This window comes from Cupressus sempervirens, chromosome 10 (assembly GCF_028749045.1).
Source record: "Cupressus sempervirens isolate cs-2001-9-10 chromosome 10, ASM2874904v1, whole genome shotgun sequence".
In the NCBI taxonomy this organism is placed as follows: domain Eukaryota; kingdom Viridiplantae; phylum Streptophyta; class Pinopsida; order Cupressales; family Cupressaceae; genus Cupressus; species Cupressus sempervirens.
Genome location: NC_143127.1, coordinates 781,186,791 through 781,258,879, shown reverse-complemented (window position 1 = coordinate 781,258,879; position 72,089 = coordinate 781,186,791). Strand labels below are relative to the sequence as shown.

The following is a 72,089-nucleotide window of genomic DNA, read 5'->3' as shown; positions in this document are numbered from 1 at the left end:
CCCTCCCTCTATCAATCACGAGGTTTATAAATATTTATTAAGGAAATTGTATTGCGGATTTATCATGGTGGTGGGTCATTATTTGAGAGGAAAGGGACACATCATGACCCTAATCTACCTAAGATGCATGTTGGCAAGCTATAGGTGGAGCATGTTGGTGTTTATTATGTTGTGAAGGAACATGTAAAGGTTGATACATTAGTAACCATTAGTGATCTAACTTAGAGTATCATTCTTTGTGCCACTTCTTCAATTAAGGATGAATCTTGTTAGTCTAGACAACATCATATGTACCAGTAATGTTGATCTTAGTGCTCATTTAGAACTATCGACAAAGATGATGATGAAGATGATGTCGTAATGACCTTTGAATACCTCAATGTAGTATTTGGATTTACCTTCAACTAAAGATGATGTGCCTTAATAGTGAGATGTGAAAGATTGATTATCACCAACTTCTTATGTTGATGGCATGTCTTCAATATGACATAAGGGAATACGTAAACCATCAGACATAGAACATGATATAATAGTTTGACTCTAATATTAGATGATTTTTTACCTTCAACATGTTATGACAGTGTGACTTCAACTTGAGAAATCATAAATAAATTTTCACATTTCAATTCTTTTGTTGAGCATAGGAGTCTCATTCACCATCTTTATCTTTCTAATTTTAATTCTCTATTTCTTTCTATTGATGGTTCATACACCCCATCCAAAGAAATTTCTTCATCAATGGAGCACAATTTTTCTTGTTCACAAAATAGTCTAGTTCTAGATTCCTTTTATTTTCTAAATCTCTCTCATGTTCTTCTAGTGTTAAAGTTTTTATTTTTTCCCTTAGTATTATGATGATTTTTTCATATTATAATTTAAATAGATAATGTAATTTGTCATATTATAATTTCAATACATTACAATATCTCAAATTAGAAATTATAATTGTAATATGTCAAATTAGAATAGAGAAGACTCTTTACTCACATTTTCCATTTGAAAAAGATAACACTTATCTCAATTGATCAACTTGGATGACGAATAATTGGATTTCCCATAGCAACATAGTTTAGCACTGAAAAGAATGGTGAACAATGATAGAATATTGTGCTTTGTGACCTTGAACACTATGAGAAGTGAGTTTTTGTCTGATATACTACACAAAAAAATAGTAAAACATAGAATGTGGACATTCTTCAATAGTAAACTAGCTTTAATAATTTTTTATATTTGAAATCATGGTATATAGATCAATCAAACATAATATCTCTCTCTCTCTCTCTCTCTCTCTCTCTCTCTCTCTCTCTCTCTCTCTCTCTCTCTCTCTCTCTCTCTCTCTCTCTCTCCCTCCCTCTCCCAAAAATTTGGAAGTAGTGCCATTAGAATCTAAATGGAAAAAATATTGTTGAAATTTTATTTCGTATTTTGCTTCAAAGCATAGGAATAAAATGTATTATTTCTTTGGTATTTATCAAGAAATGAAATTATGGCTTTATTTCATTATTGGTGGAGGAAAATGATTCTAGGTTTGTTATCTTGTTAGAGGAGTGTTAGTTCAATATATTTAGGGGGTGTATTTAATAAAAAAGATACAAGCATAAATTTTCACATTTTGTTTTATTGGAGCAACCAAACTATTTTATCTATCATTCCTACCATCAAGATGAATCACATTACTATTAATAGATATTGGATTTTATGTTTGAATAGCATAAAATATATGTATGGTGTTTGTTAACTTTATGAAATTGTAGGGAAAAAAATACTCATTATAGCTCCTAGGTAGCCTTTTAGAGAAATAAAATACATTGATGGAATTAAGGTTGATCAAATTATTGGGAAGGTTCAGGAAGAATAATGACCTTTGTAAGATTATTAAATTATTTAGGCTCTCAATATTTAAATGATACAAAATTAAATGTTGAAGGTATTTGACTGGAACAAGATTTATATTCTTTCTTGATATTTCTATTTTTTTGTTGATATTTCTAGTATTAAAGCTCAAGATTTTTGATATACAAACCCAAATTCTACCATATAAATATTGGAAGCTAATTCCGTACTCATTACAAGACTCTATGTGTCTTGTATTATATTTACTGAATTGGTTAGTTGTGTCTAAGTTCATACAAACTCATAAATGTGGTGCAAAAGTGTTGGTTAGCTTGTCAACACAATGGATCAAAGTATGAGCTATGGATTATAGGTATATAATGGAATAGTCCTTAGGATTCATAAGAATATGAATAATTTAGGTAAGACTTTATCTTCATATTTAACATCTAGACATGTATCACTAAAACCATTAGATAAAATAAAGTCAATGGGCCATAGGTGTACATAACAATTTCACATTCAAACATTTACAATGTGAAGACTTGAACATAATAGAGTTAGAATTGCAATTCTATTTTTGAATTTACAAAGCTATTTCACTTATATATTGAGGGTTTAGAAGCAGATGAGAAGCATGTCTAGAATGAAGGATGTCTAAAAAGAGTAAGAGGTAACATATTTATAGTTAGACAAAGTTGTTAAATGATGACAAAGAGGAAAATAGAAAAAATATTAGCAGAAAATGTATATAAATATTAATATCTCTAACCATATTTAAACTAAAAACTCTACTTTGAACATAAGTCATCATATTGAATACCATCATTAATTTTACCACGATATACATCTATAAAAATAATTATTAAACTTATTTTGACCTAAACATGTACATCATATATTTCAACTCCTTTAAATATTGTTTGGTAATTTATATGCTGAAATGTATCTACAATATACTATAATATAAGAATTACTAAGAGTGTGATAATATTTTGCATAAATGTCTACTAGTATCGTTGCATCTACCTCTCACAATATTTTTCCATCCTCTATGTTTTCTTTTTGTCCATTATCTACTCCCGTTACATGACAAAGCTTCAACAAATCTATGTAATTGTAAATACTCTACTCAGCATGTTCCATCATATTGCTTTGAAGGATTTCCACGAAACTGTTTGCTTGTTTTGTTAATGACTCCAATTTGGCACATCCTCCAACCCTAACATGGAATTAAATAATTTTCAGAGATATTTTTATCAAACAATTTGTATGCCTTATATACTTACACTTTGTACCTACAGTTGCTGCATGCACGTGAAGCAGGGTATTTGCAGCTACAAGATCTGAGGGTATTCATACTCTCTTTCATTGCTCCCATTTTCGGATAGGCTGTGCAAAGTATAGCAAAGTATAGCAAAGTTCGGCATTTATACCTGGCAATTAAATCCGGTACAAACATTTGAAATCATTTTGGACAAAAGCATGTCTTGCAGTCCACGCATTCCATGAAGCCATATTTCTTTGAAGAATCAGATTGAGCAGATCAGTTGCCTTGAGTTGCCTTTGCTTCCACATTTTACAGAAATGCCTACCAAAATATTTCAACCCGATGTTTGAAAATAATCGTCTTTCTATTCTGGTTCGATAGTGGCCTATATTCTGTTTAGAAGCTCCCATTGTCATATAGTGGATGTAAATGCAGGAGCAGTTTGGGAGCATAACCCATGTATATACAGTAGTGCAATTAATTCTATGGACCAGATATTAAATGAATAAGATTGCTACAAGTGAGTCGTCTGAAAATTGCAGAAAAGAAGTGTAAGTCTGCAGTCATATGCTTGGAACCAGCGAATTTCTTGGTAAAGCAAGAATCAAATCAGAAGTTAAACAGACCATCCTCCCATACACATACAAATTATCTTGGCAGTAACCAGTTACGATGATGAATGAGAATTTTCTAATCCTCCTAAAACGAGAGGTCTTGATAGACTTGATAAAGACTTACCTTGAAAAACATGCTAGGTAAGTACAGCAAAAATGAGTGTATATCTAGAAGGCATGAATGGGGTATTGTTCCAGCTAGAATTTGAATTACCAAAAAAGGCAAATGTACTCGGGACCATACAAGTTAAGGCCCATTTCAACACAATCAAAGATGAATTGTTTCCTATGAAATTGATTGTTTCCTATCAAATCGTGAGCACAAGGTGCAGTTTATAGCCATAACAAAAGACGACTGCCAATGTTTGCAATGGTCACGATGGCAAGGTATAATATCTATGTTTCACCGTATACCACACCACTCACTGATCATTGTTTTGCCATGCCAAAATAGTCAGGGATACAACATACAATTTTTTGCAACATATAACTAAAGGTCAGTCGAGAGTAAACCGTTTCAAGTAGAAATAGTGTCATTCTTACAGGAAAAATCCTCTGCAAACATTTTCGAATGTATTTTTATGAATTATAAGGCTTCTTGGACCTAATACAAGGCACAAACAACTCAAAACAAAAGAAGAAACCTTTTGAGGCTTTAAATTATTCCAATTGGAAAGACTCAACAAAATGGATGCAGATATAAAGATTTGCAAGAGCTTGCGGGTGACTAGTGTTGAAATATTTAATACGGCAGTTGACATTTGCTCCTGGAGCCAAATGCCCACCTACCACCTGACGACCAGCAGAACAGAAAGAAAACATAAATGCGGTGGGTGAGATTTTTGAAATCAGAAATGAGGGGGAAAATGGAATATGACAAAAGGAATGTTTATTCATTCATTTAGAGAGTTCAAGCAGATCAAGCAGATCAGAGAGAAGTTGCAGAGCTGAGCAGAGAAGGAAGAAGGAAAGAAGTTTGTGCCTACAGTTGCACGTGTTTCCCTTGCTCACTCAGTAAGTTGGTTGTTGTCTTGTTTTGTCCTGTTGGAGTAGTGATTCCTCTAGGCACCCTTGTATGTAGCCATTAGAGCTGCAAGTTTAAAAGTTTATTGAAGTTTAAAGTATTATTAGTTTAGGGTTATTTTAGGATTTTCTGGTTGAAGCCGAATGCTCCCAGATTTTGTAATAGTTTAAATCTTAGTTGAATAGAAAAGAAAGTAGGCATACTTGAATCTATTGTTCTTCCTCTTCTATTCATTATATTTGAGAAACTTGGTTGAAAGATTAATGCTCGGCTCTCTGGTTTTAATCGTGAAAGCATTCGTGTTAGATTTTTCTAAGTTATAAATCTTAGTTGGAGCCGAGCTCACTCAACATCCATTGGTGCCAAGCATTTCAAGTGCCGAGCATTGCCTTATTTTGTGTTGAGCTTATTCGGCTTCCTTGTGCCGAGCTAACTTGGCACCTATTTTTGTCTGTCACTTGGCACTTGTTTTCTTCCTGGTACTCAGCACCTTCAGGTGCCAACCAAAACTGGCACTTGGCACCTTCATGTGCCGACCAAATATTTAAGTGCCAAGAAAAGATTAATTTTTAAGTTAGGGTTGTGAGAATAAAATTTTTGACTTATATTTCTCACATGGTATCAAAGCTTTGAGGCCCCACATCCACAGTGAGTTAGGGCATTTGTTTTCTTGGGATATTTGACATGGCAGGAGATGCAGGAAAGATATGGCAGCAACCACCATCCTTTAATGGAAAAAATTAGGATACATGACCAAAGAAGATGATAACCATAATGGTTGCAAATGATTTGTGGGAGTTTGAGGTCAATGGATTCAATGACATAACAGACCCAACTCAGTATGCTTCTCTCACAAATGCATAGAAGACTCATTTGAAGGAGTCAAGGAGGAAAGATGCTAAGACATTAAGCCTTATTGAAGCAGCAATGACAGAGACAGTATTCCCAAAGATTGCAGCAGCAAATTATGCAAAGGAAGCATGGGATATCCTTGAGACAAACTTCAAGGGGATTGATAAAGTTCGTATTGTAAAGCTACAAAATATAAGGAGGGAATTTGAGAACCTTCAGATGAAGGAAAATGAATCAGTTGCACACTTCAGTTCAAGGACCTCCAATGTAATTAATCAACTAAAGTCAAATGGAGAAGACTATCAAGAGCGAAGGATAGTGGAAAAGATATTGAGGAGTTTACCTCATAAATATGACCATTTGGTCATGACAATAGAAGAGGCAAAAGACCTCACTGTTTTGACAATGGATGAGTTGATGGGTTCTCTTCAAACCCATGAGCATAGGATCAATAGATCTACTTCTTCTACTTCTCAAGAGCAAGCATTCAAGGCTCAGTCAAATCCAAGAGGAAGGGGGAGAGGAAGAAATGGCTTAGGCAGGAACTCCAGAGGTAGAGGCTGAGGAAATGGAGGACAAAGAAATGCTGCAGTAGAAAGTTCAGGAAGAGCAAATGGAGCAAGTAGCTCACACAATACTTGAAGAGGAGGTAAGAAAAACTACAACTCAAATAAGAGTAATGTAGAATGCTAATACTTTCATAAATATGGGCATTATGCAAATGAATGTTGGAAGAAGCAGAATGATTAGTCAAGACAAGAAAATGTGGCTGATATGAATATGGGAAGTGAACCCAATGCTGCTGCCTTCATCATGTGTAATGTTGGTGAAGAAGGAAGCCCTAAGGTTTGGTACCTTGATAGCGGATGTAGCAACCACATGAGCGGAAATGAAACCTTGTTTTCATTCATTGACAAGAGTTTCAAATCAAAAATTAAGATGGGTAACAATGGAACCCTACCAGTTGTGGACAAAGGATCTATTATGGTCCGCACCAAGAAAGGTGAGAATAGGGAGATACAAAATGTGTATTTCGCCCCTGGTATGAAGCACAATTTGATGAGCATTGGTCAGCTCATTCAAAATGGATACAAAGTGCTGATGGAGAATGACACATGTGTCATTCATGAAAAGGATGGGAGTAAGAACTTACTTGCAGTAGTTCAAATGACAAAGAATAGAATGTTTCCTTTGAGGATTGAGACATGTTTCTCATCTCAAGTTTTTGCTACACCTCACACACAATCAGCTCTAAGAATTGTGATTGAAGACCCCTCACAACTATGGCACCTTAGGTATGGTCATCTTGGCTATGCTGGTTTAAATTTGTTATCAAATAAAAGAATGGTAGATTGTTTGCCACCTGTAAGAAATTCCTGTGACAAGTGTGAGGCTTGTATTTTGGGTAAGCAACATAGGCTTCCCTTTAATTCTAGAAATTCTATAAGGGCTAGATATCCATTAGAATTAGTGCATACTGACCTAGTCGGTCCTATGCAAGTTACTTCTATTGGGGGGAGTACTTATTTCATGACATTTATTGATGATTTCAGTCATAGGACATGGGTGTATTTCTTAAAGAATAAATCTGAAGCATTTGATAAATTTGTAGAATTTAAAGCCCAGGCTGAAAGAGAATGTGAACACTATATCAAGGTCCTTAGATCAAATAGAGGAGGGGAGTATACCTCCAATTATTTTGTAAATTTTTGCAGGAAACATGGCATAAAGAAAGAGCTCACAGCCAGCTATACACCACAATAGAATGGAGTGGCTGAAAGAAAGAACAGGACCATTGTTGAAATGGCAAGGAGCATGATGAAAGAGAAAGGTCTCACAATTGAATTTTTGGGAGAGGTTATGGCAATAACAGTTTACCTAATTAATAGGTGTCCTACAAAGGCAGTCTGTGACAGAATTCCAATGGAAGCATGGTCACAAAGAAGATGGACAGTTGAACACCTAAGGGTGTTTGGATGTGTTGCATATGCACATGTACCTAAAGAGAAAAGGCAAAAATTGTACAAAGGTGTGAAATGCATTTTCACAGGGTATAGTCCAGAATCAAAGACATATAAATTGTATGACCCATTGAACAACAAGATGATGCTTTCAAGAGATGTGAAATTTCTTGAAAATCAGTCCTGGTATGCACAAATTGATGAGTCACCAAGCACTTCAAGTAAAGTTCCAATTATGAGTGAAGAGGATGCTGATGAACAGCAAGAAGAAGCAAATAAAAGAAAATGCAAGCAAGTTCAGACAGTTTCGAGCTCCTCTAGGCATGATTGAGTGTCAGTGTCAAGTACCAGTGAAGATCGAGCTAGTCAGCAATGCAACAGTAGTGAAGATTCTAATCCCACACTCTCCTCCCTATTATCAAGAAAGACCAAGAGTCTTAGGGAGTTATACCAAGATGAAAGGTATGAAGATTATGATGAGAGTGTTTTGCATTATTTTCTCATAGTGACCCAATATATTTTGAAGAAGCTATTAAGGAGAAGAAATGGTGTAAGGCCATGGATGAGGAAATAGATGCTATAGAAAGAAATGAGACATGGGAGCTAACTGAATTGCCTCCCAAAAAGCAAGTGATTGGAGTGAAATGGGTCTATAAGACCAAATGCAATGCTGAAGGCAAGATTGATAGGCATAAGGCAAGGCTGGTAGTCAAGGGCTACAAACAATAGTATGGAAGAGATTATGATGAGACCTATGCCCCAGTTGCAAGAATGGAAACCGTGTGTGCTGTCATAGCAATTGTAGCTTAGCACAAGTGGAAGGTATTTCAAATGTATGTGAAGTCTGCCTTCCTAAATGGTGTATTGAAAGAAGAAGTGTATGTGGAGCAGCCACCTGGTTATGAAGTTGCAACTGAAGAGAACAAAGTATATAGATTGAAGAGAGCTCTTTATGGGCTCAAACAAGCTCCATGGGCATGGTACAGTAGGATTGACTCATTTTTGATGAGCAACGGTGAGCCCACTCTTTACATCAAGGCAATAGATGGTAATGTATTGATTGTTGTCTTGTATGTAGATGACTTGATTTTTACTGGTAATGACAAGGCTCTAATTGGTGAGTTTAAAGAGGCCATGAAAAGTGAATTTGAAATGACAGACCTAGGTCTCTTGAAATACTTTCTAGGCATGGAAGTAAAACAAATGCATGATGGCATCTTCATCTCTTAAAAAAAATATGCAGGCCAGATCTTGGAGAGATTTAAAATGTAGAATAGTAAGGCAGCCCCCACACCAACAACAGTAGGTCTAAAGTTTAGCAAGGAAGACATCAGCAAGAGAGTGGATCCAACACTATACAAGAGTATGGTTGGAAGTTTAATGTATTTGACTGCAACTCAGCCAGACCTAATGCATGCAGTAAGTCTGATTTCTAGATTTATGGAAACCCCAAAGGATTCCCATTGGCAACTAGGAAAGAGGATCCTAAGGTATGTGAAAAGTACCAAGGGATTTGGAATTTTATATACTGCAAATGATGATTTAAAGTTGGTTGGTTACATAGATAGTGATTGGGCTGAAAGTTTAGATGATAGGAAGAGCACTTCCGGATACATGTTTCATATGGGATTAGGTGCAATTTCATGGGCATCCAAGAAGAAACCTATTGTTGCTCAATCTATAGTAGAGGCTGAATACATAGCAGCAAATGCAGCAGCATGTCAAGCAATTTGGCTAAGGAGGATCTTGACAGATTTGAATGAAAGGAAAGAGGATGGAACCACAATTTATTGTGACAACATCTCATCAATTGCATTGTCCAAAAATTCAGTCTTCCATGGGAGAAGCAAGCATATTGAGATCTGATATCACTTCATCAGAGAGTTGGTGGAGAATGGGGATATCAAGATGGAATTTTGCAAGTCTGAACAACAGCTAGCAGACATCTTTACTAAGCCTTTAGGCATTAAACCTTTTGTACACCTAAGAGAGTGTCTTGGTGTAATTGATATGGATAAGCATTGATCCTTATTTGTTTGGCTCAGGACAAAGGGGAAGTGTTGAAATATTTAATACGACAGTTGACGTTTGCCCCTGGAGCCAAATGCCCACCTACCACCCGACAACCAGCAAAACAGAAAGAAAACATAAAATGTGGTGGGTGAGATTTTTGAAATCAAAAATGAGGGGAAAAATAGAATGTGACAAAAGGAATGTTTATTCATTCATTCAGAGAGTTCAAGAAGATCAAGTAGATCAGAGAGAAGTTGTAGAGTTGGGAAGAGAAGGAAGAAGGAAAGAGTTTGTGCCTGCAGTTGCACGTGTTTCCCCTACTCACTCAGTAAGTTGGTTTTTGTCTTGTTTTGTCTTGTTGAAGCAATGATTTCTCCAAGCACCCTTGTATGCAGCCATTAGAGCTGCAAGTTTAAATGTTTATTGAGGTTTGAAGTATTATCAGTTTAGGGTTATTTTAGGGTTTTTTGGTTGAAGTTGAATGCTCCCAAATTTTGTAATAGTTTAAATCTCAGTTGAATAGAAAAGAAAGTAGGCATACTTGAATCTATTGTTCTTCCTCTTCTATTCATTGTATTTGAAAAACTTGGTTGAAAGGTTAATGCTCGGCTCTCTGGTTTTAATCATGAAAGCATTCACGTTAGATTTTTCTAAGTTATAAATCTTAGTTGGAGCTGAACTCACTCGACATCCATTGGTGCCAAGCATTTCAAGTGTCGAGCATTGCCTTTTTGTGTATTGAGCTTACTCAGCTTCCTTGTGCCGAGCTAACTCGGCACCTATTTTCTTCCTGACACTTGGCACCTTCAGGTGCCGACCAAAACTGGCACTCGACACCTTCATGTGCTGAGAAAATATTTAAGTGCGGAGAAAAGATTTTTTTAAGTTAGGGTTCTGAGATTTAAATTTTTGACTTATATTTCTCACAACTAGAATCCAAATTTTAAAAATCAAGAAAATTTAGAACTATTCTTTCACGTGAGAGCAATATCAAATATGTCAATACAATTACACACATTAAAAAGTTAGATGTCAATTTCTAGCATCAAAATACTAGAGTATTGAAGAATCAGAGTCTGTTGACTACAATTTCTTCTCTGTGAAACAGAAATTGAATGGAAATTCGCACATCCAATCATCGATGTCGCTCGTTACAGCCAGTCCGAATTCTTTGACATTTTCTGGTTAGGATTTCTCCAATTGATTCCTTAATATGTTTTCTTCAACCATTATTAATTTTCTATTCTTTACTTCAATTAATTTAAAGTGAATTGTTGGGGCAAGATTACATGAGTAAATTTGCAATTTAAATCGAGTTTCAGTGACCTCTAAAGTTTATGCTCTTCCATGGAACATCCTTGTTAAAAAATTCTCCTTACAGCCAGTCATAATTCTTTTTTGGTTGTGTGTCTAATTTATTAATGTAAATTATCATTTTTGGTTAAAAAAAAACTAATTTTTAGTGCCATGACTGTTTCACACCATTGAAACCTCAAAAAAAACCTAGAAGCCCTAATCTTTGAGGAAAACCGCTAATAGAGATATCACCTTCTGCTCAAGTGGTAATGGTGCTTTGTCAGATTCCTCTTCTTTGTTCCTGAATTTTTTAAATCTCTCTACTGCTTAGCTTCGTGGGACATATATGCTGATGCATAGTGATAGCATAGCATAACAAAGATTATTAGCAATTAGGAGACCTCAATCAATCTGTCATTCATCATCGAAAATCTGTAGTAGTTTGTTATATTCATTGTATAATGTACGGCTCTACCCATTCTCTAAATAATAACAGAAGGATCAGATTCATCAGTTTCATGAGGAAATCCATTGGGATTTTATTGGTGGTTTACTTAATTTAGTGTGCTATCTCTGTAATTATATCATCAAAACTTTATTATACTCCAAGCTTTTCCCCTCTTCACTATAATTGTATTCATAGCATCATTTGTTTTACTCTTCTCTATTTTTATGCAACTCTATAAGAACAGAGATAGAAACCATATATTTGATTTCAAAACCTATTGAGGAAGTGTCTGTCCCTTCTAATAGCACAATTCCAAAATTATCATCTTGAGACACTCTTTCTACACAAAAAACAACCTTAGTAATTAGATATAATATATCATTGAAAAAAGCATAAAAGATTATACCAAATAAATTTTTGATCAGAAAATTCAATGATCATACTTGGAGGTGTATAACCGATGGTGAAGCAAAACCCTAGAGAGATTGGTGTAATCTCATTATTGTTATTCCAAAAATGGCATCTCACTCTCTCTTGAAAACTGAATGACCATTCATATCTTTTACATAGAAGAAATGCCAATTGGAACAAATTATGAAAACAACTTCTTTGGAGTAAAAATAAATAAAAACCAATCATTCAAAGGGTGAAAAAGCGCGTACAGATAGAAGAGAATAAGTAGTACATTGTAGGACACTTCAACATAGGTGTGCATGGTTTTTGTAGGTTTAAACTTAGCAATGCACATTGGTAGGAACTTCTATCTGAGTGAAGTGGTGTGCTGAAAATCTCCATTGATCCAAGGAAAGGTTTTTACATGTCAACGAAGCATAGTCACACATGGATGTTTCCATAATTCTATGAATGTATTACTTTATAATTTCATAATTAATCAGAAGTCTTATCTTTTAGGTATTATTTTTTGTTAATTGTTTCTTCTAATTTTTAGATGTTATCAAATATATAAAATTTATGTCCTCATTGAAAGTTAGACACAGTTAGGGTGAGTAGATCCATTGTGTGCATCATGGCCCTCATTATAATAATTACTTTCATAAAACACGACTCAAAAGCATAGGAATGTACAGTGCATATATTAGTAGTTCATATAATTGATAACATTAAAAAAAAATTGGAGCTAGCAGAGGGAAACTTTAATTGGAGATCCTTGGTTAAAATATTTCTGAAAGATGGCATCTGCAAGTGCAGACTACACATATTGAAGGCAGTGAAATGTATGTTAAGATTCAGTAGAAGTATATGAAGTTGTGCTTTAAAAACTCTCCATCACTACAAAGAAATACAAAGAAATAATAAGTATAAAGAAAAATTGTAAGAGAATCGAATGTGGAGTTTTTCACACCGTAATTTTTCCCAATGTTTACCCTCGCCTATAGATTCTTTAGTCATCAATTCTCCCAAATTTGTTTTTGACATAAAACTTACCAGTGAAAAATGGTAAACAACAATTCAAAAACTGAAAAGAAATAAAATTATCTACAACAGGTATTGCAAATAAATCCCTTCCCATTTTGTAGACCTTGTCCATGAGTTGGTAGGAAATATGAATAGTAATGGATTAGACAAGAAATTCAATATGGACAGTGTCAATGGGACTCTAGAGTAATCGAACCTAAAAATCTGGGAGAATGCAACATCGAATAAGTTACGGGGCCCCTTCTCTGATATTACGGGGCCGGCTCTGAGTCCTCCCAAATTATATGGCAATTTCTTCATGTACTCCTGCCCTTCCATTGCTACCCTTGCCTTTCCTATGGACACTGATAATTCGAGTAAACTGACAATGGATCTCAAACTACCCATAGAAGAGTAGGGGTGTTGATACCATTTTTTTATGCTACTAGTGCCCTAAAATTCTCTAGCCTCCCTATAGAATGGTGCAATTATGGGTGATCCCTTAAAATGGTAGGGTGAGTTAACTCCTATGATGATACAAAGAAATTTGGGGAACTTTATAATAAACCATGGTTTCATTCTAGTCTCAATGCCACTGTTATGAAGATATTTAGAGATTTTTTGAAGAACATCAAGTGGAATGGGTTTTTCTCCAGCTTGTCTTTACTATACCTAGTCGATTCTTTTGAAAGATGAAAATGTGTGATTTGCAGCCAAGAAGATGAAATGCACCATTAAAAAATAACTAAATCATTTCCTCAAAGAAAACATCGAACAATGTAGAGTGTCTTCTGATAAAGTTAAGCATACAAATTGAGCAGGAAAGGACATAATATTGTAAATTTGAGATACAATGGGGAAAATTAAGAATACAACATATTGTACAACATTTTTCAATTTCTTTATTAATAAGGGAAATTGGAAATGAGGCTTCCATGTAAAGGTGACTTCCAATCACAGAATCACATGAGCTTCATTAAGATCACAGAAACATAGAAAATAGAGAGACAAAAATAAAGCCCTAATAGATCAAGGCAGGCAAAATTACCACATAAATGAGTCATAACTGCAAAATCGAACAAGAATTCATTTTAAATTGTGATTAGATGAAGAAAAAAATGTGCCTATGTAGAGTAAGGAGAAAAGGAGCAAGATAAACTCACAAGCAGGAGAGGACCAAAAAGCACACCCAGAAGCCAAGGAAATTTTTGGCATGGTAAAGTAGAGAAGATGATGGTAATAAGAAATTCCCATCCTAAAAATAGACTTTGAGAAGCTCGAGGATTGTCAGGAACATGCAAAAAGGCACATGCTGAATAGGTGGAATGCAATGTACACTTTTTCAAATCAAATTTTCTTGGAGATATAATGAAAAGACTACCAAAAAATTCATTTGGAACCAATAGAAACGCAAAAAAAACCAAATAGAAAATAATGGCAAATGAAAATGCAAGACCAAGGTAGATTTTAGTGGGCATGTTTTAACATTTTCTTGAGTCCTGAAGCATCATCTAATGGAGAAGTGCAATGAAAACATTAGTCCCCGCCTATGGGTGGCAGGGACTAACAATTATTGGGTAAGAATCTGAAGCAACAGATAATTTATCTGAACATTCCATCTATTTGACATCAGGCGGGAATAGATGGAATTCAAAATTAATGGTGACCTGCTAAGAAACAGACACTGACGGCATGAAAGGGCCCACATCTGCCACCTCAGTAGTCAATCCAGCTTCGAGTTTGCTGTTAGCCGTGAGAAACTCTTCATCTCCCCCAATAGATGTCTCTTCACATTCCATGAATTTATTTCAAATTCTTCCAATCCCCACAAAAAAAGCATGAATTTGCATTGCATGCAAAATTATATTTAACAAAAAAAAAAATCATATTGAAATTGTTTCACACTTATTTTTTCGGCTCCTACTTTTTCGAGCCCTTTTTTGACCTATTATTTCGGCCAACTATTATTTTGGGAATATTTTTATTTTTTGATTTAATAATTTAATATTTAATTTAGAAGTTTGTAACTCCTGCCTTTTCTTTTTTATTGACAAGAAATCTTGACATATTCCCATGGTGAACATTTGTGTTGCCATTGTATAGAACACCTCTTGACATAATAAATCATGACATAAAAATATTTTGAATAAAACTATTTTCCATTGCAGCAAACATTCATCCACAATCATATTACTGGATTCACCATTTACGACATTGTACTTCTCAATAAAAAATGGACCTTTCCATTTGGTATATTGAACTTTTCAATCAACAAATAAGACATGGATACAATAGGCGTAGAATCTATGTTCTCACTCAGAACTTAAATGAATAAAAAACATCCTGTAATATTTTTCTTCCAAAAACTAATTGAAATTATTAGAATCGACTCGTAGTTGCATCTAATTCTGCGAGTAATACCCTTTCCACTGAAATAAAATAATTAATTGAAATTTCATCAGTATGTATTTCTTTGGGATTTCACATAAATTATTGTGTAATTAATTGGAAGGTCGAGTGTTGCTATGACAGATATAAAGTTATATTAGCTGGTATCTCCTTAAAATTATAAAAGAACTACCAAAATTTTGGTTGACACCATATAAGAAAATCCTAAGCAAGCCATTGGACAAATGAGTAAACAATGAATAAGATATTGTGGAACAACTAGAAGAGGAAGGATGAACATGCCATTGGACATGTCAAGAGTGCATGCAATTAAGTGTGTCATGAAATTGATCTCAGAATGATGTCAAGAGGGGCTAGCAAAGTATGTTTTAAAAGTTTTAGGATTGTCCCATCACCAGTTCTAAGCCAGCAAAGAATTTTTTCAAATATTAAGCATACATTGTCCAATTTGATCTGATCTAGGGGAGATTTTGGCCTTTCCTAAAAGTGATTCGACTCTCAACATTACTTGATTCTGTTCTTGAGATGGCGAGGTTTAGAGCTAAAAAGAAACCTAGGTTATGGATTATTGAGTTTCATAAGCATTTTTATATAGAGTGTGAGAAATATTAAAACAAATTTAACAACTCACAACCCTAAATCTAAAAATCTTCTCCATAAATACTATTAGCGAGTGCCAAAAAATTTGCTCAGCACTTAAGAAACTGAGTGGTAGGAGAGGTTACTGAGTAAGCTTGGTAAATGAAGGACAACTCGGTAAACACTAGATACTAAGTGAGGTTGGTAGATGAAAAATCAACTCGGTAAACGAAGAAGTCGGTAGACACTGCAAGGTGTGATTACCGAGTGAACTCGGTAGAAAATGTGATTACCGAGTGAACTCAATAGCCACTAGAAAGTGGAGCAAGGTAGAAGAATGCACCGAGTGAACTTGGTAGCCACTGTAGATGACTTCTATCAAAGACAATACCGAGTGTAGACTTATGATGTGAATATTTTCACCATTAAAACCAGAGACCCAAAGCTTCAAATACTCAACAATAAACTTATCAAATGCAATAAACAAAGGGAAGAGTAATTTGGATTCAAGTAAGCTTGTTTGCTTTACTATTCAACTTGATTAAACCATTACAAAATCTAGGAGCATTTGACTTCAACCAAAAAACCCTAAAATAATCCTAAACTTCAAACTGAAGAAACTTTAAACTTATAGCTCTAATGGTTGCATACTACAATGCTTGGAGCAATCACTACTTCAACAGGATGAATGAAACAATAAAACATTCAACTTACAGAATGATTAGAAAAGAAACACATGCAACTGCAGGCACGAAATGCACTTCCTTTTCTCTGCACTCTAACGACTGGATATGCTGATCACTTTCTTTGCAACTTCTCTCTACTCTACAACTTCAACTTCTTCTCTCTATCTAGTAGTTGAATGAAATTAGATGATTCCTTTTGTCTTATTTTCTGCCTCTTTTAGATTTCAAAATTTCACCTACCACATTCATATTTATGACTATTCTGCAATCCATCAAGGGTGGTAGGTGAGCATTTTTCTATAGGGAGAATCGACGAATTGTAATTAATATTCCAACATTCCCCCTTTATCCCGAGCCAAACAAACAAGGATCGGTACTAATCCAAATCAACTACACCAAGACACTCTCTTAGGTGTACAAACTTCCAATGCCTAATGACTTGGAAAAAATGTCTCTTAACTACTGCTCAGACTTACAAAATTCTATTTTGATATCCCCATTCTCCACCAACTCTTTGATGAAGTGATATCTGAACTCTATGTGTTTGCTTATCCCATGGAAGACTAGATTCTTGGACAATACAATTGATGAGATTCTATCACAATAAATTATGGTTTCATCCTCTTGCCTTTAATTCAAGTCTATCAAGATCCTCCTTAACCAAATAGCCTGACATACTATTGCATTTGCTGCTATGTATTCAGCCTCTACTATAGATTGAGCAACAATAGGTTGCTTCTTGGATGCCCATGAAATTGCACCTGATCCCATATGGAATACATATCCAAAAGTAATCTTCCTATCATCTATACTCCCAACCCAATCACTATCTATGTATCCCACCAACTTGAAATCATCATTTGCAATATACAAAATTCCAAATCCCTTGGTACCTTTCACATACCTTAGGATCTTTTTCCCACTTTCCAATGGGAATCCTTTGGTATTTTCATAAATCTTGAAATCAAACTTATTGCATGCATTAGGTCTAGCTGATTTGTAGTTAAGTACATTAAACTTCCAACCACACTCTTGTATAATGTTGGATCCACTCTCTTGCTAGAGTCTTCTTTGCTCAACTTCAGACCTACTGTTGTTGGTGTGGGGGCAACCTTACTATTCTGCATTTTGAATCTCTCCAAGATCTACCCTGCATACTTTTCTTGAGAGATGAAGATGCCATCATGTATTTATTTTACTTCTATGTCTAGAAAGTACTTCAAGAGACCTAGGTCTGTCATTTCAAATTCATCTTTCATAGCCTCTTTGAACTCACCAATTAGACCCTTGTCATTACTAGTAAAAATCAAATCATCTACATATAAGACAACAATCAAAACATTTCCATTTTTTGCCTTGATGTAGAGAGTAGGCTCACCATTGCTTTTTCTAAAGAGATTGCTCATCAAATATGAGTCAATCCTACTGTACCATGCCCTTGGAGCTTGTTTGAGCCCATAGAGAGCTCTCTTCAATCTATATACTTTGTTCTCTTCACCTGCAACTTCATAACCAGGTGGCTGCTCCACATAGACTTCTTCTTTCAATACACCATTTAGGAAGGTGGACTTCACGTCCATTTGGTATACCTTCCATTTTTTTTGAGCTACAATTGCTATGACAACATGCACGGTTTCCATTCTTGCAACCGGGGCATAGGTCTCATTATAATCTCTACAATACTACTTTTTGTAGCCCTTGACTACCAGCCTTGCCTTATGCCTATCAATTTTTCCTTCAACATTGCATTTGGTCTTGTAGACCCATTTCACTCCAATCACCTACTTATTGGGAGGCAATTCAGTTAGCTCCCAAGTCTCATTTCTTTCTATAGCATTTATTTCCTCATCCATGGCCTTACACCATTTCTTCTCCTTAATAGCTTCTTCAAAATATATTGGATCACTATGAGAAAATAATGCAAAATTAACACTCTCATCATAATCTTCATACCTTTCATCTTGGTATATCTCCCTAAGACTCTTAGTCTTTCTTGGTAATAGGGAGGAGAGTGTGGGATCAGAATATTCACTACTGTTGCTTGGCCCTAACACTCGGCCATGCCTAGAGGAGCTCGATAATGACTGAGGCTGCTTGCCTTTTCTTCTATCTACTCCTTCTTCTTGCTATTCATCAGCATCCTCTTCACTCATAATTGACACTTTAATTGAAGTGCTTGGTGACTCATCAATTTGTCCATACCAAGAATGATTTTCAAGAAATTCCACATCTCTTGAAAGAATCATCTTGTTGTTCAATGGGTCATACAATATGTATGCCTTTGATTCTTGGCTATACCCTATGAAAATCCATTTCACACCTTTGCCATCAGATTTTTTCCTTTGCTCTTTAGGTACGTGTGCATATGCAACACATTCAAACACCCTTAGGTGTTCAACTGTCCATCTTCTTCATGACCATGCTTCCATTGAAATTATATCATGAACAACCTTTGTGGGACACCTATTAATTAGGTAAACTGTTGTTGCCACAACCTCTCCCCAAAATTCAGTTGGGAGACCTTTCTCTTTCATCATGCTCCTTGCCATTTCAACAATGGTCTTGTTCTTTCTTTTAGCCACTCCATTCTACTGTGGTGTATAGCTAGCTATGAGCTCTTTCTTTATGCCATATTTCCTACAAAAATTTACAAAAGAATTGGAGGTATACTCCCCTCCTCTATCTGATCTAAGGACCTTGATATAGTGTCCACATTCTCTTTCAGCTTGGGCTTTAAATTCTACAAATTTATCAAATGCTTCATATTTATTCTTTAAAAAATACACCCATGTCCTATGACTGAAATCATCTATGAATGTCATAAAATAAATACTCCCCCTAATGGAAGTAACTTGCATAGGACCAACTAGGTCAGTATGTACTAACTCAAATGAATATCTAGCTCTCTTAGAATTTCTACAATGAAAAGGAAGCCTATGTTGCTTACCCAAAATACAAGCCTCACACTTGTCACATGAATTTCCTATTCATGGCAAACCTTCTACCATTATTTAATTTGACAATAAATTTAAACCAGCATAGCCAAGATGATCATACCTGAGATGCCATAGCTGTGAGGGGTCTTCAATCACACTCCTTAGAGCTGACTGTGTGGGAGGTGCAACACCAATTTGAGATGAGAAACATGTCTCTATCCTCAAGGGAAACATTCTATTTTTTGTCATTTGAACTTCTGCAAGTAAGTTCTTGCTCCCATCCTTTTCTTGAATGACACACCTGTATTCTCCATCAGTACTTTGTATCCATTTTGAATGAGCTGACCAATGCTAATCAAATTGTGCTTCATACCAGGGGTGAAATACACATTTTTTATTTCCTTCTTCTCACCTTTCTTGGTGCAGACCATAATTGACCCTTTTCCCACAACTGGTAGGGTTCCATTGTTACCCATCTTAATTTCTGATTTGAAGCTCTTGTCAATGAATGAAAACAAGGTTTCATTACCACTCATGTGGTTGCTAAATCCACTGTCGAGGTACCAAACCTTAGGGCTTCCCTCTTCACCAACATTACACATGATGAAGGCAACGACATTGTTTCCACTTGCCACATTCACATCAACCACATTTTCTTGTCCTGACTAATCACTTTACTTTTTCTAGCATTCACTTACATAATGCCCATATTTATGATAGTAGTAGCATTCTACATTACTTCTATTTGAGTTGTAGTTTTTCTTACCTCCTCTAGATGTATTTTGAGAGCTACTTGCTCCATCTGCTCTTCTTGAGCTTTCTCCTATAGCATTTCTTTGTCCTTCATTACCTTGGCCTCTACCTCTGGAGTTCTTGCCTGAGCCATTTCTTCCTCTCCCCCTTCCTCTTGGATTTGACTGAGCCTTGAATGCTTGCTCTTAGGAAGAAGAATATGTAGATCTATTGATCCTATTCTCATGGGTTTGAAGTGTACCCATTAACTCATCCATTTTCAAAATAGTGAGGTCTTTTGCCTCTTCTATGGTCATGACCAAATTTTCATATTTATGAGGTAAACTCCTCAATATCTTTTCCACTATCCTCTGCTCTTGATGGTCTTCTCCATTTGACTTTAGCTTGTTAATCACATTGGAGGTCCTTGAACTAAAGTCTACAACTGATTCATTTTCCTTCATCTGAAGGTTCTCAAACTCCCTCCTTATGTTCTGTAGCTTTACTGTATGGACTTTATCATTCCCCTTGAAGTTTTTCTCAAGGATATCCCATGCTTCCTTTGCATAATTTTCTGCTACAATCTTTGGGAATACCATCTTTGTCATTACTGCTTCAATCAAACTTAATGTCTTTGCATCCTTTCTCATTGACTCTTTCAAATGAATCTTTTGTGCATTTGTGAGGGCAACATACTAAGTTGGGTTTGTCACATCATTGAACCCATTAACTACAAACTCCCACAAATCATTTTCTACCATTATGGTCTTCATTTTCTTTGCCCATGTATCATAATTTTGTCCATTAAATGATGGTGGCTGCTACCATATCTTTCATACATCTCCTGCCATGATAAATATCCCAGAAAACAAATGCCCTAACTCACTTTGGATGTGGGGCCTCAAAGCTCTGATACCATGTGAGAAATACTAAAACAAATTTAAAAACTCACAACCCTAAACCTAAAAATCTGCTCAGTAAATACTATTACCGAGTGGCAAAAAAATTTCTCGGCACTTAAGAAACTAAGTGGCAGGAGAGGTTACCGAGTGAGATTGGTAAATGAAGATCAAATTGATAAACACTAGATATCGAGTGAGGTCGGTAGATGAAAAATCAACTTAGTAAATGAAGAACTCGGTAGACACTACAGGGTGTGATTATCGATTGAACTCGGAGACAATGTGATTACCGCATGAACTCGGTAGCCACTAGAGAGTTGAGAAAGGTAGAAGAAGGCACTAAGTGAACTTGGTAGCCACTACAAATGACTTCTACCAAAGACAATACCGAGTGCAAACTTATGATGTGAATATTTTCACCATTAAAACCAAAGATCCAAAGCTTCAAATACTCAACAATAAACTTATCAAATGCAATAAACAAAGGGAAGAGTAATGGATTCAAGTATGCATGTTTGCTTTACTATTTGACTTGATTAAACCATTACAAAATTTGGTAGGATTTGGCTTCAACCAAAAAACCCTAATATAACCCTAAACTTCAAACTGAAGAAACTTTAAACTTTAAACTTATAGCTCTAATGACTGCATACTACAATGCTTGGAGCAATCACTGCTTCGACAAGATGAATGAAACAATAAAACATTCAACTTACAGAATGATTAGAGAAGAAACATGTGCAACTACAGGCATGAAATGAACTTCCTTTTCTCTGTGCTCTAACAACTGGATCTGTCGACCACTGTCTCTACAACTTCTCTCTGCTCTGCAACTTCAACTTCTTCTCTCTGTATACTAATCGAATGAAATTAGATCATTCCATTTGTCTTATTTTTCCCACTCTTTTTATATTTCAAAATTTCAACTACCACATTCATATTTATGACTATTATGCAATCCATCAATGTTGGTAGGTGGGTGTTTAGCTCCAAGGAGAATCATACAATTGTAATTAATATTCCAACATAGAGAATTTACTACCAGTTATAGAGACTAGGGTATACAAGTGATCCCAAGATCCCACTCAATCAAAGGAATTAGATTAGACTATGATAGCGATTTCATTTCTGCATGGTTATAGAATGATGTTAAGTTGATGATAGGTCTAGTTCTAATTAATGTTTTCATAGTCTTGGGTTATACTTTTTCATATTGATTCATTTCTTACACCATTGAGATGGCAGCTCATGCACATGATGCACTTTTAATTAACGTGAATTGATTCACTCCCTCCCTTTCCCTCTAACTTCCTCTAAAAAAGAAGTGCACTTGAGCTCCACTAGTAATAATGATGATGTTAGTGATGATTTCCTAGGCTTGGAGCTTCTTTTACACAATCCAAGTAGTGACAGAGAAATCTCCAATATTGTAGAGCCTAATAGCAATAGCAAGGTTGTTGAGTCATAGTGGATTCGCCAAACTTGCTGATGAACATGGCAGATGGACTGCCAGTTGGATCTTCTTTTATCTTTCACAGTCAGTTCTCTAGAGAGAAGGAAGGAGATCACCAGTTTGTATCTCTTTGGAATTTTGCACAAGTTATTGTGTAATTTGACTATAGAACATTACATTACAAGAATAATATTTTCTGTGTACAATTATGTGTTTTTGGGTATAATAAAGTAGTTTGACGTAATACATAAGATATATTAAATATAAATTAAAAAACAAAGACTTTTGTAGAAAAAAATTTAAAATAAATAAATATATGTTTATAAGATGAAGGTAGATAGAGGCAATAACATATTCTACTAGTATATGTTCATTTTTAATTGATTCTAAGATGAAGTACTCACCTATCAATAGTCAATGTGTTTTTCTCACTTGTAAAAAATATGATTATTTGAGCTTTGATCCAACAAACTTTTGTGCCTTGGAAAATGGGATAAAGTTCCATGTGTCATTCATCTAAAGAGCTTCCATCATTTCATCGAAAGTTATTTTACATCACTTTTAATCTTTGATAATAAAAGCCTCTTTTATAAATCTTAGTTTATCAATATTAGCATTTAGAGAAAATATGCATCTCATACCACTAGGAGAATAACCATACCTTTCTTGTTGTTTTATCTAGCAAACCTTGAAACAAGTTCATATTTCGATTTAAGTTGAGGCTCCTTTAATGATTCTAAACTCATAGAGCTCTCTCTAACTTCTTCTCTTTCTAAGATGCCATATTCAACTTTCTCATGTGTAGTAAGAAGTTGAATCACATTGTTATTTTTTTCAATTTTATATAGTTTTATTGAAAATAAAACAAGGCTTACTTTCTCTAGAAGTGACACTTCTTAGTAAAAAAACTTTGGCACAATAGGATCTCTAAAGTTGTATCCTTTCACACCATAACTATATCAAATGAGTGTAAAATTAATAGATTTATTTTCTAATTTTGGCCACTTCTCCTTTGACAAATGACCATATGCCTCACAAACAAAATACTCTTAGATATATCAGTAAAGGCTTGTGGCCCAAACATGCTTCTACTAGGATCTTATCAAAGAGAGTAGATGTAGAAGATGTGTATGAGGTAGCAGGTAGTAGTTATAGCTTTAGCACAAAAATTGTATTTCAATTTAACACCATTTATCATAAATGTGGGCTTGGCCATCAAGGTCTTATTCACATTCTACAACTCCATTCTTTTATTGATAACAAGGAATTTTCTTCTATCTCTTAATATAATATTACAAAATATATCATAATATTTGTAGATATATTCAATTCTTTTATCTATTCTTAAATATTTTAGCTTCTTTCTAGAATTTAACTCAACCATTTCTTTGAATTCTTTGAAATGACTAAAAACTTTAGCTTTACTCTTAAGAAAATAAACCCATGTTCTTATATTGAAATCAGCAATAATCTTTTTTAATAAATTATTATAACAATAGAAGGAATGTGCTAGAAGAATTCAGACGAATAAGCCTTTATAATACCATCTACAAAATTTTCTCAAAAGTGATGGTCAATAGTATGGAACTCATCATAGACAAAATTATTAGTACAACTCATAAAAGATTTATTCCTAGGAGACAGATCTTGGATTCAATCATCACTTCACATGAGGTCTTGCATTCCATAGAAAAGTATGGTAATTCTTCTATGGAATTGAAATTGGATATGTATAAGACTTATTACAAGGTAAGAAGAGAGTTTCTTATTAGGATTCTCATGAGACTTGGTTTTTGAGAATACTTCATCACCCTTATTGGTGTGATGACTAATACTATCCAATTTTTGGTTATTGTGAATGGCTCATCAAGACCTTTCTTCTTGGAAAAGAGGGGGATTAGATGGGGTGACCCATTGTCACCTTATCTCTTCACAATGTTTTCTAAGATTCTTGATTGAAATGTTTTAGAATTGGTGGCATGATGTGAAATTAAAGGGTTTAATCTTGCAAAAAAATTTCCCCAGCAGTTCTCCAACATTTTATTGGTGATAGCTTTCTCTATGTAATATCCTCCATCAGTGAGGTGAAGGTTTGGAAAAGGACTCTGAATTGATAAGTTAAAGTCTCAAAACAACATATAAATTATCAAAAAAGTAAATTATATTTTTCTAATATAGAGATGGCCACTCAAAAAGTAATTAGAAGGGAATTGGAATGTCAATTATTCTCCTTCCCTGACTCTTATCCGACACTCTCCCTTGACTATCAAAGTTGTGACCCCCAAGTTCTTGAGTATGGTGGTTGAGAGGATATAGAGATAATTGGTAGGTTGGAAAGGGAAGGTCTTAAGAAATGCTAGTATTCATCAATTACTCTCAACTTCTTTGAAAGGTATCCATATTTACTTACTATCTTTATTTTAGATATCTAGTAAATTTAGATATCTGATTGAGAAGATAGAAGACAATTTTTTTTGGAATGAAATGAAGGAAAAGAAGAAGTTAAGCCTTGTTAGTTGGGACAAAGTTTGTATGCTGAAATCATAAGGAGGTTTGAACGTGAGAAGAATTGGAGACCTTAATAAATCCCTCATGAATAAGGTTGGATGGAGACTGGCACAAACGTCTACCCTTAAGTATCATATTATGAGTGCTAAGTATTTGAATTACTAACCTTTCTCCTAGACTCTTTTTGGTGAAGATCTTCTAGCTATTTAGAAGATAAGGAATAACATCACAAAGATGAGGAAATATCTGAAAGAGGGTATGCAATGGACCTTGGGAGATGGTAACTAGGTTAGATTATAGAGGGACAAATGCTAGGAGGAAGGTTCTTTTGAAGAAACAAAGTTCACTATACTAAAATGTAGGGGGACATGGGGATAGGAGAAATGGTGAAACACTACATTCAAAATAATCAAAGGAAGAGATTTAGCTCGGATAAGTTAGGTGGGATGAATAAAACTTTAGCCAAAGAGCTTAATACTAGGCTGAAGGGGACATGTATCCCTTACTTCCTAGAGGAGGATAGAATTATATGGGACAAAAACTCAAATTGGGAATTTACTTTGAAGTTTTCTTACACTTCCCTAGCAAGTGATATGGAAAATCTAGATTGGAAAAATATTTTGCATCCTCACTTTATATTCAAAATTAGTTTCATTTGGTGATTAGTCATGGATAATAGTGTTCTCATGATTGATAACCTCAAGAGGTCTAGCTTCTATATTTGTAATAGATGTGTGATATGCTATAAGGAGGAAGAGTCCATTGCACCCATCTTCATCAACTTCTCTTATGTTGCCCAAGTTTAGAAATGTATTTTTGTGAAGTTTGGAGTGTCATGGGCTTTCCACCATTCAACCTCCCAATTTATTCTTGGGTGACACTACCCTCTAGAACATCCCCTTATAAATCTGCCTTGGAAGGCTATCCATCCCCACATGATAACTGGAACTTATGGAAATAATAGAATAACAAAAAATTTATAGATATAGCTACCCCTTTAAGGGTTGACCTTTGAAAAGGTATGGGAGGAATAAGTTAGTGGGGATAATATGGAAGTGGAAACTGTAGGAGTTGATGAAATCCAACTCTACAATCGCCAAGATCACCTACATGCAAATAGCCTGCTGAAGAGAAACTGAAGGAGCAAGAGCTTGAAGCAAACAATGCAAGAGAAAATATTTCACAATAGGAAAATGAAATTACTATGTGAATGGATGAATTTACAATGAGAGAAAGACCACTGATGAAGGCCTCAAGGAAGCTTGTAGAACAAGCTAGAAGGAGGTAGAAGATAAGGTTGATAACCAAGCATCCACAAAAAAGTGGAACATGCTAGAAGGGAACAAACTATCGTGTTGTCACCAACTCATCACTACATGAATTAAATACTAAATATTAAATAAATGCATTAACCTAAGTAAGCTTAAGTAAATAGAATAAATAATTAATAATTAATAAATTATTTACTCTAGCAACCCCCCTTAAGTGCAACTTAGGGGAATGCCTTAAGCTTGCAAAACTAAGATGAAAATATAAAATGCGTCCTGACAACAAGGCCATGTTAGGTACCCATGTACAATGCAAGAAGATGCAACCACTATAAACTGGGAAAGAGAGAAAACCAGTGGGAAAAACCCTCCCCCAAAAAGAGGTAAGTAAAAAACTTTTGAAAAATAAAGGAAGGAAGGAAGAAAGGCCTCAACAAGACCTGCTAAGGACAACTTCCATCGGAATTTTTTCAAGAGACTCTCTCAAAAGCATAAGTACAACCAGCCCCCCCATGAGAATAGACACCAAAGCCCCCCTAGAATGATGGAGCCCTTATAGAAATGATCAAACCAATGAAAATCCAATGTGGAAGGAACAAAGGCACATAACAAGGAAACCCCTAAATGAGAGGGGATTCTGGAAGGCCTAGCTAATGCCCAAAAGAAAAAGGATGAAGATCTTGAAATGGAATTCCCAAGGTAGGTGTGATGACACTGTCGTGAATGTCCATTGTAGTATCTGAAAAAAGTGTACTTGGAGTCTCAATGAATGAAGCTGGAGGATCAAGTAGAGTGGAAGAAGAATCCTATAGAGGAGAAAAGCCCTCAACTAGATGTGGTGTAGCAGTCAAAACAGGGATCTCAAGAAGAATACAAAGGTTCAAGTGTCCTAACTACACCACATGATGCTTTTGTGAAAGAGAAGAGTCATGCTCCAACAATGGAGATGGTGGACCAAAGTGTGAGAAGGTGTAGAGATGAGTGGAAGGATCAACTACCCCTATAGCAATAAGATCTCCTATAGCACAATCTCAAATGAAGACTAAATCAGTAGTGAACTCAACTGTCTTCCCTGATCAACTGCGTGTAATCTGAGAAATTGAGAGAAGGTTGGTAGACAAAGATGGAACATACAATACATCATTGAATATACCATCTTGGATGTGAACTAAACCTTTCCCATAGACTAGTAGTGCAGTGTTATTCCCCATGATAACATGAGGAATAGGAGAAGCCTCAAGAGTAGAGAAGACAGCTTGAGAAGATGTCATATGGTGAGAAGCACCTGAATCTAGTATCCAAGTTACCTGTGAAGGAGATGTAATGGTAGCCTATAATGCATGACCCTTTCCAAGATCTAATGTAGATGGTGAGCATGTAGAAGAAGACTAAAAGGCAGACCCCTGTGAGGTAGAATAGGATGGAGAAGAAATGGCGTTCTTTTGAAGAAGAGCTTGCAAATCTACAATTTGTTTCCCATAGCCATCAAATCTCTTCTGAAAACAATGCACCTCATCATGAGATTGTTTCCCACAATAGGAAAAAGTAGGAGTTTCAGTCTTCTTTTTCTCCTTCTTCTTAGAAGATGATGAACCACTAGAAGAGGGATCTGATATTTGCTTCAACTTCTGCTCCTATGTATCCTTGGCAAGAAATGCTTGTGACTATGAACCTGAAAGTGAATCCATTTGAGTAATCTTTGACTATTCATGGGTTAACCAATCACAAAATATCTCAAATGAAGGCATCCTATGTCTATCACCCAAGGCATCTATAGTGGAGTAGAAAGTGGAAGAGAAGATCTAATACTGTCCCCTTAACTTTCAGAGTATCAAAAAGATACACTAAACATCTATCTTGGTTTTCCCACATCCAACAAAAGTGTACATAGAGATTTGAATTTCATCAAGAATTCCTCAATGGTGGGAAAACTATCAAGTTTCAAAGAATTCAACTTTGCATCTAGCTAAAGTGCTCAAAACTTATTTACTTTGCCAAACAAAGTCTGAAATTTGAGCTAATAAGCTCGTGGATTAGTCAAACCATCCAAGTAAAATAGTAGATTGTCTGAAATGTTTAGTGCAATCAATCCCATGGCCTCATCCATTTTGTTCCTATGATAAAGAAATTCAAAATCCCATGTCAAAATAGGTTGATTCTCATCGAGACATGACCATAAGCCCCTTGACACGAGAAGCCATGTTATTTGTGCCTTCTAGGTGTGATAGTTGTGTGGTGTGAGATAGGTCACAGATGGATCCACCATTGAGATAAAGAAGAAGATAGAAGTAGAAGGGTCTTACTCTAAACTAAATTATAGAAAAGAAAATGCTCACACCCCCCCCCCCCCCCCCCCAACAATGTATAAATGGGGCACTCTTTACTTAGTGTGATTATAATAGCCAATTTAGGGCCTATTTTTGAAATTAATATTTTTTTCTATAGAACCTATAATCTAATTGCAGATCTGGAAAGTAGATAAAAATATATAGACTTTCAAAAGAAATAGAACCTGATTATGTGTCTAGATGAGCCCGTACTAAGCATTTGAAGTAAAAAAATTTGAGAATTGCGAGTTATAGAAAAATTCAAGAATAGAGATCTCAAACCATCTGCACCAATGTGTAGCTCACGAAATCCTACACCAAAACAAAAAAAAATCTTGAAAAAATGAGTCTGTATGAGGGAGATATTGCTGTTTGAAAATCACTGCTGCAATTATTTTTTCTAAATCGTCACCGTTGCACCTCCAAAAAATAAAGAAAAAGACACAAAAAATATTAGATCTGTTATGTCAAATCTTCTTTCTCCTTTTTCTCCAAATACTAAAAAAAATTCTCTTCCTCCCAATTGAAGAAAAAATCACAAACAAACTAGTGTTTGTGTCTCTGAATTGTGGCTTCAAAAAAATCCTTCGAACAAGAAGCAGTAGGGAGGCTCTAATACCATGTAGGGGTTGATGAAATGCAACTTTGCAGTCACCAAGATCACCTACATGCAATTAGTTTTCTGAAGAGAAACTAAAGGAGCAAGAGCTTGAAGCAAACAATGCAAGAGAAAATATTTCACAATAGGAAAATGAAATTGCTATTTGAATGGATGAATTTACAATGAGAGAGAGACCATTTATAAAGGCCTCAAGGAAGCTTGTAGAACAAGCTGGAAGGAGGTAGAGGATAAGGTTAACAGCCAAGCATCCACAAAAAAGTGGAACATACTAGAAGGGAACAAAATCTTGTGTTGTCAACAACTCATCACTACATGCATTAAATACTAAGTATTAAATAAATGCATTAACCTAAGTAAGCTTAAGTAAATAGAACAAATAATTAATAATTAATTAATTATTTACTCTAACAGGAACCTCCACCCTACCCCCTAACCCCCTAACCTACATTGAGAGAGCCTAGGAGAGAGTGTGGAACATTAATAAAAAAATTTATGGAATGGATAATTTAAAGATAATCCAAAGGATGCAAAGTAAATGGCAACCCCACGCTACCAAACTAGCTGAAGTTGAATTTTAATAGATCTATGTAGGTGGAGGGAGTAGTTGTGGGAGGAATAATTTGAAATTCCCTAGGTGGTGGTATCAATGGATACTTTAGGAAATGCAATTTCCAAATGTCTCAAGAAATGAGGTTGAGGTAGTTGGACTTTTGTGGAGGTGTCAAGTTAGCTATGAGCATGGTAAGTAAAATTTGGATTATGGAGGGAGACTCTATGATTGTCATTAAAGTTGCAAGATGAGTAAGATATCCCAATAGTGATCAAAATGCTATCTTATAAAGAGGCATTTAAGTTATGAGACACAACCCAGTGTTTGATAAGTGTTGTCCTTCCATGATGGGTTTACCTAATATTATTAGCTATCCTACTATTCTAGCTAGGTGTGTTATGATGATGATGATGATTCTAGAAGAGGTCTTTATTTATGATTCTACTTCTAGTGAAGAGATGGTGATCATTATTTTTAATGGGTAGAGGAAAGTCAATAGTTGAAAGAAAATTTGGGGAGATTTTTCACACTGCCCAAGATGGGCTTCAAAATCTCAAGGTAGGGAGTTAATTAGATGTCATGAGGATTTCAAAATCTAGACACTTGATTATAACTTCATTTCTATGATTCTCAAAAGGTTTTTTTTCACTTGGGGTTCCTTTAGCTATAAAAGATACTTCATATTTTGCAAGGGTTTATCTCAAGTTTTCACTAAAAATCTAATCAATTGTGTGGAGAGAATGGTGGTTGAGCTTAATGAGGGGGACAAGGTGTTGGTTTTTGACCTAGATGATGAGGTTATGGAAGGGGTGAATTCAAGACTAGAACCATCAAGAATTGAGAAGATTATTAGGGATGAAAAAGTGGCATGGTCCTATCTGAAAGATGATAGATTTATTCCATTTATGGAAAACATAGTGGGTCATTATGAGATGGTTACCTAGAAATTTGTTGATTCCTAGAAGAAGGTTTAGGACACCATTAATGAGGTCACTTTTGAGGTCATGGAATAACTTATAGCCAATTACACTAGCCTCTTGTTGGAAGGGAAATAATGGACAAAGCATCCTAGATTTAATGATTGAGCAAGCCTCAAAAAAATTTTCTACTTCGACGAAGCCCTTGCTTGCTTCCATGGTGGGTTTTCTCATGAAAAGTGTCCAAATCCATGGAATATTGTCTTCTATGTTGTCATGAACTATATCACTCTTGAAGAAATATTTAAGGTTTTCTATTACTATAAGTTCCCATTTCTAAATTATTTCTGAAACAAAGAATGCGTTGTTTTTCATGTTCTTCTATTACACTCTCTGGATGACTATGTTTGTAATACAATGAAAAAATGTGAATAGGAAAAATATTACATAGTATACCACCAAGTCTTGATGTTCTATTTTTTTACTTTTATAAAGGCATTCACCCTCAAATTGTGAGCTTTATCCTTCCTCCTTTTATAATAAATTCTCAAATCTCGTCTCCCACTTCTAAACCTACAACCAAAGAGGACCTCACAACCATGGCATAGAAAATTAAGGAAGAGAAAATTAAATTTTTGGATGTTGAAAATATTGGAACCATAAGTAAGGGCACTAATTGGTTGAAAAATAGATTGGGAGAAAAAATTCCCTTGAACAACTCTCCCATACCCAAACTAGACAACTCTAGGAAAAATTTTGGGCCTCATCCCAATCGTAAGTCCATGAGAAGCAACTATGGGAAATAGGAAGAAGAAGAAATAGAAGGTGAGGATAAAACTGAAAATGTGGGGGAAGTGAGCCCTTTTCCCTCCAAAGTTTCTAACATGTTTAAAAATATTACTCTTGATTTTGGAAAGTCCAAGAATGTTGAACATGTAACCTCCTCCACCACCACCACCACCACCACCTCCTCCTCCTCCTCTTATTCCTCCTTCCTCATAATCTTCTTCCTCATCTTCTTCTTGCTCATATTCTTCTTCCTCTTCTTCTTCATCTTCCTCTTCTTCTTCTTCTTCATGTTCTTCTTCTTCATCATCCTCTTCTTCTTCCTCCTCCTCCTCCACTTCTTCCTCCTCCTCTTCCTCTTCTTCCTCCTCCTCTTCCTCTTCTTCCTCCTCTTCCTCTTCCTCTTCCTCTTCCTCCTCTTCCTCTTCTTTCTCTTCCTCCTCATCCCTCTTTTTCGTCCTCCTCCTCTTCCTACTTCTTCTTCTTCCTCCTCCTCCTTCTCTTCCTCCTCCGCATCCTCCTCCTCCTACTTCTTCTTCTTCCTCCTCCTTCTCGTCCTTGTCCTCGTCCTCCTCATCCTCCTCCTTCTTCCTCCTCTCCTCCTCCTCTTCCTCTTCTTCCTCCTCCTCTTGTTCCTCTTCATGTTCTTCCTTCTCCTTGATGGAGACACAACCCAAGCATAGAATGGACACAATAGGAAAGGGAAAACTTTATTAACTATGAAAATATGCTAGTACACTTAGTGAAGAGGAAAAAAACTCCAAAACATGCCCTATGGGCTTACAATAGCATAAATCTGGAGATAATTTCTTCTTGCAGTACCTTCTCTCAAACTCTACTTCAAACTGCCTTTGACAATGCCAGAAATGTCCTTAAATAGACTGCAATGGGTTAAGGATTAGGAATACATTCTAGAAAATGCTAGTTGGCATCCATTGCCAAAATGGAAGGCTCCAGAAGTCACTTTATAAGTTGGTACAAAATTAGAAGAATCCAAAAATGGTAGCTAAACTTCCAGGAGGCATAACTTTTGAACCGTAGCTCTGATCGACGAATCGTTTACATTTTTGAAAAGCTCTCAGAGTGCTCTATAGCCCTATGGACCAGCTTTTCTTGTCCCCCATTTTTTGGCCCTGTACAAGGTAATTTAATGCCTCAAACCTAACTTTGAAGCATTCTTAGGAGGTCTCTAGAAACTAAAAAACTGTGATAAACTTCAAACCATGCAACCTTTTGACCTAATTCTTTTTCTAGAATGTTCTAAATTATAGTTTAAATCCTCCCTCCAATTTACACCTTCTGATTCACCATAATTATGGCTCAATTAAATAGTCCTATTTTTGTGGCATTTATATGTATCCCAAGGTGCTTAAATACTCTAACCCAGAATACTAATAGTGGAACTGTGAGAGTTGGAACCGTTATTTGATCCAAATGTGTATCCAAAAATGAAAATACTTGAAACAGAACTATGTCTAGGTACTTTTTTTTTGGGTGACACAGGATTTCCCTTATACCTCTGGATGCTCCTACATCACTCCTCCTCCTCCTCCTCCTTCCTCTTTGTAGTCCTTTCAAGAGTGATCAGTTCTTCCATAGTTCTAACAAATTTATTTGATTTACTAGAGGATTTTAATATACACTTATTAGTTGATTTAGAATCATCATGGTTCTCTTTTTGTTCTTTCCTATTTATCTTTATCCTTTTCAAATGCTCAAAACCTCATTGGAATTCAGAAATACCTTTCTTCTCATCTCTTGAGAAAGTAAAGAACCAATAATGTCATCCATCTTAAAAAAAACTACAATGATCACTATGGCCATGACAATTATATCCTATTAGCCTACAAATAAAAATGGTGAGATTTGACCCTTTATTATTCATTCATTGGCACCACTACTAAGTTGAATTGAGTCACTAATATATTAAAGCTTTCTATATGCTTAGATAATAGTTTACCTTCTTTTTTTCTCAAATAATTCAACTTCTTCCTCAATTAAATCTTGTTCTCAAATAATTTTCTTGATATATCTCACTTAACTTCCTCCAAAGATTTTTGAAATTAGATTCTTCTTACAAAATTTTCATAACAAAGTCAAAAAAGCTCGATATTATGAGAATTAAGTTGTCTTTTATGTCTATTATATTATACCATGCAACTAAATTTGTTTAAGTAGGAACATTTTCATTGACAACTTCTAAAAGATGTTGATCAATAAAAATATTATCCATCTTTAGCTCACACAAATAAAATTTTGTGCCAAAAAAAATCCACGCATCACTCCTTCCATACATTATTTTCATATTTACCATCCCACAATAATTATAACAAAATACTTTGCAAAATCTTCCACTCAAACCTTGGTTAGCTCAAAAAACTATGTGTTGAACAAATAGAACCAAAACTATCTAGACTGTGATAATACTATTTAAAAAAGAAAAGGTATGTAGAATTTCTTTCTATATTAATATTGAGATAATGATTATAAAATTTTCTACTTAATAATTACAAAGATTTTAGGAAACAAATAAGAGCATAAATGAAACAAAAATGACTATGTGACATAACAATTATCATGAAGGAATTCCTTATGGAAAAAAAAAACTTTGTAAGACCTACATTATGTATTAATCTCATTGAATTATCTTAAAACACACTTGCAATGCAAGTTCTTATAGGAGTATCACCTCAAATAAAACATGGAAAAATATCACAACCACCCTTCTAGTTACCAATTTTGCAAACAAAGCTCAATACTCAAACTCCTCCATGAAAACAATTACTATAGGAAAAATTATGGCTCTCACATCCAATATCTTATACCCTATTTTCTATCATTACATCTTTGATAATACCTCATAAATAGTCTCACATGTAAGACACTAATAAATTGGAGAATACCATATAAATGGTACTACATAAGATGATGGGTAAAAAATGATGGATGTTATTGGCCCCAATAACCTTAGGAATAGGGAGAATAAAGGTGCTATAGAGCTCTTTCAGAATAGCCCCAAAGGTAATAGCTACAATTAACTTCAAATAGAAATAATAGTTACATGCAAATATAACCAATACCATAAAATAATAGATTGCATAAAAGAAAACACAAGACATCAAGATTTAAAATGGTTTACCCAATCCCTGGGCTACATCCACCAATAGCAAGTCCAATGTTATTATTATCAAGTGATTAAAATTTTCAATCCCTTATAGCTCAATACCATTGCAAGAAGCTACAATATGACCATTACATTATTAAATCCTTAACCTAAAGATTTTTTATACAAGCTTTTGCCACTTAAAAAATTAGGGCTAGAATAAGTCATACAGTAAGAAAAATAACAATTGATGCCTTTTACAATATAAGTGCATTTTTGGCTTTGATGATGCTGGCCCTAAAAAACCCCATAGGGACATTTTCCCTTGACCCCACCCTATACCATAATAGGGAGCACACTTGGGGTGCTGCCCTAGGACCCCATCTTGGGTGTGCTTCCCCCAAAACCCCATTGAAATAATATGAGGAGAAAAATGTACCAAAAAAACCTTTGAGTCTAATTAGGCTCCACATCACAAAAATCTCCCACATGGAGACTGATCAAACTCCACAACAATAACATCCCACTTGGAGATTGATCATAGTAGCTCCAACTGGAATATATCAACAACCCTAGACTCTGTTGTTCTTTTATTCTATTCAGTCTAAAAGACCAACCAGAGCTAAAGAGGAATTCAACTTCTCCTTTGTTACTACCTTTGTAAACATATCCACTAGATTATCATCTATATGTATCTTGTCTATCTTTAATTATCCACCATCCAAAACTAGCCGAATTAAATGGTACCACAACTGTATGTATTTTGTCTTTGAATGCGGAGATGAATTCTTTGCAAGATGAATGACACTCTAGCTATCTATAAACAAATAATTATCCCTCTATGGGTGTCCCAATTATTCCATGTAGAATTGAAGCTAGATTATCTCCTTGGCTACCTTTGTAGAAGCAACATACTCTACCTATATAGTCGATAAAGAATTAACCTTCCATAATTGAGAAACTTAGATCACTGCCGCCCCACCAATAGTAAATACATAACCTGTAGTACTCTACTTGGTATAAATATACCCTACCAAATATGAGTCAACATAACTTTGTAAATTAGTAGTAGAGCCACCAAAAAGTAAATACTTACTGGATGTTCTTTTCAGATATCTAAGAATCTATTTAACTATATTTCAATGCTCATTTCTTGGATGACTCATATACCTGCTAACAACTCCCACTACATGTGCAATATCTATCCTAGTACATACCATAGCATAGATCAAGCTTCCTATAGCTGAAGCATAAGATACCTTAGACATCTTATCTTCCTCTTCTTGTATCTTAGGATACATCTCCTTAGTCAACTTTAAATGACTAGGTAAAGGTGTGCTGACAGCTTTAGTATTCTCCATAGAGAGATGTTGCAACACAATCAGCGTTAGATAATTTTAATATCTTATTCTTCCCATCTTATTAAATCTTTGTATGAAGTATTTGTTTTTCTATCCCCAAATCATTTGTAGAAATTGAATGTGCTAATTGTTCATTTAACCACTTAATGTGATCCATATTAGACCTAGCTACAAGCATATCATCAACACATAAACATAACATATTGTAACTATCATCATCCAGCCTCTTAAAATAAACACAATGATTTGAATGACACCTAATATAACCATGCTTATGCATAAAACTATCAAATTTTAGAAACCATTAATGAGGTGCTTGGTTTAAAACATATAAGCTTTTCTTCAATCTGTGTAGTAAGTTCTCCTTACCCTTGATCTCAAATCCCTGTGGTTGTGCCATATATATCTCTTCATCCACATCACTATGAAGAAAGGTTTTTTTAACATCAAGCTACTCCAAATGCATATTTTTAGTAGCCACAATACTTAAAACAATGTGAATAAAACTCATTTTAACAACAAGAGAAAATATTTCATCAAAATCAATGCCCTTTTTCTGTGCAAATGCTTTTACCGCTAACTAGGCATCAAGTCTTTTTTTACTTTTGTCCTCTTCTTTCAACCTGTAAACCCACTTATCTTGTAAAGCCCTTTTAGCTCCAGACAATTTGCATAAGTCCCAAGTCTTATTTTTCAGAAAAGAGTCCATTTTGTCTTTCATTGTAGACTCTCATTGAATCTTAGTATCCACCTATACAACTTCATCATAATATTTAGGTTCACTAGCATCATTAAGTAAAATAGAATTCAAAGAAGGAGAAATTTTTTCTAGAGGTCTACTTAGCCTTGTTGACAATCTAACATTCACTGGGGTTTGTCATATTTGTTGTTGTGGTTGTTGCAAATCATGAGGAACTTTTGGAACACCATCATTTGGAGCATAAACAACACTACATAATCATTTTCTTTCTTCTCATGTTTTTGTAATAGAACTTTTTACAACACTTTCTTATTGAATATGACATCCCTGCTTCTTACAATTTTATGATTTATAAAATCCCAAAGCCTATAACCAAATTCATTAATGCCATATCCAACAAATACACATTTCTTGGACTTTTCTTACAACTTGGTTCTATTTTCAAAATCTATATGAGAAAATGCTTCACAACCAAAGGTTCAGAGAAAATAATAACTTACTTTTTTACCAGTCCATGCTTGCTCTAAAATACCACAACCCACAGGAGTAGAGGGACCTCTATTAATCAAATATACAATAGTATTGATAGTCTCCACCCACATTTTTAAGGGAAACCTAGCATGCAACCTCATGCTTCTTGCACACTCAATTATAGTCTTGTTCATGCGTTCAACCACTCCATTTTCTTGTGAAATCCTTGGAAAAAATTTCTACCAATGAATACCATTAGTGGAGCAATAATCTCCAAATTTATGACTAAAATACTCACTACCATTATCAAATCTAAGACATTTTAATTTCTTAATAGACTGATTTTCAATCAAGCATTTCCATTTCCTAATTGTTTGAAATACATTAGATTTTTCTAGCTGCATCATTTTTTCTTTTTTATTTTTCAATGAATAGTCCTAGTTTCATCTTCAATAAATGTAACATAATAAATAGATCCACCAGGGGAAGATACCTAAGTTAGACTCCATACATATATATGCACAATCTATAATTTTTCACTTTTATTTTCCTTTCTAGTCTTCACAAAAATCATTCTCTTTTTTATTCCCATACACACAATTTTCATAGAAATCCATATTAACACATTTTAGACCTAGTAAAACATTCTTTGAATGAAGTACTTTCATATCTTTCTCACTCATGTTCCCAAGGCTGTTGCACCATAACATTGTATCAGAATCCATAACAATCATTTGCTCTCCCTGCTCAATTGTAGCAACTATTCTTAAACATTTATCTTTTTCTAAAACAATCAAAGAAGAAGGAACAATATGACATGTAAAAAGATATAAGGTGCCTACTTTTACACCTTTTTCTACCACAAAGGAAACTTTTGAATCCTTCCAACTTTTATCAATAAAATTAACTACACAACTATCATCATAGAGTTGCCATGTTGAAATTAAATTCCTACTCAGCTTTGGAACATGTCTTACCTAATGTAGTAGCCAATGATTCCCATTCTACAACTTAATTTTAGCTTTATGATTTTCAACAATTTGATAGTGTTCATTATCCCCCAAATAAACAAGCCCAAAATCCTCTTGAACATAATCAACAAAATAACCTATATGAGGTGTAGCATGAAATGAAGCACCAAAATCTAAATCCCATGAATCATCAACACTTTCTAAAGAAATAAGCAAAGAATCCCCTTTGGATTTGTTACTTACCAAATTTACCTCTTTGTTCCCTTCTAGTTTATCTCCATCATTTTTCTTTTGATCCAACAATCTTTCTTCTTATGCCCTTGTTTTCCATAGTACAAATAGTTAGTTGGTCCTCTCGATTGAGACATCTCCCCTTTGACTTTCGTCTTGATTTCCCATGATTTCTAGAATTATTTCTTTATGCATTCAAAAAAATTCCTGATGTAGATCAACCTGAGATTTTCCTATGAGTTTCATCATGCAAAATAACATTGATCAGATCATCATATTTTGGGGTATTAGATCCAGAAATAGAATTACTCGCAACCATTACCAAGCCATTCCAACATTCAAGAAAAGAAAAGAAAATCAAGAAATCCCTAATTTCTTCATGAAAATTAATACCAATGGAAGATAACTAACTAGTAACAATATTAAATTGATTTAAATAATCTCCAACAGATTCACCTTCTGTCATCTTTATATTAAAGAAATGCTTCATGAGAAATACCTTGTTTGAAGAAAGGGGCTTTTCATACTATTTCACTAAGGTTTCTATCAACTCTTTCATTTTCTTCACTTTTGTAATGTTAAATGTCACTGATGGTGCCAATCATAATCGAATGATTCCAAGTGCATTTATAACTAAAATCTCTCATTCCTCATTTTTCATAGTTCCTTGGTTCCTAATTTTTCCTTCCAACACCTTTGTAAATCCTTCTGTTAAAGATAGCCCTCCATTTGCATCTTACATGACTAAAAGTTCTACCCATTAAAATTTCCAACCCTCAACTTACCCTCATCTATCATTGATCCCACTCAACTGTGAGACCTTCTCGCAGAGGATTATCAAAAACAATGACTATGGTCTAGCTTTAAAAAATTGATGACCATCTGGCTCTGATACCACTTGTTAGGATTAAGCTCAGACAGAAATAATAGTTCCATGCAAATATAACCAATACCAGAAAATAGTAGATCACATAAACGAGAATACAAACCAACAAGATTTACCATGGTTCACCCAATCCATGGGCTACGTCCACCAACAACAAGTCCAATATTATTATTATCTATAATCCCTTATAGCTCAATACCACTGGAAGAATCTATAATATCAATATTACATTATTAAATCCCTAACCCTAATCCTTTTTATACAAGCTTCTACTGCTTACAAAATTAGGGCTAGAGTAAGTCATGCAATAACTACGATAGGAAGTGCACTAGGGGTGCAACCCCTTGACCTCATCTTTGGCCCGTAGCACCCAAACCCCCATAGAAATAATATGGGGAGAAAACCATGCCAAATAAACCTTTAAGTTTGATTAAACTCCAAATCACAATAGTAATAAATTATTTGGATGCCCAATACCCATGTTTATGGGCACTATCTCATAGAATTTATTTTTTTTTTAAAAAGAAAAACTATTTGGCCCAAGTGACTTGTGATTACTAAAGGAAAAATGAGTAGCTATGACCTGGGCTATAGTGACTAGATATTTTAATACGAAGAAATCTTTAGAATGAGTGCAAGTGGGGATATATTGGAGAAGATTGGACATTCTCTCTTTTGAAGGAGGATTTGGAGCTTGATTAAGAAGATTAAACAAATCATAGACCACCTATTGTTGAACCTCCATCTTGTTAGTAATATTGTCTTTCTCTAAGGAAAACTCCCAGATTGAGTTCCACTTTCTGTAGTTAAATGTAGATTGATGAAAGAATCTAGATTTTTTTGTCTCACTCCTTGAGCCATTGAATCCTAGGAATTTACTTCCATAAAGTCTCCTATCATAAAACAATATTGTGAGGATTATTTCAAAGAATGTTCTCCTTCTTGTCTCTTTTGTGGTCCCATCCTAGATATTTTTTGGTGGAGGAGAACCCTCAATAAATGAAGTCTTGATACATTTAAAGGACATCTTCAAGGTCCTAAGAACCTATAAGATAGGTTAGAGATAGTGGCTATGCATTTGGACCCACTTGTAAGGCCTAGTTCCTAGTTTGGCACAACTTTAAGCCCTTAGTCAACTATGGTCAATGGTTTCTAAAGAGCCTTAAATCTTAGGATAGATTGTTGCTTTAATTTTTTAGCATGTGGGTAAGTACAAAAATTTGGGTTTCACTTTTGGGCAAAAAGTGGAATTATTTTTAAAATTTCTTGTTAATTGATATCAAAATTTGATGCATTTAGAGATTGAATTTTTAAAAAAATTCAAAAATAAAAATTGTAGTGTTTAGAATCTACTTTTTGAATATTTTATTTATTGGTGTAGCCATATGATAGATTTTTTTTCTAGTGTGGATCTTTAAAAACTATTTTTTCAAAATGCTTGTTTTAGGACAATACCATACTCATGTACTAACACCATAATTTGACACAAATAAATGAATTCTTATAAATCCTTTTAAATGAAGTTACCTACCACATGAAACATTGATGATAATATTTTTCCTTAATTTTTCATTAAATTCAATTCTATTATTAATAATTTTAAATTGGCTATTAAGATAAATTTTAAAACCTCTCATGTACAGACACCATAATTTGAACAAAGTTTCACTTTTTATAAAAATTGTTCTTTTCTTAGCTTGAAAACAATTGTATTTAGATTGATGACATATATATTAATTTAAGAAAAATCATAAAATAAAAAAGTTATTAAAGTCTTAGTGAACCTCACTATTTTACATCTAGGTACCAAGTGTGATTAAAATTATGCAAAAATAGTAAATAAAATCATAACAATATAAAATTTATATTTCTAAAAGTAGAATAATGAGATCTCTAATGAGTTTTTTTTTCCTAAAAATTTGATATAGAAGACCCTCTAAAAATTATGGCAAGGCATGAATTTTTCAATTCAATGAATTGCACAAATCTTGAGAGGACAAGACATAAACTTGGTCTAACTAAGCCTATCCCAAACCAAAATTTGAGGCAAGAAAAAAAATCTCACCCCATTTTGTAAGAAATAGGCATTTGTTATTTGAAATTCAAAAAATGGGTCCCCATTTAAAAAAATTAAAATCAATCTTTAAAATGCATTTAAAATCATTGAGAAAACAAAAAAAAAAAGTGAAATGGATTCCTACATGAGCCCTTTTAGGTGGGTGGTAGGATAACTTTGTGTACTTTTTCCTTCAAATCAATAAAATAACTCAAATTTCCTACAAATTCCATACTATAATAGGTTATATGGATGGATACAAACACATCAATGTAATCAATCTACATTTTTTGATTGGTTGATGAAATACCTTTAGATGCATTTTTTTTGAAGTCCTTATCAATCTCCTAACTCAAGATATTGAAGGTTTTGTAGAATTTGTTTCAAAAGATTTTCATACCTAGGTTTCAAGCAAAATTTTCCATATCAAGTGGGATTTCACCATGGGTATCTAATGACCTTTGGAGAAATCCAAGTCTTGACCATGTATATTAAGAAGTTTTTGGTTTCGTATTTGAATGTGTAGGTGGCAAGGACAAATTTGATGCCCTAGGCATGCAAGACCCATGTGCATGCTCTAAGTGTTGGTGAACATATCCCATAGCTCCCTCAAAATTTGTCATCAAGATCTAAAATCAGGTTTTTGACTTGTTTTTATATGCCCCTTCATGATCCAATTTTTATATTGAAGTTTGGGAATTGGAAAAGTGTACATCCTTCATATTTGGAGGGCTAATAGGGCTAATTGCCTAGAGAAGAAACTAGGTATTTAAAACCAAATTTTTTTATATCATCAACTCCTTGTTCTTTGGCATTTTTCATAAATCCCAAAAGAGTATCTAAATATATTATTTTCTTATAGGGTTATGTGAAGATTTCTAAACTTAAGTCTTTGTTTTAGAATTAAGGGCTAGAAGCCTAAAGTGTGGATTTTTTAACCAAATTTTGGTTAAATATTGTACAATATGTTTTTAACCTCCAATCCACCTTGTAATGGACCTTAATAGACCACATGTTCATCCTCAAGTCACCCTTGGTCCTATTGTGTCTTTTTGGGGTCTTATGTCAAAAGTTGTCATTATGATTGTAAGGGCAATTTGTGATAAGTTGTCTTGTATTAGTGGGTTATCCTTTTGATTGGGAATTCCTTATGTAGGGTTGGGTTGTGATAACCTTAAAATTCTAATTTGAGCACTTGTGATGATTTCTTGAGCACTTTGGCAGGATTAAATACATTATTGTTGGGCATTTCTTTAGTGAAGAGGATCTTAAGGGCTAATTGGTCATCTAAGACTTACTACACTAGGCTCCAATGCATCAAGTGGTATCAGAGCCATGTCTCTTACTGAAGATGAAGAAACACCTACCAGGGTAACAAATGAAGAACTTACAAAGATTATGAGAGAAGAAAGGGAAACCAATGTTTTTCTAGCAAATAGGTTATAAGATGATAGGGATGAAGAAGAACAATTAAGTTTGTTTTTTAGAATTAATGGATACAAGCCTAAAGTTTGGATTTTTGAAGCAACATTAGTTTAAAAATTTCAAAGCCTAGTTCTAACCTTCAATTCCCCTTTTAATGGATTTGAATAGGCCACAAGTTCATCCTTGAGTGACCCCTGGTCATATTGTGTGTTTTTGGGGCTTGTGTCAAAAGTTATTAGTGTTTGTAAGGGAATTTGTGATAATGTGTCTTGTATTAAGTGGTTATCCTTGTGATTGGGATTTTCTTTTTTAGGGTTGGGCTTTGATAACCTTAATGTTCTAATTTGAGCACTTGTGATGATTACTTGAGCACTTCGATAGGATTAAAGACACTATTGTAGGGAATTCCTTCATTGAAGAGGATCTCAAGGGCTAGTTGGTCATCTAAGACTCACTACAATAGGCTCCAATGCATCAAGTGGTATCAAATCCATGTCTCTTACTAAAGATGAAGAAATGCCTACCAGGGTAACAAATGAAAAACTTGCAAAGATCATGAGAGAACAGAGGGAAACAAATGTTTCTCTAACAAAGAGGTTGTAAAAACATGAATGAAAGTTAGACAAGAATAGAGAGGCGCATTCTAAAGATGACAAGGATGAAGAAGCAAAAGACCCTAATCAAGATGGTGAAGTGCCTGCAGAATAGAGACCTCTATCAAACCTTCTCAAATCCATGGAAAAAAAGACCATGGAAGGAGAGTTGGAACTACCAACATTCAGGAGTAAGAAGAATAACTATGTGGCCTTAGATTGGATTGAGGCTTTGATAATTATATTTGAATGTGAAGACATTCCAGAGAAACAAAGACTAAAAATGGAAAATTCCAAGTTGAAGGGAGTAGCCCTAACTTGTTGGAACTTCATCCAAACTGAAAGGGTGACCCATGTGCCTAATGACTATGGGGCAAACCTCCATAGAAGGAAATTTAATTTGAAGAAAACAGACTTAGAGGTGTGTTCCTATATAGAGGAGTTCCAAAAAATGTGCATGTAAACAAACACAATGGAGGATGAGGAAGAAAAATTGCTAGGTACATGAATGGCCTCAAGGTACCCATTCAAGGAAGAGTAAGTCTACACATGCCTACTTCTATGAACAAGTGCTATGAGTTAGTCATCAAAATAGAGGACAAATGAAAGAGTTAACAAGACCAAGAAAAAGGTAAGGAAACGAACAACAATAAGGACTTCAAGGGAAAGAACATTTCTTTGAATAAGGGGTAGAATAGTGGAAATAAGACTATTGATCAAAGCCAAAGTGATAAGGATCAGGGAGAGTAAGGTTCTAGAGGGAACTATAGATGAGGTGAATCCTTGAATAAAGGTAGAGGAAGAGGCAATGACCCTATCAAATGCTACAACTGCAAGAAATTGGGTCACCATGCAGGAAGATGGTCTAAATAGAGGAACAATAACCAAGGGTAGAGGAGAGCACAAGTCATCAAAGAGGACTAGCAAGATAATAGCTATATAGAACCTAAATATGGCACATGTCTAATGTTGTTCTAGGATTTCTTGCAAATCCCTTAGACCCAAGACCCACCCCGAAGGAAGAATCTATTCAAAACATAGATCAATTCCCAAGGAAAGGTATGTAGTATTTTAATTGATTCTAGTTCAAATAAAAAATTGGTTTCATTTGAAATGGTTGAAAAATTAGAACTACCTAAGAAGCCCCATCCCTTTTCCTTTCATAAAGGTCATCAAGCCTTGGTAACTAAACAAGCTTGAGTAGAATTCTCTATTTCAAACTTTAGGGGAAGGTTATTTGTGATGTAGTTGATATGGATACCTCCCACATTCTCCTTGGTATACCTTGGTAATTTGATGTAGATTCCACACACCATTGTAGAAAAAAACCTATTGCATAACAAAGAATGTGATAACCTTCACAATGAAACCATTGGCTAATACTAAGGAAGAATCTACTATAGTCACCATAGGAGAGAAGGAAATTTTCAAAGAATTGAAGGAATACACATCCCAAGGATTTATACTTGTTTATAAACCAAAGGAAAACATCAATTCCAAGGACATGGAGCTAATAATAAATGAAATCAAAGACCTATTGAAAACTTACAATGATGTGACTATTAGTGACTTACCCACAAACCTCCCTCCGTTAAGATATACCAGTCATCAAATTGACTTGATTCTTGTATCATCCTTACATAACAAAGGACATTATAAGGTGACTCTATCACAACATGTAGAGATTGTAATACAAGTGAATGATTTTCTTTAGAATGTTTGATATAATAAGTATCAATCTATGTATGCTTCCATCAATCCATTCCCCAAAAAGGATAAAAAATGGAGATTATGTACTGATAATAGGGCCATAAAGAAGATGTTTATAAAGTTTAGGTTCCTTATTCCAATTATTGAGGATTTACTAGACCAACTAGAAGGTGCTTGCTACTTTACAAAGATTGACTTGAAATCAAGCTATCACCAAATCATATTCAAGCTAGGAGATGAATGGAAGATATCATTTAAAACATAAGAAGGTCTTTTTGAATGGTTGGCTATGCTATTTTGGTTCAGTAATGCACCTAGTACATTGATGAGACTCATGAAAGACATATTTATTGATTTTAATGGAAAATTTATTGTTGTATACCTTGATTATATACTAATCTTTAGCTATAGTAGAGAACAAAATCTTGGTCATCTAGAACAAGTTTTGATGAGACTTCATCAACATAAGTTGGTGATCAGCTTGGGAAAGTCCATATTCATGAAGAAGGAACTTGTATTCCTAGGCTTTGTCATCTCAAAAGGCACCCTAAAGATGGACCTTGAGAAGGTTGAAGCCATTGTCAACTGGCCTCCACCAAAGAACCAAGGTCATGCAAGGAGCTTTAATGGCCTTACCACTTTTATAGGAAATTCATTAAGAATTCCAGTCATGTAGGAGCTCCTATTCCAGACACCATTAATGGAGGAAGGAAGAACAAGTTTACTTGGACCAAAGAAGCTAATGACACCTTTCAATACATGAAGAATAGGGTATCTTGATACCCAATCTTGGTGCTTCGATACTTTAGCAAGGCATTCATCATTGATACAGATGTAAGCAACTTGACAATAGGTGTTGTCCTAAGACAAGAAGGTAAAGTAGTAGCATTCTTCTTAGAGAAAATCAATGAGGCAAAAAAAGGTATTCTATATATGATTTTGAATTATATGCCATGGTGTAGGCCCTAAATAAATGAAGACACTACCTAATCCATAAATAATATGTAGCTTATACTAATAATCATGCATTTAGTTTCCTTAATTTTCAGGAAAATGTTATGAATGAAGCATCTTAAATGGATGGAACAACTACAAGCATATACGCTTAATATCAAGTGAAAAAATAGAGTGGTAAACAAGGTGGCTAATGCCCTTAGCAAAAGGATAGGATTGTTAGAAAAAGTTCAACTCTAGAGTGTGGGCATAGAATCACTAAAACACTTGTATGCAAGTGATTCATAATTTGGAGAGGCTTTTGAAGTTTACACCAAAATGGTAGGCAAGTACCATACTGATTTCTCTAATTATTTGATTTAGAATGGACTCCTATTCTAAGGGGCTCAATTATGCATCCTTAAATATTCCATGAGGAAAAAAATCATTAGGGAGAAGCATTGTGGTGGCATAGGTGGTCACTATGGAACAGAAAAGACATTATACATGGTAAAGAAAAGCTATTTTTGGCCAAAGATGGGTAATGATGTTACAAAGTTCATTGAATCTTACACAATCTATCAAAAATAAAAAGGAGTATCCACAAACCAATGATTGTATCAGACATTTCCAATTCTCACAAAACCTTTGGAATCAATTTCAATGGATTATGTAATGGGTTTTCCTAGAATAAAATAGGGATATGATAGCATGTTTTTCATAATGGATAGGTCCAACAAGATGATTGACTTTGTACCCTAAAAAAGCACAAATGATGTATTACATATTGCACTTCTCTTTTTCAAAGAGGTCGTTAGAATTTATGGCCTACCTCAAACTATAGTTTTAGAAACAGATGTCAAGTTTCAAGGACATTCTTGGAGAACTTTTTTCAAGAAGCTTGAAACAAACTTAACCTATCACCTATCACCCACAAATTGATGGGCAGACTGAGGCAGTAAATAGGTGTTGGATACAATCATTCAATTGTATGTTCTCTTTGATGTTACATAGATGTCAATTATATGTCGAGCTCACTCAAGAGTCAAAGGAAGTTCTAGTGTATGATGAGCAATTCAATATTGACCAAGTTCAAAGTGAATGCCTCCTAAGCTCACTCAATTGCCTAAGGCAAGTAGGCATGGGAACTAGTGGTAAATGAGCTCACTTAGTTAACCAAGAAAGTCTAAAGGAAAGTCATTTCTTAGTTAGAGATGATTGAGTTAGGTCGGCGAATGAAGGCTTTTCCTATATTAGTATATTTGATAGGAAAATTTTCTTGGTTAGTTCTATTTGACTCATGGGATGAATTTAATTTTTTTTTAATTGTATTCAAGATTACTTGGTAAGATAAAAAAATATAAATATATCGTCAAATTAAGGATTGAATTAGAGAAAAATAATGGGATTGAAAATATAAATCAACAAAAGTGAACTGGAAGGATATTAGAGTATCTGAGTTGACTGAGCTACAAAGAACATTCTCATAAAGGAAGATCAATTATGCAAGCCAAAATAAAGATCGCAAATTAGAAAATATAGTTTCATCAATAATCAGGTCATATCATTGTTACTTTATAATAATTTTAGTAGTGAATCAAATCTCCTAACATAGTCATCTTAATAGCTATTTCCCAAATCCTCTAACAAGGTGGCATTTCTATATTGAAGTGCCTAAAGACCTCTAACAAGGTCACTCATAATAGGGTGAACTAAATCTTTCAATATTGTCACACCTAATAGCATTTTTTGTAACCTTTAATGGGTTGGCTCCTAACAAGGGTCACTTTAGAAGAGTGAAAAAAATTAACTTGTTGCAATTGGTGGTTGTCCCCAAATTGGGTTTCAATGTTAAATCTTGGTGTCTCTTGTGTTCATGTTTTTTTTTTATGATTCTACAACTAAGTTAATTAAGTTTAATCAAAATAAATATCTCAAGAAGCAATTATTTTAGTTTTTTTCGAGTGATAGTAATTCTTAGTGTTAAATAAGTGTTTCTATGTTAACTGAGTTAGAACAACATTTCCATTTCAGCTGAGTATTGGTTTTGAATTGTATTCACATCTTCAATGATCTTGGATTTTTTTTTGTGGAAATTGATTAACTCCCACCCACTTAGTTACTGCTCTTATACTTCCAACAATTGGTGTTAGAGCTTTTGGTGCTTGCAGAGAAGGTTTCAAGGGTCTAAGCTAAAGATCAAGATTTCTTACAGAAGGGAGATTCCTAATCCAAATAGAGACAACTTCCAAGCATAACACAAAGTTATGAAGCTCTATTTGGAAACCATTAGTGATATAGGCTTGAAATATCAAGAAAAAAATATGTGGCACCAACTGGGACTTTGATAGTGGAACAAATTACAAAAAAGAAGAACCATAACATAATATGATTGACACTGCTTCCACTCTTAATTATGCTAAATTTGATGAAGTCAATGACTATGTTATTGCACATGAAATGTAGAAAAAGATGAAGGATATCTATGGAGGTAATGATAATGTAAGGAGAGCTAAGGAAAAATGTCTTTGAGGTCATTTTGATCAGATGAAGATGAAAGAAGATGAGAACATTGCATAGTATAGTAAAAGAATCAAAGGTACTATGAGTGCAATCAAAGCCTTGGGTAGGAAAATTGATGATGTAATAGTGGTCAACAAAGTACTCATAACACTTCTTCCTATTTATATAATTAGAGTGTCAACTATTCAAGAAATGAGATGTGATCCTAAGAATCACATAACCTTGGATGCACTAGTGAGAAGGTTGAAAACATTTGAGTTAAATAAATTTTATAATTATTATCCTAACTCTAGTAACCTTAAGTTTTCATTTCATGCCAAGCTATCACTCAAGAAGAAAAACAAAAAGTCTAAAAGCAAGAAGTTTGATAGTGAAGAGGAAGATAGTTTTGATGATGATCTTGAAATCATTGAAGCATTGCTTCCAAGAAGATTTCTCAAATGCAAAGGAAAGTACAAAGGAAAAATTATTTGATCTACTTTTCTTGTGAATAAGTTGCTCACATTGTTGCAAGGTTTCCAAACAAATAATGCAATGAGGAAAAGAAGCATGACAAGTACAAAGGAAAGAATTATTTTAAAAGATACAAAGACCACAAGGATAGAGGTAAGAAATATTGTTACATGGCTAAGGATTTTGATAGTAGGGAAGAAGATGAAATAGTTTACATTTATATTAAGGATGGATCAAATGGTGAGAATTATAAGATGGCCCTCATCTCTCATGTTAGTAAGAATGATACATGGATTATTGATAGTGGGTGTTGTCACCACATGATTGGTTATAAATATAAATTTGAGCACTTGGAAGACTATGATGGTGGGAGTGTTAGATTCAAAAATGATGAACCTTGTTATGTGAAGGGAAAAGGTTGTATTGCACTAGCCAATGATAGCAAACATGATAATGCTTATTGGGTTGAATGACTAAAGAATAATCTTCTTAGTGTGGCACAATTGAATAACATTGGATTCAAGGTAGAATTCATGAATAGGAAAGCCAAGTTGCTGGATGGAAATGGAAATCTAGTTGGGACTAGAAATCAAACAAGAGGTAATCTATTCTACCTAGTTCTAACTATAAATTCATGTTTCATAGCTCAACTAGAAGAAAGCTAGTTACAACATAAAAGGTTGTGTCATATGAATTTTGATAACCTAGTCAACATAAGAGAGAATCAAAGGGTTATAGGCACTCCAAGCATAAAGAAATATAATATGGGCATGTGAAAGAATTGTCAATATAAAAATATGGGAAAGACAAATTTTAAAAGAAAGAACTATCATTCTGAAGAAGTCTTTGAGCTAGTTCATATAGACCTGTATGGACCTATTGGCATACAAAGCTATTCTAAAATAAGTGCTTTAACTATTTTATTGATAATTATTATAGGATAATGACATCTATGTATTTAAAGGATAAATTAGAAGCTTTTCAAAAATTTAAATGGTATCTTGCAAGGGTTGAGAAAGAAATTGAAAAGAAACTAAAGTGTCTAAGGTTAGATATAGGATGTGAATTCATCTCAAATGAATTCAATGAATTCTACAATGAAATGAGAATCAAAAGATAGGTATCTACATGGGGTACACCTCACCAGGATGACATAGCTAAGAGAAGGAATAGATCAATCATCAATTGTGCAAGGACATAGATGATAGAGAAGAATCTTTCTATCAAATACTAGAAGGACAAAATTAGCACTGTAGTTCATACCTTCAACCAAGTTTAGTTGAAAGACTGAGATCAAACAACTTTTGAGTTATGATATCACTATAATGATAATGTTTTTTATTTCAAAGTATTTCATAGAAAATGTTATAAAAGGAAAATTTGATCTGGAAAGTGATGAAGGCATATTATTAGGATACTCCAATAAGAGAAGCATACAAATATTTGAATCTATCTACTCAAAAAGTTATAGAAGGTGCACATGTAGAGATTGATGAATTTGTAGAAGAGTCTAAATAATAGAGAAAGGAAGAACCTAAAAACTACATAAACTTTGTTTACTACTATCCTAATACTTTATCTAAAGTTCAAGAAAATTGAAATTAGTATTATTTACCACCAGAGTCCCTAAAACCCCTAGTGCAACCTGAGTCACAATTTGAAGGACTTGATTCACATTCAGAAGGATTTGAGTTTCAACCAGTGCAAATGAAGTCATCTTATGGACCCAAGTCATAGATAGTTGGACCCAAGCATGATTTAAAAGATCATGATGAACCTAGTAAATTTAGAAAGAAGGAGCCTAGACTTGCTAGATATGTCCAAAGGCATCATGCACCTAAGAAAATTATTGGAGATAAATCAAAAGGAATAATGAAATGGAACAAATTAAAAGGTACATGTTTTCTTACTAGGTTTGAACCTAGAACTATCAAAGATGGATTAGAAAATTAAAGTTAGATTAAGGCAATGAATGAAGAGATTGATCAGATTGAAAGGAACAAAACTTGGACTCTTGTTCTTAGACCCAAGAACAAGAATATAATTTGCACAAAATGGGTACAAATAAATAAATTGAATGAGAATGGAAAAGTTTTTAAAAATAAGGCAAGGTTTGTGTGCAAGGGTTATGCTCAAGAAGAAGGTATTAATTATGGAGATACTTTTGGTCTTGTTACTAGAATAGAATGTGTTAGAACACTTCATGCATATGCAATAGACAAAGAATTCAAAGTATATCATATTGATGTGAAATCAAAATTCTTGATTGGAATCTTAAAAAGCAAGTCTACATTGAGAAACTAGAAGGTTTAAATGATCCTAGTAAAAGGGACATGGTTCATAGACTACATAAAACTTTGTATGGTCTTAAACAATCCCCTAGAGCTTGGTATGAAAGGTCGCATAATTATCTCATAAATATTGGTTTTCAAAAAACTAATCATAACAATAACCTATAAATAAAAAAGGACTAGATAAGAAGATTGTGTTGGTAGAAATATTTGTAGATGATACATTATTCACTGGAAATGATGATTTGTGGAAATATTTTTATATCAAAATAAGTAAGGAATTTGAAATGTCAATTTTTGGAGAGGTTAAATTCTTTGTTTTCTTAAGATTCAATAGATGAAGGATGACATTACTCAGTCAAAATACATCAATGAAATACTAAAGAAATTTAGAATGGAGGATTCTAGACCAGTTTGAACACCTATGTCTACTAGACATAAGCTTTCAAAAAATGATGATTCCAAGGAGGTAGATTAGACTACATCTATGATTGGAAAACTTCAGTATGTGGTACACATAAGACTTGATATAGCATTAGGAATTGGTATGGTAGCTAGATTCTATGATAATCCCAAAGAGAATCATATGGTGGAAATAAAAAGAATCATGAGGTATCTAAAAGGTACTAAAGATTATTGTTTGTGGTATAATAAAGGAGAAAACTTTGAATTGAGAGCATTCGTTGACTGTGCAAGAAGTGTTGATGATAGAAAGAGCACTAGTGTTGGACCACTTGTTCTTGGAAAGAGTCTAGTATCTTGAGCACGAAAGAAGCATCATTGCATTTCTTAGTCTACAATAGAAGTGAAATATGTTGTCGCAATAGTTAATGGTTCTAACATTATGTGGTTAAAACAACTGTCATCAGGTATGGAGGAGATCAATGACCTATTTTTTATCTTATGTGATAATACTAGTAATATAAAAATATCCAAGAATCCAATGATGCATACCAAAACCGAGCACATTGCAATAAAATATCATTTCTTGATAGAATTGGTGCAAGACAAGGAGGTGAGATTGGAATATTTGAATACAAAAGAATAGATTGCAAACATATTCACCAAGCCATTACCTAAAGATGCATTCTTGTATCTAAGAGGTAAGCTAGGGGCCATTCCCCTATCTAAAGCTCACTAATCAAATTTTAGTGATGCATCAAGCAAGCATGTTTAGGATTAGTGACGTTGATGCAGTATTGACAAAATAGATTGCATATGAATCTGTACATCAGGTACATGGAAACCACATTGATTATTGGCTTTGGCATAAGATGTCAAAGAGGAAGAGTTTTATGTCATATATCAGGTAAATTTTTGTTAATGTTTGAGATGTCAAAAAGGGAGAATTTGTCATATCAAAAATTTTGTGTTGATATCAAAGACAAAGATTTTATTGTTAGAAGGAGATATTGCATAGTCATTGCAATAAGAGATTGGTAAAAGAGGGAGTTCTCATGGATAAGAATCATAATGAAACTAAGGATATTATCATTACTTTTTTTTTTCTAAAATTTCCATGTATCTTGAAAACTTGTGTTGTCATCAATGCAAAAGAGGGAGATTATTGGATACAATCATTCAATTGTATGTTGTCTTTGATGTTACATAGAAATCAAGCATATGCCAAGAAATCACTATATGCTAAGCTCACTCGAGAGTCAAAGGAAGTTCTAGTGTATGAAAATGATTTTAATATTAACCAAGTTCAAAGTGAATGTCTAACAAGATCACTCGGTCACCTAAGAAAATTTGGCATGGAACCGATGTTAACCAAGCTCACTCGATTTCCAAAGGAAGTCTAAAGGAAATTTGTTACTGAGTTAGTGTTGATAGAGTTGGGTCAAATAATGAAGGATTTTCCTATATCATTATGTTTGATGTGACAATTTTGTTGGTTAGCTCTAGTCGACTCATGAGATGAATTACATTTTTTTGAAATTGTATTTAAGTTGACTTGACAAGGTAAAACATAGAAATATAAGGTCAATTTGAGGATTGAATTAGAGAAGAAGTATGGGATTGAAAAGATAAATCAACTTGAAGAGATTTGGAAGGATATTAGACTATCTAAGTTGACTAATATTCAAAGAAAATTCTCATCAAGGAGGATCAAGTATTCAATGTAGAACAATGATCTAAAATCAACATATATAGTTGTATCAATAATCAGGTCATATCATTGTTACTTTCTAATAATTGTAGGAGTGAAATCTCCTAACAAAGTCAGCTTAATAAGTATTTTCCAAATCCTCTAACAAGGTGGAATTTCTAGATTGAAGCATCCAAAGACCTCTAATAAGACCACACCTAACAAGGTAAAATAAATCCTTTAATAGGGTCACAACTAACAGTGTGTTTTGTAACTTTTAATAGTGTTGGCTCCTAATAGGGCTCACTTTAGAGGAGCAAAAAATAATAACTAGTTTCAATTGGTGGTTTTTCCCAAATTGGGTTTCCATGTTAAATCTTGGTGTCTCTTGTATTCATGTTTTTTTCTTTATGATTCTACAACTAAGTCAATTAAATTTAATCACACTAAACATCTTTAGAAGGAATTATTTCAATGTTTTTTGAGTGACAGTAATTCTTAGTGTTAATCAAGTTACAAGAATATTTCAATTTCATTGGAGTATTCATTTTGAATTGTATTGACATCTTAAGGGATATTTGAATTTTTTTTGTGGTAACTAATTCACTCCTCCCCTCTCATTTTCTCTTATATTTCCAACAATAGGCCATTAGGAAACCTTCTAAGATGTCTCACCAAACAACATTCTCAAAGTTGGGATTTTCTCTTACTTCAAGTAGAATTTGTCATCAATGATTCCATGAATAGATCAACTAGAAAAAATCCTTTCTAAATTATCTATGGCCTCCATCCTAAAGTTCCCTTGGATCTAGTAGAGTTACCATTAGATTTTAGAGTCAGTGCACAAGTAGAGAAGCTTGCAGAGCTAATAACCAAGGTGTAGAATGAACAGAAGGGAGCCTTGCAAAGATCCACCATGAAGTATAAAGAACAGGTAGATAAGAGAAGCCCATTTTAATATTAGAGACAAGATATAGTCATTCATGATGAAAGAGAGACTACCTAAGGGTAGGTATACAAAACTTGACATGAAGAAGGTTGGGCCATGTACCATACTCAACAAAATGGATGAGAATGCCTAAGAAATATCTCTTCCCCCTATCTTGAAAATCTCTCTAATATTCAATTTTGAAGACTTCACTCCCTAAAAGTTGAAGTGGATGAAGAATATGCTACCAACCTCCCTCAAAGTAGACCAAGTGTGCTGGAAGAAATACTTGGAATCAATTTGTTGAAACAAACAAGGCACAACTAGTACATATATAATTTGGTGAAATTGAAAGGACTCCCTAACATTGATGTAACTTAGATGAAAGAGGATTAGATAAATCAACATGGCACATCTATTAAGTAGTTAACCTAAAGTGGGAACTTGAGTTTAAATAGTTAGGGGAAGTATGGTGCAAGAGCACCCTCAAAAAAGAAGAGTCTTGATACATTTCAAGGACATCTTCAAGGCCATAAGAAGATATAAGATATGATAATTTTTTTTTCTATGCATATAGACCCTCTTGTAATGACCTAATTCCAAGTTTGGCACAATTATAAGCCCTTGGTCAACTATCATCAAAAGTGGTTAAATGGTCTAATATCTTATGATAGATTTTTATTTAATGTTTTAGCATGATTTGGTCCTAGTTGGATGATTTAGGTTAATTTTGATCATGTTTTGATAAAGAATTGCAAAAGTTGCACAAATTGCACAAATTTCTAAAAAGTAGTCAAGCAACTTGTCACTCCCTAGTGGAAAATTTTGGTTTGAAAATATGTTTCAAGAATTGGGGATGCCTACATAAGCCCTTTTAGGTGGGTGATAGAATAAAATTGTGTACTTTTACCTTTGAATCAATAAAATAATTCAAATTTCTTGCTAATTCCATGTTGTAATAGGTTTTACAGATGTTTAGAAACACATCAGGGAGATCAATCTACATTTTTTCATTGGTTGATGAAATAAATTTCAAATGCATTAGGTTTAAAGTCTTGATCAATCTCCAAACTCAAGATATTGAAGCTTTTGTAGAAGTTGTTTCAAAAAGTTATCATACCTAGGGTTTCAAGCAAAATTTGCCATATCTTAGGATTTCACCATGGGAATCTAGTGACCACTAGTGAATTCCAAGTGTTGACCATTTTCATTAATATGTTTTTTCTTTTAGGTTTGAGTGTGTAGGTGGCAAGGATCAATTTGATGCCCTAGGCATACAAGACCCATGTGCATGGTCTTAGTGTTGGTTAGCATCTTCCATAACTCTCTCTAAAGTTGTGAACATGATCTAGAATCAGGTTTGTGACCTTTTTTGTATGCCCTTTCATGGTCCAATTGTTATATCAAAGTTTGGCTTTTGGAAAAGTGTATCTCCTTTGTATTTGGAGGCCTAATAGGGCTAATTGTCCATAGAGGAAACTAGGTAAGACCTAATATGTTTACACCATCTAGTCATGTGGTGCTTTGGCATGTTTAGTAAAGCCCAAAAGGGAATCTGAATATATTATTTTATTATAGAGTTATGTGAGTATTTCTAAAGTTAATTATGTTTTCTAGAATTAAGGGCTACAAGTTAGTGTGGATTTATGAAGCAACATTTGGTTAAATGTTGCACAATATAGTTTTAACCTTCAATCTACCTTGTAGTGAACTTGAATAGACCACAAGTTCATCCTCAAGTCAACCCTAGTCATATTGTGTGTTTTTGGGGTCTTGTGTCAAAAGTTGTCATTGTGCTTGTAAGGGAAATTTGTGATATGTTGTCTTGTATTAAGGGGTTCTCCTTGTGATTAGCATTTCATTTTTTAGGGTTGCGTTGTAATAGCCTCAACCTTCTAGCTTGAGAACTTGTGATTGGTGCTTGATCACTTTGGTAAGATTAAAGACACTATTGTTTAACATTCCTTTAGTGAAGAGGATCTTAAGGGCTAGTTGCTTAGCTAGGACTTACTATACTAGGATCTGTTGTAGCATTTTGTTTCCTTTTTTAAATAGTGATTTTTTTTTTCTTTTTTCTTTTTTCTCAAAAATGTTTCCAACCAAATAATTATTCTATAGTTTAAGAAGTTCCTTCATAATGTTGAGTTTAACCACTAAATGAAATATGTTTGTGCCAATTAGTTCATAATTCCACCAATATTTTAGATGAGGGGTGAAGTCTACTTTGAGATTCCACACATTTTTTAACCAGAAAGGATATTTATCTTTAATCATAGAAGGGTCTCATCTAAATAAAATAAGATGATGCTTTAATCCATAGAAGAAACCAAGCTCTCATGAATGATGTACCCATTAAAGGATATAAAACATATATCAAGTTTGACCTTAATCAAGTTTTTGTTAGAAAGAATGTTGGACAAAGTAAATTTCCCACCTATAGTCCCAGATCCCATAGCTTTCCCTCAAAGATAAAATAATCAATATCAAGAATTAAGTCCAAAAAATCAATAACACCTCCCTATTTTTTCAGAGGGAAAAAGAGACGTGTTGAAATCCTCCATCACTATCTACTAATCAGACATGTTGTACTTTCTATTTAGAAGGATTTGTTTCCAATAAGCCTTCCTAGCCCCAACCACATTTGGGGTGTAACCAATAGTTATGTCCCACTCTAGGTCCACATTGGTGTGAGAAAATAACATGTGTTGAGTCCAATTCTACAAGCATAAAAAACCGCCAGACACATCTTCAGAGATTATGTAAAAATGAAGGGAAGTGGGCCAAATATACTTGCTGACTGAAGAAAAAGAAGAGGAAAATATTTTGGTTTCTTTTAATAGAATAATATATGGGTTAAGATCTTTTATAAGATTCTTAACTCACATCTTCTTTTGGAGACAATTGAGACCTTTGATATTATATGAAACTACAATCATTGAGAACCTCTACATTATAGATCCCAAGAATGCTTTGGCTCCCATGAGTAATATATTTCTTAGTGAACATATTCCTAAAATCTTTAGCTATTTAGGTTTCCTAGTCTTTTGAGACAAACCCACATCCACAAATTTGTGAGACTACAAAAGGTATGACAAAGGAGGGTAGTACAAAGGGGATGAGAGGGGAACTGAGAAGTGAGGGAAAAGGAGTAAAAACCATGAGAAAAGAAGGGAGGAAATGATAGAAGGGAGAGTTGATAACATGGGTAGGGGAAAGGTGGAAAAGGAAATTTGTTAAGGCACTAAGGACAAATACTTTAGGGGGGGGAGTAAGGAGGGAAATAAACAAGGGAAGAAGACATACTTAGGGATGGGAAAATGGTTGTTGGGACTTGGGAGGGTGAAATAGAGAAGAGGACCATGTCCATCCCAATATCACAACAATTTGGTAAGAAACCTGAAGTTGTTTGAGAAACCACTGCAAGTAGACTGCAATAGGTTATCCCTAAAGCCATTTCTATAAATTTAGGAGAAGGCTTAGGAAGATGATCCTTAGAGAAAGCATTAGAAAGGTGGCCCACCATTGAACATAGATCCAAAAATGGTGTAGAATTATCATACTCCAAAGGCTAGGAAAAAAAATAGCCTATATTTAAGTACCACTAAAGCTAGAATCACCATCATAAGGACCACTGAAACACAAAACCTGATGAGAGATCTTAGTTGCAAGTCACAACATCAATACCAAAGAATTCTTAGAATGAGTTAGAAATCCTTTCTAACACCTATTCATCCAAGAATTCTATGAGAATTCTAGGAATGCAGATTTAGGAAAGAACTACACCAAAGAGATGGGCCACAAGGTCAAATCTTGGACACCATTTACAAAGTTGATAAGGTAGCTTACCTAGAAACCACAAACCACTTGCTCAAATACACAAAAAATCCACCTTAATGGAGAAGGAGAAATAGAAAAAACCTTTTGGATGCACAAAAGATGTGACAAAACCTTTTAGAACCCAAGTTGAAAGGCCCCATTTCCTAAAAAAAAATGTCATGGCTCCTTCCAACAAACTTGCTGACAAGTGAGGTAGAAAAATTAGCTAGATTCCTACTTAAGGAAGAATCCTTTAAATGGATGCACATTTTGTCCACTAGTTTAGATAAAAAGACACCACCTTGGGGAGGCTTAGGAACAAACTAAAAATGTCTTTTGAGTCTCCTTAGGACCTCTAGGCCCATCTCCACTACTATTTTAGGGAATACCATTCCAAAGAAAGAGGCACATGGAAATGAAGACTTGCCAAAATCTTACCTCCATATTGTCAAAATGCATCAGCCACTAAGATAACACCAACAAAAACCCCACCTTTACCTTGGAATTGCTCACAAATATTTCTTTGGCTCCATCTCTAGCCAACTAGTATTGAAAATTTGGAGAACATATTTAAAAATTTTAATGTTTTTATGTATTATATATTTTAAGAGTTGTAAATATCTTCTATTCTAGAGTGAACTGATGTTAATATTATCTTGTGCCATCATAATTATATTAGATATTTATTTTACAAAAGATATAATCTATAACCAAATGTTATATATGTTGTGTAGACTATTTTAGACATTTTCCTCATGACATGTAGGAACTAATTTGCTAAAATATATTTTAGTTATTGTTGTATAAGCACTCTATGATTATTTACTACAAGAAGCATTCATAGTAAGTTTTTTAAAAATTATAAAAAAATATCTAAGCAACATCATTTTAATGTTGGACAACTACTTCAATAATATAACTACAAACTTCATCTATAACTAAAATTGTTAATTAAAAAAAAATTATTAGTAAATTAATTAGAATTAAATATGTTATTGTACTTGTCGTAGGCAATGTACTATTGCATTCACTATGTCTCATTAGTGAATTAGTTTTGAATATATCAACCAATTATATGCAAACATTTTTACCTCATTTCAATTTTTATAAAGTTTTCATATTTTTAATCAATATAATATATTATGAAAAACTATTTATCTCCATTCTAATTGCTTGAATTCATTTTCTCTTATAAGACCCCTTTTCTGGGAGCTCCCACCATATTGCTTTTTTAACGGCATGAATTTCACTAATAAATATAGATATATACACAATTATTACATTCACAAACTACTATTAAGAAACTAATAGATGAAAATATGCCATGAATAAGTTATTGTTCTAATGTATATAAATCTTCTTGAAAACACAATGTAAACTTTTTTAAATGTTTATTTCATAGTTTTTTTTTTTTTAAATTTAATTTTATATTCATATTTGAAAAAATATAATAGTAAAATTGAAATACAAGCACCCCTAATTTAAAATTTGAATTATTATTTAAAATTTAAGATATTACCATTAAATTTTATTTTATTTTATTAATTCTTGATGAAAAATAATAATTAGCAAGTTATATATTACATTTTCTTTAATATTTTACTATACATAATGCATAATGCATGGTTAAAATAGTGTTCAACATACAAAGTTAATTTCTATTATATTATTTTATAATACATATTACAATACTAAAATTATCTATAGTACATAATTAAAAATTAATAATTGTACTATATATCTAATCTTTTTAAACTTCAATTTCCTATACATATTCATTATTATAATATTGAATGTTGTTTCTATTACAATACATTCTAACACCAAGTACATGCCACTAGATGGAACTTGTTTATTATTAAAAACATTCAAAGAATATCAAATCGTTTAATATACAAAATAAAAAGAAACATGACAAAAAAATTGATATAATGTATATACAAAAAAAATTGCATAAAATCTAGGTAAAATAAAAATATTTTCTTATTATGTTAAAGATCTAATCAAATAATTGGATTAAGATTTCTTACTAAAAGTAGCGTGTGATGCCATCATAATTAAATTGGATTCTTATGCGTATAAAATTAATTGATTCTTATATTAAGGATAAAAAATCATGATTAATTTTGCCACACTATATTGTTATTGTTAACTTGAACTACACCTTTATAATTATTGTGACAAGACATTCTCGTAATTAATACAATAATTGGAGTTGAAGACCTTTTATTTATTTAATAATAATTTAAAAATAAATTCTATTAGGTAAAAAGTTATTGAATCTTTAAACTAATTTACTATAGTACAAATGATATAGACAAATTCATGTTTTTCATTCATTCAACTATATTTCAATGAGAAAAAGTTCTACAGACATTAATATACCATTATTTAAAATAGTACAAATGACATTCTACTATGCAAAATGTACCTTTCACTAAATTTCAAAAAATAGAAAATATATTGATTTTGTTTTTGAAATTGTCACCATTTTATATACATGATCTACTTATTTTATGATGGAAAATAATTTTTTTTTTGAAAAAAAATCAATGTGTTTTCAATCTGAAAAAAACCATATTCAACTTTTTTTTGTTTTATTTTTGTCTTTAGTTCATTTTGTACAATAAGTCCTGTTTGCAAATAACATTAATATATGCATAATGATCTCATTTAAAACATTAAAATGTAACTTGATTTTATGAATAATATATTTTTCAGATGACTTAAATAGTAAGTACTAATGTTTCATTCATAAATTAAAAGTATTAAATAGTTGAAAAAAAATCAACTTAATATTTTTCTTAATACATAATATTTAAGAATGACTGAATAGAACAATCCTTTTACATTATAATGTTGTACTGAATATACAAACATCAATGACATGAACCAAATAACGATTGGACAAAAGTACAGTTCAGTATTGACACTAGGAACTTATAGAGAGAAAAATTAAATTGAAAACTTTTGGCATGTACATATAAGTCGAGTTTAGGAAGAAAGCATACACTAATATGTTGAAAATCTAAAGCAGAAGTTGTTTAAATACATTTTAAAGAGCATCATTTTGGGTACAAGCTACAATATATCATTTCAAAATATAATCACTCGAAGGATATTCCTCATAACTTTTAATGGCCCATTTTTATGATTTAGTTGTTTTTCAGTAGTTGGCACTAACCTATCTCCCATGAGACTGAACTAAAAAAACTAAGGACCAACAATTTTTTCAAACGTTTTATGATCTAATTGTTTTTATAATCTAATTGTTTTTCAGTAATATTTTAGTATAAAAAACAATAACAAATAAATTACTAGGAGTTCCACAAAAGAGAAAAATTAAATTAGAAGATCTTTACCATGTACATATAAGTCGAGTTTCAGAAGAAACAATATTCTAATATGTTGAAAACCTAAAGCAGAAGTTGTGGAAACACATTCTAAAGAACAACATTTAGGGTGCTTGATATATGCATCGTTCAATATATAATCGTTTGTAAATAATTGATTTCAATGGAAGCATTCATATAGCTTTAACTTTTCCTTTATCTCAAGAGGTGTAATTATACGAGACTAACCTTAATAATCCACTCGAAGCCTATCAAAGCGCTAATTACTTTTAACTACCCATCTTTATGATCTTTTAACACATCTCACATGAGACTGAGCAACAAAAACTCATGAACACTCCATTGCTCGTTTAGCCATACTTTAACATTCTAACTGAAATCCCACAGCGATGTAAAGTAGTGATCTTGATGCAGGAGCATCTTGCATCCAAAATAAAGGGGAGACATGTTGAATGTAAAATATTAAAAAAAAAAAAAAAAAAATCTGGAGGAGAGAGAAAGTTATGAAAATTAGAGGAGAAATAATAAAAAATAAAAAGGAGAAAAGAAACGAAAAGAGGATTTTTATTTTTGAGGTGCATAGGTGGCATAAATAGAAAAATAAAAAAAAATAGTTGCCATTACATTAATCGAGGTGTGTAGGTGGCATCTTAGAAGCTTGTAGAAAGTTTCTTAAATCTTGCATTTAATATTTGTTTTGATCCATAAAGGAAATGTAATTTTCTAATTGGGCCACATGGTGGTGCTTAGTTGTAATTCTAGAAGGTTATGGAAGTTTTAGAAGGTTGTGGATATTGTGTAGGAGGAATTCTAGAAGGTTGTGGATAAGCCATGCATAGGGTGGTAAGTGCCTATTTAAGCAAGGCATATGAGCATTTCTAATCAAGTTTGAGAAGTAGAAGCTATAAGGCGTGAAGACTTCAAGGTGTGAAAGCTCTAAAGGTTTAGCTCTTCAAGTAGAAATTTTTGGTGAAGCTCTTGGTGTGAAGACTCTTATTTGGGATTTCTCTTATGTTGAAGAATTTGTAAACTTCTTTTTGAAGAAGTCATATCTATCATATCATCTTGTGGGTGTTGTAAGGATTTTCAAGTATAATAAAATTGCTTGTGGAGCATTTTTTTTTATTTCTCTTGGTCTCCATATTGTTGATTTCTTGATTGTGAGTGGGTAAGGGTGGTGTGGCCCTCTATCAAGTGGTATCAAAGTGGGAGTTCCTGAGTGTGTGGACAGATCACTGAATGTGAGGCAGTTTACACCAGGATTTGCAAAGAAGGTTGATCTTGTGGCTGATTGATCTTTTAGATTGGTAGATTTGTTTAGGGTTTGCTAAATTTTTCGAAGATTCCTCCAAGAAGATTGGACCCCAAGGAAAATGATGACCTTAGTGAAGCGATGGAAGAAAGACTCTTAGAGAAGATAAGAGTAGAGGTCAAATCAGAAATTGCATTGATAAAGAGTGACATGATTGCTGAAATTGTGAGTGCTTTGGGTGGTGTACCTAGGCATGTGGGTATTGAAGACAGATATGACAAAGTTTCTAAAGACTTTGAAGCTACTAGTGAGGATAGAAGTGATCATGAGGAGAGACCTATTGGAATTAGGGCTAGTCAGTTTGCTCGACCTGGATCTCAGTTGAAGTTGAAGCATAAGATGGAGGTTTCTAATTTTTCAGGTACTTTGAATCCTGAAGACCTAATTGATTGGATTGGTGAATTAGAGGACTACTTTGAGCTTGAGGGTATTGAAGATCCATTGAGAGTAAGTTTGGCACAAACTAAGTTGAAGGGACATGCTGCTCTTTGCTGGAAGGAACTACAAAGAGACAGAGAAGAGGAAGGTGAAATGAAGATCACTAGATGGAAATTGATGGTGACTAAGTTAAAGGCAAAGTTCATTCTGGCTGATTATGAACTTGAATTGTTTAAGAGGTTGCAGAATTTGAAACAGAAGGATATGACTGTGAAGGATTACACTGAGGAGTTCTACAAGTTGACTATTTGGTCTGGGCATAGAGAATTGTCAAAGAAGAAGGTAGCATGGTATATTAATGGTTTGAGATTCAATATTCAAGATGAGGTTGGTATGCTAAATATTTCCACAGTTGAGGATGCTTATCAGTATGCTTTGACAACAAAGGAGAAGCTAAAGAGGAAGAATCAAGGTAGTTCCCGAGGGAAGGAGAACCAAGATAGTTCGGTACAAGCTAAACCAAAAGTAGAAGGTGAACCAAAACCTATTGAACAAAGAAGAAGGACAGGTGGAGGTGTATTCAGAGGTAATTGTTTCAAGTGTGGTCAAGAAGGGCATAGATCTTTTGAATGTTCTATTGTTAGGACAACTACTATTGTGAATGAGGTTGAAGTCCAGGAAAATCAGCCTGAGGAAGGACAAAGTTTGTTGGCTCGGCGAGTACTAATGGGTAAGAAGACATTGGATTCTTGTCAGAGGACTAGTTTGTTCAAGACTTGTTGTAAGTCTGGTGGAAAATTTTGCAAGGTGATTATAGATAGTGGTAGTACTGATAACCTTGTTGCTGAGGAGATGGTTCAAAAACTTGGTTTGAAGAGATTGAGACATCCTTGTCCTTATAGAATTGGCTGGTTGCAAGGTGAGCATGCTTTAGAAGTGAGAGAGCAATGTCTTGTTGATTTTCAGATTGGGCAGTATAAGGATCAAGTATTGTGCGATATTGTGGATATGAACAGTTGTCATGTGTTACTTGGTAGACCTTGGCAGTATGATTGTAGGGCTATGCATGATTGTGTTAGGAATGTATTTACTATTGAGAAAGGTGGTAGGAAGTTTTCCTTGATTCCTTTGTAGAATGAAGCACTCGGTAGGAGAAACCTAAGTGTTGGCAGTCGAGTTGAGTTGGTAGATTTTGAGAAGATTGAAAATCAGCATGGGAAGCAAACCTATAGAACACTTGTGGTGGATGTAAAGGAGAAGAAAAAAAACAAGGGAAAGAGTGTGCAAGTTGAAGATTTGGAGGACATATATGTGAAGAACCAATTTGGAATTTATGTACTGAATCTCGAAAGATGTTCTTCCAGGTATTAGAACATCTTTTCGGACCTGGGGAGTCTGATGCAGGAGCATCTTGCATCCAAAATAAAGGGGAGACATGTTGAATGTAAAATTTAAAAAAAAATTTAAAAAAAAATCTGGAGGAGAGAGAAAGTGACGAAAATTAGAGGAGAAATAATAAAAAATAAAAAGGAGAAAAGAAAGGAAAAGAGGATTTTTATTTTCGAGGTGCATAGGTGGCATAAATAGGGAAAAAAAAAAAATAGTTGTCATTACATTAATCGAGGTGTGTAGGTGGCATCTTAGAAGCTTGTGGAAAGTTTCTTAAATCTTGCATTTAATATTTGTTGTGATCCATAAAGGAAATGTAATTTTCTAATTGGGCCACATGGTGGTGCTTAGTTGTAATTCTTGAAGGTTACGAAAGTTTTAGAAGGTTGCGGATATTGTGTAGGAGGAATTCTAGAAGGTTGTGGATAAGCCATGCATGGGGTGGTAAGTGCCTATTTAAGCAAGGCATATGAGCATTTCTAATCAAGTTTGAGAAGTAGAAGCTAGAAGGTGTGAAGACTTCAAGGTGTGAAAGCTCTAAAGGTTTGGCTCTTCAAGTAGAAATTTTTGGTGAAGCTCTTGGTGTGAAGACTCTTATTTGGGATTTCTCTTATGTTGAAGAATTTGTAAACATCTTTTTGAAGAAGTCATATCTATCATATCATCTTGTGGGTGTTGTAAGGATTTTCAAGTATAATAAAATTTCTTGTGGAGCATTTTTTTATATTTCTCTTGGTTTCCATATTGTTGCTTTCTTGATTGTGAGTGGGTAAGGGTGGTGTGGCCCTTTATCAGATCTTGTACTTCATCTTCAGTAAATGGGTTATGAAACAGAAGAAAATATCCTATCTGCACTCCATCTTCAATATTCATTAGCAGGTTTGGCCAATCAAGCCAGGAATCAACAGAATCATTGTTTACTATTCCAGTTCCTGAAATATTACTGAGCTCACACTGATTGTGTAATGTGGGTTTTGAGTCAAGATAGCTATTGTTCTTTCCATCAGTCTTGATGTTGGAGCAAGGCTGTGGTACTTGTTGCTTCTCTTGCTCTTCGGAAGAAAAGTATGCAGCTTGGACAGCAGCAGCCTGAATATCTATTGTAGAGGAGGTTGCAGGGCGGGGAAGGGAGTGAATCATTTCAGGGAAATTCAGATTGGCAGACTCACCTCTTAAGGCAAATGAAGCTGCATCATGCGCACGAGCTGCCATCTCTGGTGTGGGAAATGTACCCAACCATATCCTCTTCTCCTGCCTCGGCTTTCTTATTTCTGATACCCACACGCCCCACTTCCTCTTCCTCACACCTATGTAGGTGAGATGTTTTGTTTCCCTCCTATTTGCATCTACACTTTCACCATCTTTTCCCATCAATAATGGAAAGAGCTTAAACAACCAGCATAACGTCAGTATTACAAAACTCAATTGGATGTACATGTATAACAAATAGAATGCCTTGTGATAGCGCAATACAAATACTATCAATCTGGCGTTCACCCTCGCAGCAGCTAAAAATGAAAATCTCATTCATACTTGAGACTATATAAGTATCAATATCACATTTTCTTCTTAACAATGGCACATCGAGCTGCATATCAATACCCCAAAACCAGGATCTACTTATATAATGTTAGATGCTGTTATATTTCTATAGTTTTAATTACCATTATTGACCCAAACAACAGGATCTAATATTATTTCGATAAAGCGAAACGTTCTATCGAATTGTAACATTTAGGGCAACATGGTCTTAAAATAAATTATAAAACTGTTGTCCTGGATCATCTTGACATCATTATCTGGTCGAAATAAGCACGCCTGTTAGGTACATGCAACTCTGTGCTGTATTGATTGGTCAATTTCCTTCACTGAGTACATTTTTCTGTTTTCATGATTGATCACACCTTCATCGGCTTGCTTTGTATTAGCAGCAACGGAAGCCAATTGAGCCTCCTAATAAGAAAAGAAACAATGGCCGACATTTGAGCCCGCACTGATCAGAACAGCTTCTATTTTTAACTAGACAAACTAAACTTTTGTGTGACCAAAAGGGGTATAGAATACTTAATTCGTCATTTTTAGAGTATACTGCAAGGCACGTTGAGGTCATTATTACTTAGTGAATATAAGAAGGGCTTTTAATATTCTCTTACATAGTTTTTTAGAACTACACTTTACACGTTTCATTCGAGTTTAAATATTGTTTGCCATGTAGATAGCATGGAAGAACCATTCTAAAATTAAATTTAAATGCCACATAATATTAGGAAGCGTCTATCCATCCCAAAGCGTCTATGCACACATTTATATATTATTATTAAAATTAAAATAGAACTGTTTGTCAATGGGCTTTTGGTCTACTGGTGAAGTTGAATGCTCACAAAGAGCCCACCATCTTGCTGAGTGCAAGGCTCCAACATCATAAGGGATGAGGCCGGGATCACGCCTTGGGTGATTTTGTTGGTGTGAAGGCCCCTCAGTGGGCTCGTACCTAGGAGGTCTGAAACCTCCATCAAAAACAAAAACGTTACAAAAAAAACAGTTAGTTGAAGTCTATGTATTGCTTCCATTGTCACAAAAGTATCATTACATATCCCATATATTACCAATGAGGGATCATATAATATAATTTTTCTTAGCATTAACAAATTAATTAATTGTGAATTTGTTGAATATAACTCTTTAATTATTTAACAAAAAGTAAAAACAAAAACTAAAGCTAGACTATTTAAAAACTAAAACTAAACCATTTCTTCTTTTATATTCAATTAAATGGATGATATATGGGGAGAATAAAGGGATGCAATTTTTTAAAAATAATTATAATCTAATGCAAGGTGACTACTAACTTGAATTTTAAGAAACACAATAATAATTTGTTCTTATCATTTCCTTAATCTTTCTTGGCCTATGACATTCATGATACTTCTTGCACAAGTTAAATAGTTCACATTTCTTTAGATTACAAAAACTAAGACTATAGATTGCCACCCTATCTAACATCATGCCACCATTGGCATGTTAAGGTAATATTTAAAAGATGAAAAATAATAACCTAAAGGGATTGTGGACATTTGTTAGAGGCAATTCTTTACAAACAACAATATAACCATTATTAAGCTTTATATATATATATATATATATATATATATATATAAAGAAATCAATAAAATATTATCTATGGCCATTATGTAGTTTTATTCAACAATTATTGCATTCAATTACTCATCCTTTATCTTCCTAAATGCTTAATACTAATGTACAATAAATATGATGACAATTTACATGTTTTAATATTTATCATGTCCATAAACTATAAGGGCCTACAAGCTCTACATTTTTGGTCTAATGACTCTTGAATCAGATGTGATAAGTTCAAATCTTTCTGGAAGGAAGGGATGGACACTTCATTTGTAGAAAAATTGAGTGCCTCCTACGTGGTGTAAATAGTAGTAGTCCCATTTTAATATATGGAAACCCAAAATTACATTACCTAAAAGGAGTTATCCAAAGCCCCAAGAAAGTATGATTGGTACTTGTGTGTTGTGATTTTTTAATGGTGTACAGTATTATGGCATCTAATAATTTGTTTTTCCTCAAATCTATGAGATATATTTCATTCAATAATGTCTGGTCATCTTGATAACAATATTAACTTTGTAGTTACATTTATTAATGGTTTAATATTATAAAAATATTAGACACCAAACTCATAAACAATACCATCACAACTATTAGAATGTCCTTAACTACTTGATTCTCTCCCTAATATGATCTAGAAAAGGATTTATTTTTATCTTCATTTCCATTTCTATTAGTGTGTTAACATCGACTCTTCTTTTACTACAACAAATTGTCCATTATTAAAAAATGTCGCCATTTGAACTGTACATTAAAAATTCATTCATTTCCTCAGTACATTAATTAATGTATATTACTAAGCTCACAAAATGTACATCAATAGAAAATTAAAAGACCATATTTCATGTCATGGTCTAATCTAAAGACCAAAGCACACAATATAGTGTAATATACAAGAAGAAATGTCCCTAACTATAATAGTTAGATATTCCTTCACTATTATTCTGTATACCAAACTTAGGTTCAAATATTCTATTACAATGCTACAATCAACAAAAAAAACCTTAATCTTGTTCCATTGAAGGATTACAGTTTGTGACTATTAGATAGATGACTCTTGGAATGATCTTATTTTGATTAACCCTTCACTAGGTCAACTTCCATTGTTACTCAACTTTGTGGTGATTACAAGATCAACAAAAGATTCTCTCATCTAGAATAGAAACCCATATGGTGATTACCTAGCATCTTAAGTGATTGAGTGTCAATGTGGAATAAATTTTTTTATCCCCAAAATTAACATCTTTTTGTGGTTGGGCCTTAAAAATAAGATGCTAGTGTTGGATAACTTGAGCAAATGAGGTCTGGTTTTAACTATCTCATATTTTTTATGTGAAGCTTAGCATAGTCAATGGACCACGTCTTTATTTCTTTTTCCTATGCTTGGAAAATATGGATGTCCATCTTCCAAAAATGAAACCAATTTTGGATAATACCAAAAATGTTAAAGGATCTGTGGTTCAAATGGAGTGTGACTACGACCAATGTTAAGGAAAAATTATATTTTTCAATGCTCCCCATCTCATTTGGAATCTCTAGAAGGAAAGAAATAACTACGTGTTTAAGGATTTTTATATGGCTCCCCTATTCTAGTTGGAAGCATATAAATGAATATTGTTAAAGTAAAGTTTTAATTTAATTTAATTTATTAAATTAACTTTACTCCCTTCTTAAGATTTTACTTTATGTACTTTACATTTCCATTTAATAATTAATTAGTAATTATTAAATGTCATTTACCTTTTAGGCTTTCCCTTTTGGTTTATGATTTCCTTCTATAAGGATTGATCTTTTGTAATTATCATTCATTCTATTCATTTCTGAAATATAGTTTGTATATTTTGTAGAGAAAAACCCTTGCCTCTACTTGTCTTTTTCTTCTCAATGATAGGTTCTTGCATGCACGTATTCTTAGAGCTTTGTGAATTTGTATTGCTCAAATATTTTATAGTATTAAAGCTAGATATGTTGCTATTTGTTTAGTATTAGGAGAAAAAGAAGAATGGGGGTTTGACAGAATAGATCTAGTAATTTTTAAGTATTTTTGCAAAAATAGGGTGCCTCTAATTTTTGAAAAATTTTGAGGTGAAACAAACCTCATGGTTGGATTAAGAAGGTGTCAAAACACCCCATTTTCATATAAAGTTTGTTGATTTTGGACAATGTTGACTCAGGAGGAAAATTATTTTTTTCATAACAGGGTTGTCTAACCTCTAACACACATATCAATATGAGAAAATAATAAATAAATAAATAAATAAATATAAATGAATATTGTTTTTAAAAGTGTGATGGCCTTTTTAAACACTACATGGTTAAAAAACCAAAAAGGTCTTTGTTTAACTACAAGGGTGCAATGGTTACTCAATCGCGTGACCTCCAAAAACATCACTGCTACCATTTTTTAACCATTTCTGACATCTCCCATTACCATGCTTTGGCCACTAGCGAGTCTCTAGTGGCTACTACTCCATGCTATGCTCCATAAATGGGTCCACAATCTAACCACTGCACAACCAATGTTGAATATTATTTTATTTGTTTATTTAAAATATATATATTTCTTCTTCTTCTAGTGGCCCTATTAATTTTTTGGCGATATCTTAAGCATATAGGGGTATCTTTTTTATCAGAAAGAACTATTAGAAATCTTGTTTAGAGACAGAGATAATGAAGAAGGTGTTTTTAATTATTTTTTCCCATTTTGATACTGATTTTTGGGCTTGAAGTCCATTGATGTATTATATGTTATGGGAGTCGTAATTTCTTCATTATAGCTCCATTTTTCGATGCAGAAAAAGTGTCAAAAACTTCTTCTTATGAACTTTAGATATTCTCTATTATTTCATCTAAATTTTGTACCAGGTATTTTTTATTTAAATATGAATCTTTTTTCTCTTTTCTTGATTACACATTTGTTCTATAACCTGGAGTTTGATTATTTACATTGTGGCAAGTATTTTTTGTTGACATTATTGTCAAATTTGTTTATTAATGAGACACACAATTAATCATATGGTTACTAGTTATTGAGCTTATCTTGCAGTCTATAGTGTTGACCAAGTATTTTAGGCTCTACCAAGTTCTAGGAATAATATTTAGTTCACACCAAGCAATATCTACCAAGTTGAGGATTATCAGTGTAAACCTAGCTTCATATTGTTTACCGAGTTTTTCAGTGCAAACTGAGTTCTCCAATGTTTACCAAGTTCACAGCTTCAGCAATATAAATCTTCTATTGACTGAGCTATTTAGTGTCAACCAAGTGATTCATTTTATACCGAGCTCATAGTGATAGTGTTGGCCAAGCTATGTAGTGTTAACCAAGTGATTCAATTTATATGGTGAGTTTTATAGTGTTCACTGAGCCACCAACATAAAGTAAGTTAAGGCTACTTAGAAGTGATTAGTACGAACTGAGCTTCTATATCTACCAAGTGCATGACAATGTTGAGCATTGACAATGGTTGTTGAATGTCCAAACCTCACTAAGTTTATCTTCAAAACCCAAGTACCTGTAGTTGGGCCAACTTTGTCTATTGTAGTGAAACTTGTATTGTAGCTAGCTTTGATGAATTTTAAATTGGATTGGTATATATGTAATATATTATATCACATCTAATGAGAAAATATATGAATGGTATGAACATAAAAGAATATATATAAGATCATAAGTGCAAAAGCTACAAGTAGAATAAGGAGCAGTAAAGTTTTATTTATCATAGTGAGGTGATAATTACATTCCAAAGGAATCTAATTTAGAAAATCAAAGTTGTAGATCAGAGATCATCCATTGATTCATCCTAATAGGTGGAATTTTTAAATCCTTTCACAAGGTAGACTCAATAGTCTTTTGTAAATCTCTTTACCTAGTGCATTCTTCACTGTATGTTTATAAATCCTTTTGCAAGGTGGACCTAGTAGTCCTTATTACTCCTAATAGGACAAATCGTTAGAAGTGATCATTGTGATCCTTAATAAACCAACATTATACTATAGTACTAAAGCTTCTAGGTATCATCCCCACCCTAGTTTTACTTTCTATTTGGAAGGTTTTTGGGTTAACATATTGTGTGTCAAAGTGTTATGAATGTTTAAAGCTCTCAATTTTTTCCATGCATGCAATTAGTTCAACATACATATGAAGGATTAATTGGTGAATTAATATTAAGTTTTATTGGTTACTGATTTACCCCTCCCCTCTCAGTAACTTAGCCTATCTTATATTTCCAACAATTGGTATTAGAGATGTGTGGTTCTCAAAGAAGAAGTTTAAGAGCTTGAGCAAAGATCAGAGGTAATGAAGGTATTCACACTTGATAAGGTTATTGACAATGAAAAGATAGATTTGGAATTGTCCATTGGGAAACTTAAGAAAGCAAAGGAGAAACTCTCTCAATCTCTAAAAAGAAGAAAAGATCTTGTAGTAGAGATGAATGAAAAACTCTACACTGAAGAAATAGTTGAAGATATATACATTCAGAAAGTAATTTAGATGAAGCTAATGAGGCAATTAGAGAACTATTAGAAAACAATTGTAACCTTCAAGAAGAAGTTAGGAAGTTGAAAAG

General features: G+C 33.7%; 1 protein-coding gene across 1 annotated transcript; it reads right to left on the bottom strand.

Annotated features, from left to right (window-relative positions):
* Positions 1 to 14,397: 14,397 nt before the first annotated feature.
* Positions 14,398 to 65,748, bottom strand: LOC149536209 (ethylene-responsive transcription factor ERF024-like). The gene is made up of 2 exons (XM_089806248.1): positions 65,182 to 65,748; positions 14,398 to 14,511 (listed from the first exon to the last, which is right to left on the bottom strand). Exons 1-2 carry the CDS (start codon positions 65,746 to 65,748, stop codon positions 14,398 to 14,400), a joined length of 681 nt encoding a protein of 226 aa, XP_089662374.1.
* Positions 65,749 to 72,089: the final 6,341 nt, after the last annotated feature.

What these genes read in the sequence shown, in the direction of transcription:
- LOC149536209 (XM_089806248.1), bottom strand. Translation starts at nt 65,748, where the DNA reads ATGGGAAAAGATGGTGAAAGTGTAGATGCAAATAGGAGGGAAACAAAA. An exon ending in ACCCATTTACTGAAGATGAA is followed by an intron (nt 14,512 to 65,181) that starts GTACAAGATCTG and finishes GAATGTGAAGAG; the next exon opens with ACATCTATTGGGGGAGATGA.